Below are 72089 nucleotides of genomic sequence, written 5' to 3'. Positions count from 1 at the left end.
AAACACGATCTTGTGCAAAAGCAAATCATTCCATTCATCATATTTTATACTACTACACGCGCACACGTATCAAGAACAATCCTACAATACTCAAGAAATTTGGTATTTATTCCTTGAGATTCGTACCAACAACTTTGTGATTCCATAACTTGGTTTGAATTTGGTCCATTTCATGTATTAGACAGAATTTTTTTAATATCATTTCCTTGAAAGTTTTCCATTCCAAGTTATATAAATTTTCTCTACCCTTGACCTCAATAAGGGTATTCCACCTTTCTAGCGCCTATCCCTTGAAAATTTGGGAGGTATACTGAACTTTCTCCCTCTCCGTACACTTACTGATTAGTACAATAGACTCCATCTCCTTCCACCATCGAAGGGTAACGATTGCTCCCTTATCATCGTAAAATTTTTTTGGATTGTAAACTTTGAAAATTTTAAAGTCACAACCTTCTTGTATTTTTAGTTTCTTGGTTTTATCACGAAGCTCGTTTTCGGCAGTTGAGCTTTGTGCACTTTCTTTTTTCTTTTTCTCCAATTCCTTTTTATTACTTTCACTTTTCTCCATTACTCTTTTAGTTTCCTTCTTAGAATTTACGGTTTCACTTCTGCTTCCACTATTTCTCTTGTTAGATTGAGAAGCTGTTCTACTATGATCATTTTTCATAAGTTCATAAAGTGGGTTTACAACCTCTTTTATCAAATCACGAATACCGAGCACATAATCATTCATTATTGCTTGAATATTTTCTTCTATTGTCTTTTCTTTGTTGACTTGGATTTCCGGATTACTATGGGTTTTTTCTTGTCCAGACATGTTGTACACGAATAAGACAAGATTTCAATTTAGAAGAAAAGCACACCCTCTTATATTACATTATTTTTGTTACAGGAAAGGAAACACAACATTTAACAACGATTCATAACAGCTATATTATCCTTAATCTCTAATCCACTTCTTAACAAGATTTTTCATCTTATCACATATCTTGACGATTTTCTTTCCTACTTTATTTTTATCCACTTTCTCATTCCGCAGCTCGTCCATCATCGCATTTGGTGGGTTAGGATATCCCGTAGATCCAGATGCAGCTGGGAAGAGATATGCCTTTTCCCGTGGGTATAAATGTGGATTTGCAACATATGCATGCATTTCCTCATCGGGGATATTATTAGTATAGAATTCCTCGATAAGGTTTGCTTCTTCTAGAATCTCATTGGCTTGCTGGGAAATTGAGGGTCTCGGTCCTACATATGGAGGAAAATGCGGTTTCTCATCTTCTTCAGGTTCTTCCTTGGAAGAATCATTAGCTGGTATTTGAAATGATATTTTCTCATAAGGCATAGTAACCCTTATCTTAGGTTTTCGACTTGGTCATGCGGTAATCTGAGGAACCGGATAGTTTGGTGGTGGCGATCCAAAATGCCACTTACTCTGATCAGAATGACAACTCATCCAACTTGATGAGCTGAAACTAATCTCCTGCTTAATCTTACTCTGAACTTCGGAAGGATGATAGGATGGAATTTTAGATGGTTGTCAGCGGTATCATCAGAGATTTCAATTGGAAATTGCTGACTTCCCGGGATATATACAAGTTGACTCCCATAGGGTTGTACCGGAATTATAGGTTGGTTTTGACTAAAGAAGTTGGTGTAATAACTATCACTGCTCGCCATATCTGATGGTTCCCGAATGAATGTAGGTTTAGTTCGAATGGCTACTCGGTGTCTATGACGAAGATAGTTAATATAAGGCATCTGCACTAATTAAATTTAAGGATAGGAAGTTTACCAATACTATCTTATCCCTACGAAATAATAATCATAATAATAACTTTAAGGTTAAAGCTTAGGTACTAATATTTAAATACCTAATTTACTGAAACCGATGGCTCTGATACCAACCTGTCACACTCCGACTTAGGGCCTAGAAGTGTGACTAATAGTTGGTACATGTTTTGTAAATATATCAGAGTTTATGGTTTAATTTTTAGCGGAAGACTTTAAGTTGATTAGACTATTAATTTACATTAAAAATTTTCTTGGGAATTAAATACCCAAGTATTCGTTTACAAAATATGTGTTTATAGTACGAGGATTTTAATATCAAAAAGTTGATTCATCTTGTAACGCGCCTCTAACTCTACGACGACTCCAATCCTTACTACTTCTTATAAGTACTTAATTACCTGTATTGGGTTGGAAAAAATACGCCAGCTATGAGCTGGTGAACACGTATGACTCCAAAAATAACTAAATAACAATTACAATACAAACATAGTTTTCTGTACAAGCTCAGCAGAAGTATTTCTACTTCCGGGATTTGTACCACTACCCTACACACACAAAAGTGTTCCCGAGCCACGTAGCCCCTAATGGAGAATTAGTTACAACTGTTAGCCCGCGACCACGTAGCCTTTGACTGTTTAGGCTGAACAGTTATGTATGGATCCAGACACATGTGTAACTGGTCTGAGTAGCTTTTATTTTCTATTATATATTATAACGTTTTAGATATCACGTAATCTCAGGTAAACGTTGACTGACTCTTTAAGACAAACAACCCGTTCATCTTATAGAGTATAAATATATTTTGACTGCTTATAAAGGTTAATGTATTCACCTGTACCGTCGGCGCGTTTGAAACCTTTCTTGATTGAGAATGATATTAACCTATACATAAATAGGTTTGTATAAATATTTGAATGATGTTTATTGATTAAGCTATTACTCTTAAGCTTAACCTTCATAAAGTTTACAACTTTGTTTGTGAATGAAAACACTTTGTAATATGTGACGTTTGATATAGCATGCTTTGGCTTAATAGGTTCTAACACGTTGGTGAGTTTCTCCAGGTAAGTAAACGGGTCCCGCTGTTGATTGGGATTTATACGAATTACTTTTCCTTAGGCAAGAAACTCACTACTAGTGATATCCCTCTTACAATTTACTAGTCAATAATGTAATTTTTGTTAATATTACTTCATTAAGAAGTAACGTCTATAAAAAAACTCGTTATGAATGTTTATAAAATACTTTCAAGGTTAAAGGCCAAAGCCTCGATTAAAATCTAAGCTATAACTTGAATCACATAAACATAGCTCCTACCTTAGTATCAAGACTCAGAATGAAAAGAAAAGAGACTTGACGGGTAGGATCTTGATCTAAACTTGCTTATATGATTGTTAACTTGTATATAGCTTCAAGACTTTCATAAACTTCGAGAAAAAGGAATGTTGGCTAGTCGTAACGATCGGGCACACTTCCCTAGGTTGACTATGTGAAAGTGAGAGTGATTTGGGATGAGAATGCCTCAATGCCCGTCACCCCCTTCATAGGCGGATTTTGTAACCCGTCGCGATACGCAATGGGCTTCTTTTAAACTCGTCGCGTAGCGCGACGCTGCAATTTACACCGCCAAGACACGTAGTGACATGTGGCCTGTCAAATCGTGCCACGTGTTGACACGTGGTTGGACACGTGTACCTGATTACTTAATGAGGTATCGCGTATCGCAATGATCTTATGGGTTTGGTCATCGCGTAACCACCCAATTCTTGATTTGAGTGCAAGTCCACCGCGTTATGCGATGGGTATACGTATATCCCATCGCGTATCGCGATGAGATAAAATTTTCAAAATTTTCATTCTTGGTCCCTATACTTTATAAGTTGGCATTTTTAGCTAAATTCTATAACGGGTATCTATGTGGTGTTACAGAGGCCATTCAGATTTTCTTGGCATATGTTTCTTATATGTGGTTCGTGATTTACCAAATGGATGTCAAGACAGTGTTTCTGTATGGAGAAGTAAAAGAGGAAATTTATGTGGACCAACCACCAAGTTTTGTTGACTCAAAGCATCCTACATACATTTACAAGATAGACGAAGCTCTCTATAGTCTTCATCAAGCGCCTCGGGCATGGTATGCAACTTTGACGGCTCACCTACTGGGGCATGGGTACAAGCGAGGAACCATCGATCAGACTTTGTTCTTTAAAACTGTTAGAAAAGATCTTATCTTGGTTTAGATTTATGTAGATGATATTATTTTCGGCTCCACTAGTACTGCTCTACGTTCTGAATTTGAAGAAGTGATGAAGAAGAGATTTGAGATGATTTCGTTGGGGAGATGACGACATTTCTAGGATTACAAGTTCGTCAGAGTTCGACAGGAATTTTGTTACAACAAGGAAAATATGTCGAAAACATGTTGGCAAAATTCGAGTTCCAAGATTCTAAGAGTGCGGAAACTCATATGGCAAAAAGACCTCTTCTTTCATCTGATCCTGTAGGGAACTCTGTAGATCAAACTTACTATTGATAAATGATCGGATCCCTAATGTACCTCACCGTCAGTCGTCCTCACTTCATGTTTGCTGTCTGTCAATGCGCGCGCTTCTAGGCTAATCCTAAACTTTCTCATTTAATTGTTGTTAAACGTATCTTTAGATATCTGAAAGGGCAACCGAAGCTAGGTCTTTGGTATCCCAAAAACTCTGATTTTGATTCATATGCTTTTGCTGGTAGCAATTATGGTGGAGACGGCATTGACAAAAAATCTACATAAGCTGGATGTCAATTGTTGGGTGATCGACTCATTTCATGGCAATGCAAGAAACAACAAACGGTGTCCACATCCACTGCTGAGGCTAAGTATGTTGCTGCGTCTGCCTGCTGTTCACAGGTTATTCGGATGCAATATCAATTGCTGGATTACGGTTTGTAATTTCTTAACACTCCAATCTTTTGTGATAATGATGCTGCTATTGCTATTGTTAAAAGTCATGTTCAGCATTCAAAAACCAAGCACATTGACATCAAAATTCATTTTATTTGTGACTGTTATTACCGAAAATTAATTCATCTTGAATAAATTCACACTGATAACAATGTGGCGGACTTATTTATAAAACCGGTTGGAACAACCAGATTTAATGTGCTTGTAGGGTTTCTTAAAATGTTTCGTTTCAATGATTGAGTCTTTTTTAGGTTAAATTTGTACATAAAATTGTTTTCTGGTAAAATATATGCACAAATTTAGGGGGAGAAAATAAAAAAAATCAGAAAAAGTGTACGTGTGTTTTTATAAAATCTTAAAAAAAATTATTTCAAAAATATTTTTACACTCTTTAGCTTAAAATTTGTCGGTTACTTAAGTTGGAGGGACATATAATTATATATGTTTGGCCTTGTTATCTACTTGTAGACATACATGATAGTCATTTATCTGAAGACTGAAAGTGACTGGGGCGACTGTTGTGTGTTTTTTGTTTAATTCTTTCGCCTAAAAATATGCCGGTTACTTAAGTTTGAGGGACATGTAATTTTATGTGTTTGGTCATGTTATCTACCTGTAGACATACGGGATAGCCGTTTACCTAAAGACTGAAAGTGACTGTGGTGACTGAATTTAAAGTTTCTTCTAAAACATTTTATGGGAAGTGATATGATTATTCAGTTAAAAGCTCTTTAGAAACTCAAATATTTTGAAATGAAAATTGATCCAACCTTTGGAAAATGATAGTAAAATTGTTTACGTGTGCTTAAAGTGTGAAGTTAATAGGCTAAAAGGGCTTTTGAACAGTCATTGATTTGTATGGTAGATTTCCATGATGTGTAAAAGTTGAAGTGATATAAACTAAACCTGCTCAACTTATTATGGAAAGTCTTTTTGAAGATGTGTGCATGTCTCTAGATACATCTTTCTGAATGATAGGCAGAAAAGCAATTACCCAGTTATACACGAGCCCGTTAGTGTCTCGATCACCTAAAATATTATGTTTCTAAGTTATATATATATATATATATATATATATATATATATATATAATTTTTATATATAATAGTGTGTTATTAAAATTCGCTATTTAAAAGGCTAAAATGGTCAAACTAGAACTACAAGGGTGGAGCATTCAAATAAGTCCTAAACACCCTGAATGTAAGGCATGTAAGTCCGGATGGCTTGTAAGTCCAACATTTAACCTTAAAACTTATAACTTTTGTATGTATAGAGAAAATCTTTTGATCAAGCACTAGGGGGTTGGAGTCAAATTTGGGTGATCCGGGGAAAGCCAAATACGCTCTGAGAAGAGAATGGAGGCATCACGGGTCCATAAGTGATATCCATCTAATCTTTATGCTCAATTGAACCTATTTTGTATCACTGATGCAATGAAAATCATGCTAAGTATCTTAATACCTGCTATCAACATGTCTCTCTATGTCATAATAATGCTGAAAATGAATCGTTGTGAAAGCATCTTAATCAATATGATTCCATGTTCGGATCTTTTCATAAAAATTGCTCACTTATCAAAACTGAAATTTGATCCCAAAATATGTTAAAAATTTCAAGAAGGACGGTTTGTTAAATTATTTTGTTTTGATTTATTTGTTGTCTTTCTTTTATTATTTTATGTTATTACTTCCTTTTTGTTCTATCTTTACATCATGTAATACTCTTGTCGAAACAAATGCTTTAAGAGATCGTTTCAAATATGGATCAGGCTTTTTGTCTGAGCTCATTATAACTGATGTGTGGTAAGTGTGCTTTTGGCCCTGTTGTTTTGGCCCAAGTGTGTTTAAAATATGTTGTTCTCGGCCCATCCAGGTTTTCAGCCTAGTCAAATGTTTTGGCCCATGTGAGATTGTAATCTGGGTGTTCTCGGCCTATCATGGTTTTCGGCTTAGTCAGATACTTTAAAGTTTAAAAGGCACGCTTTGGATGTATTATTGTTTATCACTTTCATATCTACAAAACTTCCAATTCTCTCATCACCATAACCCGAAAACTCTAAATATTTGTTTATCAAAGATGTCTCGATTTCTTATGTTTTAATAGGTAATTAAGCACAAACTGAAACCTTGATTTTTACTCATTGATGGTAATTAATTGAGGGTTTTAGGTTAAATGGTGGATAGATATGTGATATCTGATTGAGATATATATGTATGGCGATTGACCATTGTGTGTTTGACCGTGTTATGAGTTTATCATGAAGTTGCAGGTTCTTCATCAATGGTGGTTTTTGGTGTGTTTAGGAGGATGATAAAGTTTTCGAGACAAAGTACAAGGATTTTGTGGCCCAAGATCTTCAGAGATCTAGGGTTCTCGGGGATGGTTGACCGAAAACCCTTGGTCAACCATAGAATTCCTATGATCAACTGAGATCTCAAGGGTTCTCGGTCAAACTTTAACCGAGAACCCATTTGGTTAACCGAAAACTCATGTTCTTGGTTGTGCAGAGTCTCTTATGAACGGTATTTGACAGAAAACTCAACTATTGGACCGAAAACTAATTTTATGGAACGAAAACTCATTTATTTGACAGAAAACACAGTTTAAGAACCGAAAACGACTTTAATCAAATTCTGATTAATATAATTGGGACTAATTTACAAATAAGGACTCACATTGTCTATATTTATGTTTCTGGTCCTTGAACTTTGATCAAGATGCCCTTTCCATCAAATTTATATATTAATGATTATCTATTTAAATGAGTATATTATTAACTTGACTCGTTTGTTGCACTCATGGCTGATCAAGCACCTCTTAAGTTTGTGGATACTCATAACATTGTTGGATGCCTCTTTGATCCTCCTCTAATCCACAAGGAGTTCAAGTCAATGATCGTGGGGATAAATACATGCAGGATTTCTCACGCCTTACGAGAAACTCCCCTCATTTGTAAGAAGATGGTGTCTGACTTTTGGAATCATGCTTCCATTAATCAGAGAGGTGCTGGGGGAGCTGTGGTGATTGAATCAAGGATCCAAATGAAGCCTATTATTATTTCCGAGGTTATTATTCATGAGGTGTTGCTGTTCGGTGACCAACTTGATTATCCTACAGAATATTCTGCCGATGTTGCTGCTGAAATTGCTCTGAGAATGGGATATGAGAGAGCCTACCCTTCAGCCATCAAGAAGTTATTCCATCCATACTGGAGGTTATTGATTCACACATTCTTTACATGTGTCTCATGAAAAAAGGGAGGTTCTGATGAGACTGGAACTACATTATTCCAAGTTTGTGTTCGATGAAATGATAAGCAACCTCAAGGGCAAGAAGAAGGAAATGTTTTTGATGTACCAGAGGTTTCTACAGATGATTTTCGACTCTCATTATCCTGACCTAATCAAATCTTTAGAGACGCTTGATATGAAGGCCATGGGTCCCAATACGTGTGGCTTGACGAAAAAATCGAAGAAAGGGGCTAAAGTGGTCTATAAAGGACTTCTTCAGCTGGTCAAGTTTGAAAGATTCGCTGAAACAGAGGCTGTTACTACTGGTCCTATTGCCTCTGTTGCTGATGAACATGTGACTCCTGCTCAGAGGTTCACAACTGCTTATGAGATGATTTTCGATGATGATGAGCTTGACAGTTCTCCACCACAACGCATGGAGACTGAACACCAGGAACAATAATCACTACCTACTGCAGATCAAGTGAAATATTTTGAGGCGTTTAAAGAAAAGCTCCAGTCGACTGCATTGAAGCCTCCTCAATCAATCACTGTGACACATGATGATGATATTGAAGAAGAACCAACCACTGATCTCATTCCAAGAAAAAGACGAAAGAAAGTTCCGAGACCGGGTGTGCTGGTTACTAATGCTACCCCAACCAACCAACTTAAAGATTCTGAGCCCGCTACATTTGAAGCTCAAGTTGATCAAGGTTCGTCTACTACTGATCAACAAACTAAAGAACAGATATTTGATGACATCACACACGAGTTCGAGTTTGAAGCGCACATTTAATCCACCAACGAACCAACGGGATCGTCTGATCAGATTGGTCAACAAAGTTTAAGTGCCGCTAACAAGATCACAGGTATTCTGTGTATGCAAGATAGATTCTTAGAAGACAAGGGCAAGGGGAGTGCTCTTGAGGCTGAACCAGTTGATGTACAGTCCTTACAACATCGAGTCTTTGAGCTTAAACAAGACTCGGTGGTGAAGGATGTTCAGATCCAAGAGCTTGAAGCAAGTAACACCGAGAAAGATTCAAAGATACAGGAGCTTCAGGAAAACATGGGCGGCCTTACTGCATTATATTTAGACCTCCAACAAAAGCTGATTCAGAAGTTTGGAGATGAATTCAAAAATGGTAATGATAGTGGTGAAAAGACAACTTGTGACAATCAATGCAGTGGTTCAAGCATGCGCACTACCTCTAATATTAATGCCTCCTAGCCGCTGGAACAATACCTTGCCGCCCCACCTAAGACAACCGAACAAGTTAAGAGGATACAAAGAAATATGCTTATCAGAAATAACTCCAATCAACATGTTGTTTCTTCTGATCATCCTGAGAAGTTCGTTGTTGAACTCAACAAAAGCTTCACCGACAAATATGGTGATCGTTTGGGCGTTATTTCATGGGGTTATGACGTGGATAAACAGATGGGGTGGGTCAAAATAAAGTCGGGTAACACTTAATATCATAAGAAGATGAAGAGTTTTGGTTCATGAACAAATGTTGACTTAACAGATATGATAAATTCTCCTTTCCATAACCCGAACAATGATCCAAAGGCCATAAATTTATGAAATTATCTGAGTAATCAGGTCAAACGTGGATTCTCAAACATGACTACTGCCAAGTAGTTCATGACCGCACTAACAAGACCTTAGTGAATGTGATGTGGCCTCCAACTGATAAAGAGACATCCATTCCGATCACTAAGAAATTTCCTGAGGGCACTCTTGAAGGGATGAAGTTCCGGACATACGATGGTGAGACAGCTAATGTCATTATAAGACTTGTTCAAGGATAAATATCGTCTGGTTGATCCAAGGGATTTATTATAGTTTTACGAAAGTGATATAAAGATCCTTAGTGGCTTTCAGATTACTGTTGAACCACTATACGAACCAACCGCTAAGGAATATACAAGAATGATGGGATCTATTATTCGCACAGGATTGTGGGCGGGGGCATATAAAGAAGCTGATGCTAACGTACTGGAGCACAAATGAAGTTAAAGATACAAACCAAGGGGGAGATTGTTAGGCTAAACTTTGTGTGGTTTGTATTGTATTATTTTGGGCTTGCATTGTAAGCTGAGATCTCATGGATCTCGGTGGGCTTTTGGTAGCTTTGGGCTTAGGGTTAGCATGTGTATAAATATGGTGTAATGTTAACTGGTTGGGGTTGGACGTAGACGAGAGATAGAAATACAAGAAGTATCATTCAGTTTGTAATCCATAGTGCTTAAGCAGCCGACATTGAATAAATGTGTGTTTTGAAGCATTAGCATTTTGTTCTTATTGTTTATTTGCTTTATATCGGATCCATTCGTTGTTAGATTCCGCATAACAACGATTTCACGTGATATCATATTGAAAGATCCATCTAAGGACTTACATTTTTGATAAAAATAAAAAGTTGCTTCTAAAAACCACAACGTCTGATTTTTTTAAAATCTTATAAATCAATAATTAGTTTCCAATCCAATACCAAACATGCCATAAGTTCATCAAAAAGAGCTTCAAGCAACTTGAGATATGTACCTTTCATATTAATTAAAGGTGTCTTGTTACACAACGAGGTATGTACATCTCACATGAGATGTTGTGTCCAAAATATACAAATGGGTGCGAAGTACAAATTCAATGGTTAACCTTTGATGCACGGGTCAGATGACTTTTTTTTCTTTAGATTCGTCTCTTTTATTTTTATACTACGTGTTTTTCCTTTTAATATTAAATATGGTTTGTGTCGATTGGTCTTAATTTTAGGGGTTTCTTTTATTTTCTTAGAAATTAACAATGCAAGTTCAAAAATGCGCTTGTAATCATCAATGTACGAGTGAACCAATCAAATTAAAAGCAAAACAAATTATACGGATACAGTGATTAAAACCGCTAAACGTCAATCACTAAAAAGAAGAGAGGAAGAAAGTGGGATCCAAACATGTTTCCTTCAAAAACTTACAAATGATATTAACAATAGAAATAAAATTATTTAGGCACACATCATAACACGTAACCATGTTATAATAGAGTATAGCTAGTTTTATTTATTCAGAACACAAAAAAATAAAAATTATTTGAGGTTTTTGGGAAGTCTATCACCAAGATGAGAAAACAAATTCCAAATAGCTCTTGAAATATATGAATGATATTTTTTTTAAGACCAAAAAAATAAAATGTTTAGGTATTTGGTACGGGGTGACCGAATGGCTAAAGACCACCGCTAGTTGCCCAACCTAGCCGTACAGAGCCCTTAAGTGAATCCAAGTTATCTCCAGTTCCGGAGAAAACTCACCCGCCCGAAAGCCCACTTGTAGTAAAACCCAAATGCCCTCAGGATCGAACTGAATATCACAAATATCTCAGTATTTCTTCATTGAGCCACCCAAGTCCTCGCAAAATGTTGTAAGTGGGAATTGAACTTAGATCTCTACTAAAAAACCCAAACTCACTACCACTACATCACGTTGAAAAGAACATTATAGGAATGATATAAAAGACACTAGTCCAATTCCGGATAAAGGTGATCATAAATCATACTTAAAAATAGTAATTATAAATGTGCACAAAGTTGGTTGAGTTCTTATAAAAAAAGTAAAACTGAAATTTTGCAATCATATTAGATTAAGTTTATACCTTTTATTACCATGTACACCATATTTTATAGGGTTGTACGAGTACTATACAACAAAATATTGTGCATTATCAGGGCGGCTTTGAAAATTCGCGTGCCTCAGCTGAGCTGAAAAAAATATGCCCCTTAAACCTTAACGTACTAAATAATGTAAACACATTTTTATACGCCGATTAAAATTATAGCGATAAACATAAAAATTAGAAAATCATGATATTATAATGAGTTTATGACACACTTAATAGATTAATAGCTAATTGAGGATTTGTGAAGCTCTCATAACATTTTTTTACAGCAAATTGGTGAATTAACTCTTCGCCGTTTATGCTTTCTAATGTTCCGTTCTTGATAACTTTCATCGCCAACCCGCTAAGTCTTTCTTGAGGCATTTTGGGTCGAAAAGAGGATTTCAATAACTATAATTTTGAAAAACTCATATTTTCATATGCTACTGTGACTGCTGGTGTTCAAAGTCGACGTGGCTGCTGGTTTTCGAAGTCGATTTTGCTATTATCGCGCCTATTCGTTTGTTTTATTTATTTAACTTATATTGCTTAATTAAAGTACTTGGCCTTTTTTAAATTTTAGTGGGCCTATTAGTCTTTGATTAATCCTAAAAAATAGGGTTTAAAGGTGTTTGAGTAATATAAAAATAGTGTGATTATAAACATTCGGATATTCTACACATATAACATCAGGAATTTTCAAAAATTTTGTGCCCCAAAAAAGTCGTGACCCGGCCGGTCGCCCGGTTTGCACACCCCAAGAGCCGCCCATGTGCATTATCTTTTTTTATTGGAATATTGGTTTTTAATAATCTAACTATTAACTATTGGCAAATATCAGTTTCAACTAACGAGTTGGCTACTGACAGCCCCATCTTTTAACATATTTGTTTCCAATGTTCCGCACCTAACAAAATCCTAATGTCGTTACTTTCAAGTTTCCGGAAACACGTTTTGGACCGGAAAACTCAAGTTTTTCATCCCAAACATCTTTGTAACCTTAGATCGGTTCAAGAACTTTTTTTGGTAAAAACCCAAATTATTGAGGTCGCTTAAACCCTAGAACCACCATCTAAATTGGTTAGCGGTGCTCAAGTAGTTGTGGTTGGTTGGTGGTGAGTTAGTTGGCAGTGCTGGTGGTGATGGTGTCTAGGTTACTTTTTGGCAAAAAGTGTGACTTTCTAACCAAAAGCGTTTTTTCGGTGACTTGCAAGTAACTTTGCTAGGATTATGTTAATCACGGACCGTTGAAAAATAATACTTTAAAAGATGGGACCGTCAGTAGACGACTCGTTAGTTGAGACGTTTATTTGCCAATAGTCAATATATTGGCTTATTAAAAACCAATATTCCTATTTTATATAATACGGTATGAGGTTATGATACCGGATTTGGTTCGGATTCGACCATAAAATCAAATAGGCAGACCGTCAAAAAGGGAATCGCACCCACAGACACACCCTTAGAGCAAATAAATCCAAGAATGCAACATAGATGAAGGTACATCAGGGACCACCATCAATACCCGATCTATACGCATTCATAGTCATGCGAGTACTTACCAGTTTTCCATGTGAACCCTAAATATTAGCTCCAATGGTGGCTACGTGGAACATCCTACTTTTAATAATAATAAATAAAAGAAGTTTATGTACTTAATGGTGCATTATTATTTGGTTAAGTTAAATAATAATAATAATAATAATAATAATAATAATAATAATAATAGAGTTTGAGCTTGGACAATAAAAGATGAATAAAGGATGGTGATAGGTCTTAGGTCCATGGGCTTAGGGGAATTTAAACACTCTTAAACCACCCTAAAACCATCATTCCACATTTGCCTCCACACACTAAAAACACACACACAACACTCTCCTTCAAACCCGGATACAATCCGAGTTAAAGGAGGGCAGATTTCGTGATTCAAGCATCACCAAGCAGCAAGAAACATGTCCAGATCTATTGTAACAACACGGATTTTTCAATTTATAGTACCCGACCCATTTCGATTTTTGGAAATTTTTGTCGTGTTTATCGAATTAATTAATGGTTATAATATTAATCTTAATTATTTACATATTATATATTAAAAAGTTTTAATATATGACAATTTTAACCTTAAATTAAACTTTTAACCCCTAATGATTCCATCTAAAAACTTCAAGGGCCTTTCAGCAATAATCTGAATCTATTATTATATCCTTTAACTTTAGAATCCAACCCGGATAGCCATTAACCCGTATTTGACCCGTAATCTCAACCCGATTATACCTTGAGCCTAAATCTTTGCTATTAACATGGAATGTATTGCTAAAGATCGTTTGCAAATCAATATTAAGCTTAACCGACATCGTTAATTAGGAAATTGAGATCAATAATATACGAATTTACATAGTAAACAGCCATCGTATATCGTATAGCGATATGACATCTACATATCAATATAATGCAATTAATCTGGTTTACAACTTCTCTGTGTCAGCGAGATCATAACCCCCACAAACAATTTAACTTTAAACCACATCCAGTACCCGTTTTGATTCATCGTTATGCCTTCGTTATTCATTCTTGGTTCACCATCAATCCGTCATGAACACAGGTAACAATTATATGCATCGAATTCGCCTTTTATCCAATAACAAAAACCCTAACTCTAATTAAACTAACACTAAGCGGATTAATGAATTGTAAATCCTAGGGTTCATAATCAAATCTTGGATTTTATTGTGTATAGTATATAAAGGTTCGTTTTCAGTTTATAACAAACTCGTCGCTTGGCTCATCTGGTTCTTTGTGTGCGTTTGAAATCTAGTGAGCCGGCCAGGGGCGCGGGTTTGAGCCCTGGTCAGTCCACTTTTGCTTTTTATTTTTATTTTTTTGTTTTGAATTAATGTTTTATTAATTAAACATTAAGTAATAACAAATATCAAATAAATAATATTTTATTTAACCGACACTTTTAATTCACATCTCCTCGTCGTTGGACGTCTTTTCAAACTCGTCATCTATGTATATATATGTATTATTATTAAACGAAGATATAACAAACGAACTTAAAACGCGTTAAATATATTTTTTTATTAAACCTCGCTAACAATCTAAAATACACTTTTTGTTTAAATATTATTATAATTATCTACTTAAAAAAGCTTGTGTTATAAGTATCGATTTAAAATATTATATATTTATACTATAATTACTCAAATATTATATTTCAAGTTACAGTTAAATCAAATCATTTTATGTAGTTTGTTTATTAAATTCTTTAACCAAATATTATTATTAGTATATTTTAAATTTAAATTATTTATTTAAATTATGTATTTATAAGTCTAACTATATGATTTTCTTTTATCAAGTATAAGTAATGGTGATTCTATAAAACAATAAAAGTAATAATTCTTTAAATCGATAACATTAATAATGGTTTGCAATAATAATTAATCATCTTTTAAATGTATGACAAACAATAATATTAATCTTTACAATAATAATTATTGAAGAAATCCATCGATCAATTAATAAACATTCTAATCCCAAACCAAACTCAATTCACATCAAACCTTAATTCATTATACGTGTTGTCTCATTATTAATTAATCCATATTAATATTATTTAACTAGGAATTCTTGTCGGTATTTCCCGAAGAGCTTGATCTACCTTTATCTTTCTTGTTGAATCATTGTCTCTTGCTTAATCGCTAAGGTGAGTATTTCACTCCCCTTTTTTACTTATTTTTAAACCTTTTTGGGGAAATGTGCGTATCTTATATATTTAACTATATTATCTAGTACTCAAAACCGCAAATGTTAATTCTTGTGTGTATATGCCTAACTTGTTATTTGCTTACTTGAACACTATTTGCTTACTTCGGCAAACGATGTCCATTTTTATGGCAACGGTTTAGTCCTTTCTTGGTAACCAATGTCCATTTATATGGATTAGTTGAGCCCTTTCTTTATGGTTTGATTGATTGTTTATGTGATATGGCTTAACTGTTTATTCTCACGGGAACAATTTGCATCTTTCTTTATTTACTATATATTAATTATTGTTGTGTCTTAAACTGGTGTTTACTCACTCAACATGTGTTGTTGACAAATATTCTATTTTATACGCATATGCAGGTTATCGTAGAAATTTAATGCAAGTTGGTGAAGACGTAGTGAAAAATTTAGTTAGAAGAATATTTTAACAAGAAATATAAAATTTGTATTATTGTATGAATTATGTACTTGTTTTGTATTTGATTTAATTGATAATTGAATTTAATTAATAGATATTGTCATTTAAATATTGCTTGATAGTACCCTGAGAGCTGTAGCAATCAGCTCACGCCCCGACATTTTCGCCTTAGGTTGGGGTGTGACATCTATGTCTAGACTCGAACCCAAACCAAAAAGGTACGTTCTTGATGTAAAGGTTAGGTTTTAGGTGTCGGTTTGTCTTGTGATTTGGTAATAACGTAAATCGGACCATACCCCGTGTAAGAAAAACATAAACTTTGTTACAAACAAGTTGTTTAGGGTGAGTCGGGGCGAACTAGTGATGTTCGAATCGAGTTAAAGTAAGAAAATGAAGTTGTTATGGCCTAGAACTCGTTTCATCAGTCAAGCGGACATCACTGGATGTACAAAAGTGATTAGAATGGATAGGCATGAAAAACCATATTTGAATCGAGTTCCTGAGAAACTCGATTCGTTTCGAGGAAAAACGAATCGAATTGAAGTGAAACGAATCGAACCGAACTGAAATTCTATTCGATTAAACTAAAACTCGATTCGATTAGAAGGAAAACTTGATTTAATTAGAAAGAAAACTCGATTCGATTAGAATGAAACTCAACTAAAATGAAACTCGATTTATTTAAACTTTAGTTTTCTGATGAATTTTTAGTAAAGGTTTATTAATGAAAAATATTTTTTTCCACGCTGACTTGGCAGCTCGAACCCAGTCAGGGGCTCTGCCCATTGGACCCTGCTAGGGTTGCCACCCCTAGGATCCTGCTGCCAGGGGAGTTGCCCCCGGACCCTCGCTCGTTAGGGGTTTCACTTACTTAGAATATGATCTAGTTAGGAGCAGTTATTAATTGTTACACAATTTGCCGTGCACAACTAAGAAGGGGTATTACAAATAACTCAGAAAGAAACATGACTCATATGAGATTCTAGCCCTATTTTCTTGTATGTTTTCGGGGTTGTGTACATACTTAATGTGATTAGTTTATACACTTACCTTGAGTGGTAAGTGTATGATATGGTAAGGTTATAATAAAAATAAATTGTTTTCTAGGAATGATAGGAATAGATATAAGCGATTAGATCAACTAATCTAATGATTGAGATTAAAAGTTGTAAAAAATCCATAGTGTTTCTTAACTTTACTCTTCCAGTGTAGTTTCTAAGGGGCAATTTTGTCTTAAGTAATCTTACAAAACCAACGAACCGCAAAAATTTTATAAGAGGAGGTGCAAAGATTGTGCCTACTATGTGGGCTTTTCAATCAGTTTTGAAAACTACATCCCATTTTTCATTTTTCAAGTAACAAAAACAACCGATTAATTAAAAACCTCCAAATTTCATAGATCGGCACATAGTTCATATCACCAGAGTTTTCAAAGAAATCTGAATCAGCAATCAAAGGTAATTTATTATATCAAAATGTTTTTTAGTTTTTAGTTGTTCTTTGTTGAGTAATTGGTTCGTGATATTTTTCTTTTTGTTCAATTCGAGTTGAATAGGCATGGCCGACAATTAGGAGGATTCTAACCCCAGGTAAAGCAAACTAATGCGTGATTTGGCAAAACTCATGGGTGTGTTTTTTTTTAATATTTTAAGTATTAAAAAATCCACGTGTAATCAGTAAGTTTTTTTTAAATAAGTAGTGTTGAAAAAATTATTATGATCAAACTATGAAAGAAGTTGTTTTGAAATCTATAGTTTGTTGTCATTAAACTTTATTCACATAAAATGTAGTTTATTTGTTTTGATTATGTGTTGATTTAATTGTTGTTTGCACTAAAGGGGTATGAGAATAGTGTAGTTTGTTTACTAATTTTTTAGGAATGATGGGTGTTTTACAACTGAATGTTATAGTTTTATTATGTGTATAACATGTGCTAACTACATTAATTGATTGACTTACTTATGTTTATGTTGTGTTTGTTACAACGGGATACTTTTACAGACTACTCGGATTCAGTTAAACATTAGGGGGCGTCCGCAATCAATGAGTCAAAATTGGTAGTGGTAGACGTACAAGGGAGGCAACATGAAAGACTGGGAAGCTAGTTGAATTACGAAGGGTGTTATAATTTTGTGATGTCGCCTGAATGGAGAGTAAATATGACCGTAATAGAGTCTAGTATGAAACAGTTTTAAACAGTTAAACTAAGGTGTTTTACATCCATGATGTTAACATTACATAGTCATGGAAATTATGAATTAAAAAATATATAAATGAATTCAGTTTTTATTTTATGCTAAAAAACAATATAGTGACCTAGTCCAATAGATGTTGGTAAACAACAGCTCACAAATGAAGGTGAGCCAATGTTGTAGTGAATTGGTTTTGAGTAACTAATGTGTTTAAAGTTGGTTATGTTAACTAAAATGATGCATAAAATTCATTTTGATGTATAGTACTACCGTTAAATTGTGATCATGTAAAAAATAAATGGTTAATAAAATAAATGACCTGAGCAGCAAAGAAATAAAAAGGTTTAATTATGTAGATTGTTTGAAAACAAGAAATAAATTTGAAATTCCTTAAATGTAGGAGTTATAAGGTTTTATTTGACATTCTAATTAAATTTAATGTAAATATAAATTTACCCAAATACCTTTTAGAATTAGTTAATATGTCACATGTAAATACTCTATTGGTTCTCTGTAAGGCCTGATACCGGTGTCTCACATTTGGACGTTGGATTTACTCATAAACGCAGTTCTACAATCAGAGTTAATTAAAAACTTTCGCGGAATAATATAATAGCCAACCATTCGTTACAATCATTCATAATTTGTCTTTTTAAAACTTAACGTAAAACATAGTAATAAAACATCATAAACAAAATCCTCAGATGCCAGCTTCATCCAACCCTGCCATGTGTCCTCCTCAAGCTAACTGCCTCATTCTACTCACCTGTGTGCATACTAAAAGTCAGCTACACTGAGTGAGTTCTAGTTAATCACATAACATACAATACCTTCTTAACTTCCTTTCATACATACATAAGTGCATATACTTTCATTTTTACTTTCATACTTTCTTTCTTTCATACTTTATACTTTATAATTCTTTACATACATAATCATACGTTTTAAAGAGCCTTTTGCCCTATAACCTCACAGATATTATTAGGGTCTGCCACCCTTCTTCACAGATATTATTAGGGTCTGCCATCCTTTACCGTCAATTCCTTCATATCTGTCAATTCCTTTCATATCCGTCAATTCCCTTTCATTTATATATTTTACATACTTTCTTTCATACTTATATATTCTATAACGTACATACTTCACACATACAACATATACATAAGCAATCATATCCTTTAACTAACCCCTGACAGTACATGCAATATTCGAAGATCGTTCATGTACCGTCAAACATTCTTTTATATCAACACATATATCATAATAGACATATACTTACCACTTAAGGTAAGTGTATTAACTAATCACATCGAGTATGCACACAGCCCCGAAAACATAACAAGGAATGGGGCTAGAAACTCACCTGAATGCGGTTACGTTCACCGTTAATTGTAATCCCTTTCTTGAGCTGTGCACGGCTGACTGTATAATATTTACATGTATCAATTAACTATTACTACTCATAACGTATTTCTATCTTTATATAACCCACAACGAACGGGGGGCGGGGGGCAGCGCCCCTGGCAGCGGGGTCCTAGGGGCGGCAGCCCCTAGCAGGGTCCAAGGGGCAGAGCCCCTGGCTGGGGTCGAGCTGCCAAGTCAGCTTGGAAAAATTTTATTTCCATTAACTGCCTTAACACATTTTTCATTAGAATTTTAATTTATTTCTCAACGAACTTAGCTTTTGGCGAACTTAATATTAAGCAAATTTATCGATAGCGAACTTAAGCGTAGGCGAAATTAATGTTAGGCGAACTTAGTCCTGGCGAATTTAGTGTCGGGCGAAGTTAGTGTTCAGCGAAGATAGCGTCCAGCGAACTTAAGGTTCGGCGAACATACACATGGTGCGAACTTATCTACGGGCGAACATACTTGGCGAACTTGCTTGCAAGACGAACTTAAACTTGCAGGCGAAGTTGTTCATTTGCAGCTACGGCTCATCCCGAAAACCCCTATAATCATCTCAGTTTTATTGTTTAATTCTTGGTTATGATTTTAACCAACTCGCGATCATTCCTTTGGTCATTTTTAATAAAGATTCGGCCCGAACGCATAAAGGTTGGACCTTTAAGCTAAAACGTTCCAAACTAGATCCTAGGGTTTTCTTTTTAATCGAGTCGCGCGGGTTTTTGGGTTCATTAGGTTCGTTTTATCATCAAGTCTACAACTTTACGTTTCGTTTACACCCGATCTAATCCCGTTCTAAGTTTCAAGGTTAAACGTTAATAAAAACACAAACTTTACGGTAAAAGACATACCTTTAGTGCTCGTTTGGATCTCGTTCAACTCGTTTATGAACTCTCAGTCTTGTATATAGCTCGAGTAATAACGATCTAATCCCAACTAGCGTTCGTTTGGACTCGGATCTCGCTCTCTCTTTCTCGGCGGCCGTATGTGGTGTAGTGTATGTGTGTGTTTTTGAGTGTGAAGAGATTAGGAGGGAGAGAAATGAGGATTTAGGGTTTTAGGATGATTTAAGGGGTATTTATATCCCTTAAAGCCCATGGACCTAAGACCCATTACCCTTAATCCATCTTAATTAATCCAAGTCCATGATCTTTTCTTATTAGATGCTAGTTAATATTATTTAACACACGATAATTGAACACGACTTCTTTATTTAATATTAGAATATTTTAGGATGTTACATTCTCACTATTCTTAGAAAATTATTTATTTTTATTTAAACCCTCCTCTATATATATATTGAGAGAGAGAGAGAAATGTATGTATGGTTGTGTGGTTGTATGGTTATGAGGGTGACAGACCCTAATAATATCTGTGAAATGAGAGTGACAAACCCTAATAATATATGTGACGTTATGGGGCGAAAGACTCTTTAAAACGTATAAGTATGTATGTAAAAGTAAGTTAAAATATGAAAGTAAGAAAAAATGAAGGAAGAAAGTTAAGCATGTTAAGTATGTAGTATGTTTCTTCGGATACGTATATAAATAAAAAAAATCCCTTAAAAATAAATTCAAAAAAAAAATAATAAAAAAATATAATTCAAAATATAAATAAAAAACGAAAAAAATTAAAAAACTAAAATGTTTTCGTCATCATTACCGTTCAAAAAAATAAAAAATAAAATAAAATTGACGAAAATGAACAAAAGACACAATTATAATTAAAATAAGACACAATAGATCGCAAAATATAACGCAATTCCGAACAAAATATAGCACAACATTGAGTAATATAACACAATATAAAGAAAAAAGACATAATGTTAAGGAAAAAGACAAAAATAAACACAAAAACACAGTGATAAACAAAAAGACAACGATTTTTTCACTTACCATTGTGTTTTTTTATGGGAACGAGAAAGATTGTTGAAACATTTTTGTGTTTTTACTTTTACTTTTTTTAATTAAATTTTGAGTTATACTATTTTTATTTTTTTTAAATTTTTTTGAGGTGTTATTTTGTGTGGCTACAAATCTTTCTTAATCTTCTCATTTTTGTTCCCCTAACTTGTCCCTAGCTGGATTTCAAAAAATAAAACACGTCAAAAACAACTGTAGATATATTATATTTAAATTATGCCTTTTAATAACATTTCATGTACTTTTTATGTTATATGATATTTTGTTTGATTATCATCTTTTTTTATGTGACCTGACCAAAACGGCCAAACCAGGCAGAATATATATATATATATATATACACACACACTGATTTAAACTGACTCAAACGTCTAAGCCGGATCGAAAAAAAATAATGAGTTGATAGTTTTATTGATTACCAACTTGTGTGAGAATATCCTGGGTTCGCCAAAACACTGAGTAGAAGATGTCAAGGTTTTGTTGGGTAGGCATAAATATGAGCCTAACCGAGCCGATCTTACTTCTTTACTTTCAAGATCTAAATTCTAAGCTTGTTCATTTTTATTAAGAAAATATTTTAATACAATAATTCGTCTAGTCTAGCTACACAATTATATAAATATTGAATGAGAAGTTAGGGACCTCTCTAACTTCACATATAATATTTATATAACTGATACTGTTCTACTAATAGCCTCTTTTATGTATATATTACAATGCATCATAATTGTGGCACATTTTCTAATACGTGTTCAACTTTAGTAATACGTGTTATTTACTTTCTTCACTTATCAATCTCTTCATTTTATGTCACATCTCTCTCTAAAATCTTAATTTTGAGATCTCACCTGTCTTTCACCTCTCTAAAATCTCAATCTTAATCTTGAGAGAGAGAGCGACAGTGATTCAACAGATGGTAGTTGGACTGCCATTTCACGATGGCTATGGCGACGTAGGCCTAGACACTATTGGTTTCTTTTGTTGTTTTGCACCGGTTTGATTGTTGTTGGGTTTGCTTTACAAACCTAGGAAGCGGTTGTCTGCTGGTCGCAGTGCTCTGGCAATCGTTGATGAGGGCGTTGATGGTGAGTGTAGGGGTATGGTACTAAAACCCGGTTCTACGACCCTAAATCTATTATGTTTGGCCTATTTTATCGCATGGACTAATACAATGTTATTGGGCCGAGGGTGTTTTGTGGAGGTAACCCTAACTGGGCTAGGCCCATTAGGGTACCATGATGGTGGCCATGAGACTCTATATAAGGAGGTCTCCACCTCCTTATCATGGGTCATGCTCAATAAGAGCCACCACCACTTTTTGTGTCTGTGAACAAGAAATCCTCAGGATATCTTGGCAGTCACCTCCACACCCCCGAAACCATTGCAGGTGCCCAGCATTGCAGGTCGCAGGCGCAGTCGCAGAAGAAGAATAAGATCAAGACGTGGTTCGTTCATCTCGAAAATCCGTGGAAACATCGTCATGGATCAGGTAAGATTCATTTCGTGCTTCGACATTGGCGCCATCCGTGGGACGGCAACGAACTGCCCTTCGATCTTCATCTCGGCTGTCAGATCTCTCCCAAGAAAAACACAGATTTGGAAGTTTACAGAAAAAGGCTTCAAAGCTTGTTCTATTAAAGCTCAAAAAGATCCATAGATCTAAAAAGAGGCTTCCAGATCTGGGCAAGAAGGAAAATCCGTGATTCGAATGATCAGATCTCCGAATCTGTGAATCTGTGATTCAGGATCTCCGAATCTGTGATGGTTTTAAATCTGCTCCGGGCTTCAGATCTGTCCAGATCTGATTTACAGATCTAGGTCTAGATTACAGACCTGGATTTTAGGTCTAAAGTTGCAGATCTGACTCTTAAATTGCAGATCCAGAAGTTACTAGACTTCCACCGCCATGTACGCACGCCCGGGGGTTCTCACTCCGCAGCCGTGCATGTGCCGCCGCGGAAACCACCATCTGGGTTTTGCGCAAGAGACCTCCGCCATGCACACGCACTTGCGAGTCACCACTCTATCGCCGTGCATGCGCGCATCAGGCTACGCGCCAAAACTGCAAGGTTGGGAATCCTCCTAATATCCCATATGGCTACGCGCCAAGGTTGGGAATCCTCCTAATATCCCATATGGCTACGCGCCAAACTGCAAGGTTGGGAATCCTCCTAATATCCCATATGGCTACGCGCCAAGGTTGGGAATCCTCCTAATATCCCATATGGCTACACGCCAAACTTCAAGGATGGGAATCCTCCTAATATCCCATATGGCTACGCGCCAAACTGCAAGGTTGGGAATCCTCCTAATATCCCATATGGCTAAGCGCCAAGGTTGGGAATCCTCCTAATATCCCATATGGCTACGCGCCAAACTTAGGGGTTGGGAATCCTCATACCATATGTTCACGCATCACATATGCTCACGCATATTACACATGCTTACGCATCACATGCTTACGCATCACATGCTCGCACATGTCACAGTCTACACACACGCGCACGCAACATCTGCGCGTGGCGCCTAACACAAAACCAAAGTCTACGCGCACGTGCATGCAACATCTGCACGTGGCGCGTGACATAAAGTAGCTCGTAAGTCGCCTCACGCGCAGGCTTTATTATTCACACAGCTCATAAGACGCCTCGCGCGCAAGCTGTTATTATTCTTACAGCCCGTAAGTCGCCTCACGCGCAGGCTTTATTATTCACACAGCTCATAAGACGCCTCGCGCGCAAGCTGTTATTATTCTTACAGCCCGTAAGTCGCCTCACGCGCAGGCTTTATTATTCACAGCTCATAAGACGCCTCGCGCGCAAGCTGTTATTATTCTTACAGCCCGTAAGTCGCCTCACGCGCAGGCTTTATTATTCACAGCTCATAAGACGCCTCGCGCGCAAGCTGTTATTATTCTTACAGCCCGTAAGTCGCCTCACGCGCAGGCTTTATTATTCACACAGCTCATAAGACGCCTCGCGCGCAAGCTGTTATTATTCTTACAGCCCGTAAGTCGCCTCACGCGCAGGCTTTATTATTCACAGCTCATAAGACGCCTCGCGCGCAAGCTTTTATTATTCTTACAGCCCGTAAGTCGCCTCACGCGCAGGCTTTATTATTCACAGCTCATAAGACGCCTCGCGCGCAAGCTGTTATAATTCTTACAGCCCGTAAGTCGCCTCACGCCCAGGCTTTATTATTCACACAGCTCATAAGACGCCTCGCGCGCAAGCTGTTATTATTCTTACAGCCCGTAAGTCGCCTCACGCGCAGGCTTTATTATTCACAGCTCATAAGACGCCTCGCGCGCAAGCTGTTATTATTCTTACAGCCCGTAAGTCGCCTCACGCGCCAGCTCAATTATTATTCTTAGCTCGTAAGACGCCCCTCGCGCGCAAGCTTTTTTACTTTCACAGCTCGTAAGTCGCCTCACGCGCCAGCTCAATTATTGTTCTTAGCTCGTAAGTCGCCTTTCGCGCGCAGGCATTATTATTCTCAAAGCTCGTAAGACGCCTCTCGCGTGCAGGCTTTTATTATTCTTAGCTCGTAAGACGCCTCACGCGCAAGCTTTATTATGCTACAGCTCGTAAGACGCCCCTCGCGCGCAAGCTTTGTTATTCTCAGCTCGTAAGTCGCCCCGCGCGCCAGCTTAATTATTATTCTCAAAGCTCATAAGACGCCTCTCGCGCGCAGGCCTTACTATTCTCATAGCTCGTAAGGCGCCTCACGCGCAGGCTATATCATTCTCAGCTCGTAAGTCGCCTCTCGCGCGCATGCATTATTATTATTATAGCTCGTAAGTGGCTTCTCGCGCCAGCTTCATTATTATTTTAGCTCGTAAGTCGCCTCTCGCGCCAGCTTCATTATTATTTTAGCTCGTAAGTCGCTTCTCGCGCTAGCTTCATTATTATTTTAGCTCGTAAGTCGCTTCTCGCGCTAGCTTCATTATTATTACAGCTCATAAGTCGCCTCGCGCGCAGGCTTTTATTACAACATGTCACCATCATGAAGAAAACCTCTCAAAACTCAAAAGACAATAAAGACAAGGCCAAAGAAAAGGGGAAAAAATCGCCTCACACCTTATAAAGTCTAGCGCTCCACCTAGACGCTTGCGCGCCCAGGAGCAACACTGGACTTGGGGGGCTTGTAGGGGTATGGTACTAAAACCCGGTTCTACGACCCTAAATCTATTATGTTTGGCCTATTTTATCGCATGGACTGATACAATGTTATTGGGCCGAGGGGGTTTTGTGGAGGTAACCCTAACTGGGCTAGGCCCATTAGGGTACCATGATGGTGGCCATGAGACTCTATATAAGGAGGTCTCCACCTCCTTATCATGGGTCATGCTCAATAAGAGCCACCACCACTTTTTGTGTCTGTGAACAAGAAATCCTCAGGATATCTTAGCAGTCACCTCCACACCCCCGAAACCATTGCAGGTGCCCAGCATTGCAGGTCGCAGGCGCAGTCGCAGAAGAAGAATAAGATCAAGACGTGGTTCGTTCATCTCGAAAATCCGTGGAAACATTGTCATGGATCAGGTAAGATTCATTTCGTGCTTCGACAGTGAGTAACAACATTATCGTTGCCGACGACTCAGATCGTCTATGGTGGCAACGGCGCAGTGGCGGATCCAGGATTTTTGTCAAGTGGGTTCATTGTTCGGGTCGTTCCGATTGTTCGGATCGTTTCGATGGTTCAGGTCGGTTGAACGATTCGGGTGGGTATATTGTACCAAGATTAAAATTTTACTAAAGATGATCTTTGCTTCCTCAAAATAAGGCCAAAATATTCTTTATAAAGGCTAGCCTAGCTCTTTCTTATAACATGTGATACGTAGCAATCACACGATTCATATAATTGCATGCTAGCTAATTTTGGGTTGATTTTAGTTGACAAGAGTCACATATTTTTGTGCAGAGTAAACATATTTTTAGCTAACAAAAATATTTTAACTAATAAAATGAATGTCACGTGACAAATCAGGGTGTCTACACTAGGCCTTGCTGAAAACTTTTTTTATCGGTTCACAGTTTATATGTGGGTTCAATATTTTATATGTGGGTTCAATATCATATTTTATATAGGCATTCTACATAAAATCCGAAACTCAATGGGTTCCCGTGAACCCGCACCCGATTACCTAGATCCGCCCTGACGGCATTGAGTTTGTTGGTTTTTGTGGCGCCTTCTTTGAATATGTTGGTTTGATTTGTTGATAGTAACGGCGTGACCGTTAGCCTGACGTTGCCAATGGCTCAGGCCGTCTTAGGCAGCGGCGGCGTTGAAGTTCTCTCGCATTTCGTTACTGTTCTACTGCTAGCATGTTTTTTGCATATGATACGAGTCTGATATGCATCAGAATATTGTCACGCTTTGCTGTTGACGGTAGCGTGACTGTTGGCGTGCCGTTGCTAGCGGCTCTGTCCGTCTACGGCGGCAGCTCCGGCCGCAACGGCTTTTAGTATGATGGTTTCTGTAACATCTGCCCGAATCCGACCCGACCCGACCCAGGTACCCGTTTCTCTGACCCGATCTCTTTCTTTTATGATTTAATATTTATTTATACTTATATTTTACTTTTAATAATAATAATATATATTTTCCTTCCCGCCTCTTTCTCTCTTTTTCTTTCCGCCGTCCCGTCCCTCTCCTTCTCTCTTTCCGCCCTCTTTTCCCTCTTGTCGCCGTCCCGCCCTTACGCCTTGTTTCCCTCTTTTTCTTCTAACTCTTTGCTTGTCCTTTGTTCCTTCCCGCCTAAGGTTGTCTGCGCAGCTCCACGCGCCAGACCCCTTACAAGGAATCCTGCGTGAAAACCACCTGTTTCAGCGATACGCGAGACGAACTCTTCTCGCAGCGCGCTAAGAATTGTAATTCTTCTCGCAGCGCGCTAAGAACGGTAGTTCTTCCCGCGACGCGCTAAGGATTTGTAGTTCTTCTCGCAGCGCGCTAAGAATCGTAGTTCATCCCTCGACGCGCGAAGAATTATAGTTCTTCCCGCGGAGCGCTAGGAATTTTAGTTCCTCCCGCGGCGCGCTAAGAAATGTGATTCTTCCCGCAGCGCGCTTAGAAATGTAGTTCTTTCCGCGACGCGTTAAGGTTAGTTCTGTCTGCCTTCGCGCTCGCGCTCTCTTGACCTTCTGTGTCAGCCTTCTCGCGCTGAACCCTTTGAGTTTTCTTCTGTTTAATCTAGCCGTTTGCTTTTGTGTTGTCTTATCTTTTGAGCTGTTGACCTAATCTGCTTTATGTCTGAAAAGTTACTTTCGGCGCAGCATGCGCACCAACCCCATTGGTTGGCAGAAAAAGTGACTGACAATATCCTTGGAGATCTGCTTTTTCCATGCTTGACCAGTACCTTTATCTGATCCGCCCATGCCTTTTTACTGTTAACCTGTCAGCTTTATCTTGCCCCCTGCAGCTGCCATATCTTTCCATATCTTTTGCTTTTGTTTTCTTATGCTTTTTGATATCTTTTGCTTTTGGAATCTTTTGCTTTTTGAGATCCTTTCCCCTTTTCTAGGGATTATGTCTCCTAGGGTTTTCCTATAAATAATAATAATATTTTCATAACACTACACACAGAAAACACTTAATCTCTCCTGTTCTCTTGCCCCTTGCTCTCTCTGCCGCCTCCCTCTCTGCCTCCGTCTTCCTCCCTGTTCTGTCCTGCTTTTCCGGTAATATATATATATATGATAATTTACTTATGCTAACTTATATCAAGACTTAAAACCGATCATTAAAAACAATAATCTTATTTATAGGTTAACTTGTGCTTGTTTAAAGTTGGTTCTTGCTTTATCTTACACCGCATCGATTATCAAGTGAGTAATCTCGTACCTAATCCCTTTTTGCTTTTAACGTTTTGGGATGTTCATGTGTTCATACAAACTTAGAGTCTTAAACTGTTTATGAACTTTAGTCGCGCAGTATCCCATGTGTTGAGGACGTAGACTTGGCTGTTTATTTGTATGTGTGGATCATTAACCGTCTTGTCGGTCTATTCCGCAGTTCTCATGGTACCATTAGATGAACACGGGAGAACTATCGTTTATGGTTTTCTCTTTTGTTTGCACATGCACAGTTTGTCTTGTTTGTGAGCTCAATTGTGAGCACTGGCAGTCTATGAATCTTAGAGTTGGTCCCGATCAGATTACACCCTTGTTGAAAACCAGACATACACATGTTGCGCGCAGATTTATTGTTATCTATGTATTGTATTAAACTTGATTTTTCACCAACACGCAAGTGTTTGACGTTTATTTTAACACATGTTCAGGTTTGCAGTAGCTGTTTTGGAGCTTGTGGACACATAGGAAGTTTTCTTTATTTTGGACCTAGATTAAAATGTATCAAGACAAGTTTTTGCTGTTCGAATATTATGATTTATAATATATTGATTTATGATGATTTATGTCATCTTATGTCTACTTTGCGATTGCGCGAATGAATGTATTTATTAAATATTGACACCCAATAGTGTCACGAGTAATGAAACAATATGTGGCGCCCCGATGTATAATCCGCCTTTGGTCGGGGTGTTACAGTTTCTGTACAACATCTTTAATTATGTTGGTGATCATGCTAAGAACCTCTTGGTTCGAGTGGATAATGGTAAAAACATGACCGAACATTGCGCGCCTTGCTGTTGCCGGCAGCTCTGGTTACCGATGGCGACAGTTAGAGATGAGCGACGCATTCGGTGGCGGCTTTGTATGTTGAAGGCTATGACGATACCTCTTAAAATATTTGAGCCTCCTTAACCCTCCTTAACCATGATAAATTAGTGATGGTGAGCTTAGCTTCATCTTAAGAGCTATTTGTTTCTTTGATATTTTTTGATTTGTGCTTTTGATATAATTTTAATTGCCTTTTTTTTTTCGTTGTAACCTCTTTCGTCTAGACTCCGTTATATGTTATATAATGACTTGCTTTTTCGTCTGGTGTTTTTCGTAAATTCGTTTGATTGATATGCGTTTAATAGGTTGGTATAAACGATGCGTACTCTACTGTTTTGATCTTATTCCAGTAGTGATTTCATTATGGTTATCTTAGTTTTAGTTCAGTTGGTAGTTTTGCTTTAATATAATTGTTGTTGTGATAATTGTTTTTTGAATATAGTTATATTGGTTGAAACAAGAAGTTTGGTAAAAAAAAGAGAAAAAAAAAGGGTGTTAATCCATGGTGAACTGGTGGTGTGATTGAAAAATTTACTATAGATTGGGGTGTGTTAAGTTACGAAATTCGAATGCAAGAGACTGATATTAGGATACGTAAGTTAATTACCTGACAATACGTACCATCAATTTCACGACCCTGCCGCAAAGTGCGGGTAAACCTCCTAGTTGTATGTCAAACATAGATTATTAACTTTAACAATTGGTATTAAAAAGTGATTCGACCTGTTATGACTCGGCACCTAACTTGCCCATTTTAAAAAGTGGGTCAGGACCGAAGTGTCTCGATCAATAGAAGGGAAACACACGTATATAGACCTAAGATGAGTTTCCCCTCTTGTGGGTTTGGTGAGTAGAGTGTTCACGTTGGGTTAAGCTGTCTCAAAAGCAGTAAACACAAGGAAGCGTGCATTGACAACTAACACGTGTTTATTCTTTTTACATTTGATACTTTTGGATTCCTACCGTGATATTGTGGAGCTACTTAACTGTAGTAATGTTACAACTCCAAGACCAAGTAATATAGTAGTTTATAAAAGACCAGGTGTTTCAATCTAAAAAGGGGGCTAACAACGCAGCTTGTTGCCCGGTTGCCTATTTTGATGTAAAATTATTTGAGCATTTTAATAGCATGTAACTTATGAGAACAATGATAATAAACAGTAACTACGGGTTGCTATTAAAATCGGAGATACGATAACATACAACAAAACACTTAACTCGCAAGTTACAAGGATGTGCCATTTACATTAGTACGAGTTGTTTGTCTAGCTTGAATGACCCGATCGAGTATTTCATCAGGAACTGTTATACCACTAGTTTCCAGGTCAGCAACAATTGCAATAGCGGCATCAAGTTCTCCAAGGTCAAGGCATAAACTGATAACCTCATCATATAATGGGCTGCAAAATACAAAATAAATTAAGATATTATGTTTACCATTAGGTTATGGAACGTTTGTGGGTCAACCCAACTAAAAGATTTCCTAGTAACCCAACCCGCCCGTTTTTGCCAACTATAACCTCGGGCATAGAGTGTAAACGAGCCGAGTCGCTTCCAGCTCAAAACCAACACGAGCTCGAGTCTAGACTAGAGCTATTTTAATAAATGAGGCCCGAGCTTCACATGCCAAGTTAAACATAAGGTTTGTGAGTTTAAACTTGCCTATTATTTATATAAGGGTCACATTATTCTACAAACGAGAACAAAAATGAGAAGGATGAGAAGGATTTGTAGCCTCACAAAAAATCCCTTTAAAAAAAAAATCATAACTCAAAATTTAATAAATAAACGAAAAAAGTAAAAAACAAAAAAATGTTTCCACCGTCTTTCTTGTTCTCAGAAAAGAAAAAAAAACACAATAGTGAGTGAAAAGGATCATTGTGTCTTTTTGTTTATCATTGTGTTTTGTGTTTATTTTCGTCATTGATTGCGTCTTTTTTCCTTGACATTTTGTCTTTTTTTCTTTATATTGTGTTATATTACTCAACCTTGTGTTATATTTTGTTCGGCATTGTGTTATATTTTACGATCTATTGTGTCTTTTTTTAATTATAATTGTGTCTTTTGTTCATTTTCGTCATTGATCTCGGCATTGTGTCTTTTCGTCATTTTTTTATTATTATTATTTTTGAACGGAAATGATAGCGGAAACATTTTAGTTTTTTAAATTTTTTCGTTTTTTATTTATATTTTGAGTTATCATTTTTTTTTTGTTGAATTTAATTTTAAGGGGTTTTTTGTGTGGTCACAAATCTTTCTCACACTTCTCATTTTTGTCTCCCATTGTATAATATATTTACCCTTTTAACTTTACCCTTTATATAAATATAACTTCTATTTTATTGGATAAATATATAATTACACAGAGAGAATTTAAGAAGAAAAAAAACAAGAAAAGAAAAACTAAATAATATATGCTCTGTTGAACACAATTATAATTATAAACATATATAAATAATATATATACATATATAAAATGACAAATATTTAATACAAATATTCGCAGAAAAAAATTAATATCAAATGTGCCCATTCAAAATACTTCAAATTTCATTTTTATCCATTTCAGTATCTTAAATGTGACAATTATGCCCTTTTCTTTCTCCTTAACTGCAAGCTCTCATATCCTAATGCAATTCTTAAGAGAAGGGTACAAATGTTCATAAATTTGAAAATGGGTATATCATATTACGGTGTTTTGTCGGAAAATATAACATACGGTGTTTTGTCGGAAAATATAACATTATACCAAGTTTTGAGGGGATATATAATATAGGTTTGCCAAGTGGAAAAGTTGAACTTGTTATCGTCAAAACTTAACTGCGAAGATCAGAATAGTTTGTAAGAGTTTGAAACATTAAAGAACAACTGAAAAACTGAGAGCTTGATCCATTTCCTTTTTTGTTTATTTCTTTTAACCTTTTTTCCATCCTTTTTAAGGTAGATACTGTAGCTATAATTGTAATAACATGAGAGTAAAGCATACCTCCCAAACACATAGCCGAGGCTATGTGTTGTTCCTAATATTTCTAAGAAAGCCGAAGGATACGGAGCTCTTATCGCTGCACGAAGAATTATGGCACAGTCACCAATCGTTGGTTTCCCTCCCAACTCCATTACCTGAAATCAATAGGTTAGATGACATCATTAAAGAAAAAAAATCTCCTAACAAAAACGAAGAAAAGACGACATCATAATACGGGCATTGGTCCAAACTACTTTTTTTTCTTTCATTTTGTTTTTCCTTTTTTGACAAAAAACTATTAAAGTTTCAAAAAAGGTCATATTACAGGCTGATTGGTCCTAACTTTCGGTTTATTCAAAATGATGACATGACAACTGTGTCGGTAGGATAACGTTTGACCATGTTGATTTATTTTGTGATGGAAAGAACTTACTTTTTTCATAAGCTTAACAGCTAATTCTACTTCCCATTCTTGTGACCAACGTCTAGGTGGGGTGTTCCTTAGTTCCATTTCCCACGTCCAACCCCAAGCATCGGCAATAGTGTACATATCGGATGCATCAAATATTTTCCTATTTCTCAACTCCTTAAATGCCTCCAATATATCCAATGGTAACCACTCTTCATCGTCATCGTTCTACATTCATTACATTACAAATAATTTTTATAATAAAAATCAAATAAATACTAGTGTCAAAATGGATTGCTGGGTGGGTTGGAGAACAGGTGAAAACTGGTATTTTTGTTAGGGGTGTAAATTGTCGAACTCAAACATAACAAGAAAATTCACGGGAATGGATTTAGTATAGATCGGTTGGGTCAGCTTTGGGTTGACACGGCTCCAATTTTGGGTTGACGCAGCTAACACGTATAGCTAAACGGTTTGTGTTCATGTCAACCTGGAAAATTTGTGGGTTGACCCAGTTAACCTAGTTAGTTTTTATTTTATTTTTCAAAATGTGTTTTGTGTGATTAAGGGCATGTTTGGGTTGAGTTTGAAAACAACTTTTTTAACTTTTTAAAAGCAGCTTTTGAAAAATAACTTTTTAAACTTGTCAAAAAGCTATGATAAAGAGACTTTTGTGATTGCCAAAAGTTTTTCTAACTTATTGGCTATTTGAAAAACCCAATAAGTCAATAAGTTGTTTACAAACTCAATCCCAAACATGCCCTAAGTTGGTTCAGTATATTATGCTAAAAAAATTAAAAAGAGAGATTGACATAAGATATTACACTCAAAATGTATATACATTTGCTCCTTATGCGAAAAAATTAGAAAACAACATGTCTCAGCTTATACAAGTCGTGTTAGTATCAACCAGCAAATACTCGTGTCGTGTTCGGGTTCATATGTCGACACAATTACCGGGTTTGTGTCAAGTTAGATCCACCACCTCACAAACAAGATCCGTTTAGCACCCCCTATTTTTTTGTTATGGGTTGGGTTAACCTGAACCCCGGTGTACAAAAAATATTTTTTTCATAGAATAAGAGTGCCCTATAGCATTAGAAAATTTTGACTTATTTCAGTAGTAACTATACTGTTTCCTTTTAAGCTAACTTTTTAGTTAAACATAACCCAAATACACTTGACCTATTGATAATGGGTCAAAACAGGTTTTCTGTCACAGGTTGTGTTGACCGAAATGTTTCGTCCAAACAAAATACTTCGTTTATAACTATGGTGTCCTATAAGATTAAAAAGGCTTAATCAAACAATTCAAATAAAATGTTTCAGCAAGTTTTATGCATTAAATACCGACCCGACCTGACCCATTCAAAGTTAACAGGTCAAATTTTTTAACAGACTTTTCCACCTCATATCACATACCTCCATTGCAGCAATCCGGGCCAATTTTTTAAAAGACTTTTTCGATTTAGCGGGTGCAGTCTCGGGCCCTTTAAACAACTGGACACCAATCATTTGAAGGGGATTTGCAGCCACTTCCTTATCCTTAACCGCTTCTGTATCGCCAGCTTGGATTTCAGTTGGTTCAACTGCCTCCTCTTTGTCCACATCATCATCATCACCCGGTTGTTTATTCGCATCATCCTCGGGATTATCGGATACTTCAGAAGCTTCCGCTTCAATTGCAGTTGGTATTCCAAGTTCAGCTTCTAAACCTTCTCCTAGAAAACGTTTTTTCCAAAACTCGGTGTTGCCTTCTTCTAATCGGACCCGTGATACTAGTTCTTGAATTTCTTCATCGATCTGAATAAAAGGGCATATAATGTGTGGTTTATTATTTAGAATAAAAGAAATAAGTATAATACAAAAAGTGAGCTAGCTGGGTGATGGGCCGAACAAGTAATTTTAGGGGCAGCAATCACTGACACAACATGGAATAAAAAAAAGCTTTTGAGTTGGCTGACATGATCCGTAAATTAAACAGGTCAAGCAAACACAGCCCATTTAAAAAATGGATCAATCCGTACACGGCTCGAAAAATAAGTAGGTTGAAGTGTTAACCTGTTTAAGGCTTTTCAAAAAATCTAATTACCGAATAAATCGACCAGAAATACTTTTTGTCTTATTTTTTTTAACTTTTTGTAATTAATTAGGGTGTCAAATATGATCATATGATTTATATTATGTCAATAATAGTATAATTACTGAATTAAGTTGCTTTAGAAGATTTTATGCATCAGAAGAGCACTTTGCATCAATTTTATGTAATTAATTTGGGTCTTAAAGACAAAACATAACCCAAATTGACCAGTTTATGAGTAAATTTTATTTGTGTCCAAATTTTGTAAATTATGTAATGTTTCAAATATGACTAAGAAAATTCATATAACTCGGATATACCGGCTTGGCCCGCCATATATCTAATACATAACTTGGATCCACATGTTCATAAGTAAATGGGTCGACACTGCCACATATAGTAAAAGGGTAATGAACTATAATGATACCAAAATACCTCTTCATGCTTTGTTAATAACATAGCCCTTTTTTTAGATGTTTGACCCATTATAAATAAAAGAGAACCCAAATCGACCCGAGCCGTTTCAGCCCATACCAAAAATTACCCATAGGCTGTGATGAAACCGAAAAAATCGATCCATAACATAGACAACTAAAATAAGTAGACCCAAATGAAAACCGACGATTTTCTTTTATGTTTTCGTAAAAACCGGCCGTTTGGTTCTGTTTCATTTTTGCATTCACTGAACTGAATTTATGGATTTATAATATTTTGAAATGTTAAGTAATTTATAAGAGCTTAATAAATAATGCAATCCAAATATTTTAGCCCAAATGTATAATAATAATCAATTTGTAATTAGTTAATAAAAAGATTTAGACCAAAATTCATTATTTTGGCCATTTTTTTCAACCCTAAAATTTCAAACCCAAATGGTAAAACCGAAACCAAACTGAACCCAGACACAAAACCGAAAAAACCAAAATCGAACTGAAGCCATACCAAAAACCAAAAAAATAGAAACCGAACTTAAGTACGGAACCCAAACCGAGAAAACCAAACCCAAAACAGAAACCAAGCGCTATTCAAAAACTGAATTTTTGGTTTTCGGTTCGGTTTAAGTCCAAAACCGACCCATGCACATCCCTATGTTTGACCCATAATAATAATAACCAACCTAAATTAACCTGACCCGTTTCGGCCCATACAACCCATTATAAAACTGCCCATTTTCAACCACTATACAGTACCTCCTCTTCTTGCTCTTGCACAGGTGGGACCCACAGTGGCTTATTTCTAGACCGATTAATTCTTCTCGCCTTTTGAACCCGCTGATAAAGCACACTCCGGGTACCATCCGTAGGCAAACCTTGTGCTTCAAGTTCCTCCATTAACTCGGGTACAAGCATCTTACTTGCAGCCTTCGGTTTCAATGCGTTTTTGTTGGGTCGTTTAAGGACATGAAACAGCCACTCAACGACCCGAACATAATCAGATTCAGATGCGTCTCCCAAAAGTGACGGGCCTCGTCTGCGTAGGGCCCGTAACACCTTTCTGTGATATCGTCTCCAATTTTCTAGACAGTGCTGTCTGAATGAGGTTTCTAACGGGTTTTTGTACACGAATCCGGCTATGTCAGGATCTAGCGATGTTTTTCCTTCACGTGGAACCCATCGCTTGCGTTCGCCTGTTAGCCCACCCTCCTCGATGTATCTGGTGGATGTATGTGGTTGGTGTGATAACATTAAGTTTACTAGCATGTTAAAATATAAATTTGTCTCGTATTTTCCACTTAATTAGTAAGTGGTTTGACTAAAGATAGATGTATTGATTATCAAATAGATGAAGAAAATGTTGAAAATATTATTAGCTCAAGTTAGGGTTGTTTAAAAAGTCACAACTCACAGCTCGCAACATATCAGCTCGTCTGTAAACGAGCCGATCTGAACCAAGCTCGGCTTGTGGCTCGTGACTTGCTCGTTGACTAATTGTTGGCTTGTTTGTTGGCTCGTTTAAATTAAATCCCAAACACACACACGCATGCATACACAAGTTGAAGCGGTACAGCTTTTTTTAATAAATAGGATAAAAATAATATTGAAAGACCTCTTAATATTGAGAATTTTTCTAATATTGAAATTTCTTGTTTTTTTTTTAAAAGTAAAGCTCAAATTTTAGTACAAATTATAAACCAGTTTTATTTTACACACACACACACATAGAAATTATAAATTATGTAGTTTACAAATTCCACCTTTCGTGTATCTTACAAAATGTAATTTTTGGTTTTTATACATATCAATATGTGTAATATATACATAGTTATCAAATGCCATAAGCGCTCGAAAGCATTGAGGTTTCACCTAGCACCCAGGATAAAAGCGCAAGAAAAGCACCCGATTTAAATAAAAAAAAAACGCTATTAATTTTTTTTTTCTAACTAAAGTAGAACATCTTAATAAGAAAACAAACATTCATTCTTGAAACAGTTTATAGAACAACCAAAAACAAAAACATGAAGTAACAAGTACATATTAATAACAGCCTATATTTTTGTGAAAATGTTTAGACCTGTAATATTTTTGTGTAAATGTTTTTGATAGATAGTTGGTCTAAATACGATTACATAAATATATATTATTTCAGTAATAATTATTTTCATAATAAGATTTAGGAAGTTATATGCATTAACTATGAAATATACATTTATGTGACTTTAGACCCGCTGGACCATTTTCTTTTTAAGCTATATTTTTGTAATTTCACTATTTTGATCCTCTAGAGGCAACATAAACTGATCAATTTATAAATAAAGGGATCCAAGCCGTCAGCTCTAATAACAGCCTATAAACAAGAAGCTAGCCCTGAAAGAAATTAATTATACAGATTATGGCAGCCCTTAAATAGTGGGAGTTTTAGGTTTTACTTGAGAATAAGAACATGTGGGATAAATGCCATTTAATACGCATGGGAAACCAAGTCAGCGCTTTTAGTATCGAGTGCATTGAAAACTCAGTAAATGCGCTTCGTCCAATAAATGCGCTTAAGCGCCTTAATCGGTCGGCCGGTCGCTTTTGATAACTATGATATATAAAAGGAAAACGAACAAGCCGGCTCAACAAACCACAAGCTGGCTCGAGCTTTTGACGAGCTGAACTTCTGCTCAACATTTCCGCTTATTAAGATATACGATCCGAGCCTGAGCCCACTCTCAAGTTATGGTATGCGTACCTTGCAATGTAATCAATCTCATATCCAACATCGGCTTCTGTTGCCAAAGGTTCGATCCAAGAGCTAACCAAGGTTCGATACTTTTGACTAAGTATCATTGCTCGGGCGGGGATTGGTTGATTTTCTCTACCCATAGTTTCTAAAGCTTCTAGAAGCTCAACAATCCTTCCTAAAGCCAATAAGGCATAGATATTAACTATTAAGTCAAAATTGAATGGTTCAAAAGTCAACTAGTCAAAATTGTACCTTCTCTACATAAAGCGCGAAGATATAGAGAAAGTGGGTCTCCGTAATTTCCTTCGTTGTATAAAACTTTAATTCCCCCTTCGATTCTTGAGAGGGCCCGAAAGTGTCGGATAGCTTCTCTTACTGCACAATATTTTGTAAAGCATTCCACTAATAGCCTGAAATGATACTAAAATGATTTATGATACAGTTTTTAGTTGTAAATTAATCGTGACACGAGCCAGAAAATTTTAAAAGAACCCGAAAATCTTATCACACACATGAACCAGAACACAATACATGCATTCGTCGGTTAACAAGAACCCGACTCATTTAACATGAAAAAGAACTGTATTGGTTTTTTTTGGTATATTAATAATTTAAAATTATAAATGTATATATTATTTTTTATTTTATAAGAGCAATTATGTTTAAAATATGCCAATTTATTTTTAAACTTTAAAATTTTGGCATAAAAACACGCTAATAGTTTTAAGTTATTATTACAATACAATTTTAGAAAGAAAAAACAATAAAAGGGTTAAACAGGTCAGCCCGCGAACCGAATGGGTTCGGGACAAACACGGCCCATTTAGCTAAACGTGTTCGCGATTCGACCGAAACTGACACAAAGTTTTTTTCTAACTCCGAACCTGTGAACTTTGTGTTATAGCTTCGTTTCGTGTTTTGGTGTCGTGTCGGAAATTCACACTATTACTCACAGTTACCAAAAAAAGATGGAATAGTTGACTTACGCATAGGTTTTCACATCAGGTTGTACACGATGGTAATCTTCAACCATCATGCCAAGTAGGTGAGCAACATCTTGTACCCTATACGTTCACAATAATCTGAGTGCTACAAATCATAGTTATTAAGAATTATTAAAACTAGTAATACAACTAAATAAATATAATATATTCAAGAGATAGCCACTAGGGCAGATTCTCATAACAGCATATATACCCATTAAGTTTCTTATTGCGTATATTCACTATTAATTTTTATGGTTGGATAAATATGATACTGTGCATATATATATATATATATATATATACACACCATCTCACATTTCCTATTTAGACAGTTATTTAACTATGAACATATATGGTTACCTCTGAAATTAAAGCAAGTATAAGAATCTTCTATAATAAATTAGAAGAAAATACAGAACATGAAGAAGAAATAAATTACTGTAAAAAAAGACAACAGAAAAACAGAAAACTTGACCACTGTAGACAGTTAAAAAGTATTATACTGCAAATTACCTGTCAGATGATTCTGCCCTTGTATAAGCCTGGATTAACCAGTTATACGTCTCTGTGTCAGGTTTCATGTACTCTGTAATACAAAGATATAACCGATTTAATAAACATATCTGTTAATGTAACAATATTATTAGTAGATCAGAACAAACAATAATAATTTCAAAGTATGACAAAAAGATAATTATGTTTTAAATACCTTGTCCATAAATCATGTTCTCAAACGTTGCAAACGCAATTTCAGGTATTCCACAGGTCGCCTGCAAGCCCAAAAATCAAATACAAAAGGCGTTCATACACAAAACAACCATATAAAACTAACTAACCTGACAACTAAGAAGACAGTTGAAGTGATAGGTGGTAGCCATCCGGCCCGCTTCCTCCATTTTATACGCGATGGTTAACGCGTTCGAATGATCACCGACTCTGCAATCTTCTTTAATCAAAAGATCATATATCTCATCAGACGCTCTGAGTCCACCTTCAGCACCTTTCATGAATACTTTGTTGGCATCATCCAAATAATTGTTTCTAATAAGTTCACCTGATCATAAATCACAATTATTAAACTTTAAACTGCCACAACACTTTATTTTTTTTAATGACAAATTTTATAAAATTTTGCATGACCATAGAGGGAAAAGAGTTGGTTACCAATAAGAATGAGCCATCCATCACGGATATCATAGTTTAGTTTCTCCATTGCTGCAAGAATCTCTAAACCTCGTGTAGCGTATCCTTTTGAACCGAATAAACGAATTAACGCGATGAAGGTTTCGGGAAGGGGGCAGAGGCCTTCACTTAACTCCCTTCTTAATGCATTCATCTGCATTTAGCATGTAAACGGATTATGATTTTGGTTATCTGATTTTTATTCAGTGGTCAACAAAAACGTTAAATAGAGTAACTGAGCAGGTCTGGATATTGATTTATCCGACTTGCTCTTATACCAATTGTTATGTGCTTCACAATTAGTAATTGCAACAAATGATAAACAGTTTGTGTGGAATAAGATATCAAGATTAACACACACTCAGAGGAACAGTTAATGTAGATATAACGTAGATTTTATATTGAATTTCGAATAATATGCCTCTTAAACATATATCGATTATGGCATAATACAAAAAAATTTCAATATAACTCTTAGCATATATCAAGTACTCTACTGCATACTTTTTGTAAGGAGCACTGTTATAAAAATCGGAATTACTCGGCAATTAATCGGTGACTAGTCGCTAATAGGTAGCTTATTGATTCGATTTTATTTAATCGGGCCTTGCAAATGGTAGTTGGTCAAAGCCAACCCAAATTGGTCAAAAATAGTCAAAATTTGTGAAAATAACTAATTTTAGTCAAAATTTGTCAAATATCAATCAAAATTGGTCAAATTTTAGTCAAAATTGGACAAAATCGGTCAAACTTTTGTCATAATTGGTCAAATGTAGTCCAAATCGACCATAATCTTTGAAGTATCTGAAAAATTAGACATTAAATTGTGTGTGTGTGTGTGTAATTTTGAAAAATTACATATAAATTTCCAATCCGATTAACCGCTAGTCAGTACCCCACTGCCCGACTAGCGCTTAGCGAGTTCTACAACGCTGGTACGGAAATGAATTTGTGCATCAGGATATTGTACACCAGGCTAGCTTTTTAGGTTGTACATTGTTAATCATTCATATATAAACCACACGCATAACTTATTTATGTCAAAAATTCAACTAAATAATATTTACATATATACCAGAAACATAGAACCAAGTCGGTTAATTACAGTTCAGTTAATTCATATATGCATACGAAAACATAACACCAAGTCGGTTAATTCTGTTACAGTTTCTGCTACTAAAAATACCGAACAAATAACCGACTTACCGCGCCTTCATGATCTCCATTCAGCGTATACGAAACAACCAATCCATGAAAGGACCTGGGTCCCGGGTTAATACCAGCCGCAATCATATCGTAGATAACCTCGGAAACGCCAGAAACGTCTCGGCTCTTGGCGCGCTCCATCAAATCCTCCATGAACAGCAGCCGAAGCCCCTTCTCGGTGGTGGTGGCGGATAGAATTGAGGACTCGTCGTCCTTAGGTTGAGATTGAGATTGAGATTGAGATTGTTTATTTCGACGGGTGTTCGGAGACACGGCGGAGGTGCGGAGGGTGGTCCGGGCGGAGAGGGGTGAGTTAACGGTGATGGTGAGGCGGTGTGTTTGGGGGTAAGATAGTAAATTCGCCATTGGTTGGTTGGAAGTGAAGTGAAATGGTGGTTACTATGATTATGATAATGGTGAAGAGAGCATGGTGGTGTTTGTGTGTGAAGAAGTGGATGGATAAGAGTGGTTTTTGGGAAGAAAGATGGAGGAGGGTTTAAGACTTCAGATTTTGGGGTTTTATGAATTTGAGTATCGTTTGGTTGTAACCAGGAATGCAAGCATGCTAATACTTGGTTTGGTTTTGAAATCGAGCGGCTTGGTTCGATTTGGTTTTGCTTGATTTCGTACAAAGTTTCAATTTTAAAAATTTAAACTTCAAAATATAATTGCCTCAAGACTTTTAGCTCTAAATTATCTAATCTTTCACCTTTAAAATATATAAAACTCAAAGTTAACAACAAAACATATATAAAACGAGCGACTATGGTTTAAAATTTAACTTTGAATTCAACACAAAAGAGGGAAATTTTAAAAACTTAAAAAAATAGTATAATTTTATATATATACATAAAGTTTATATATAAAACTAATAAATAAAAAATAATTCGAGCAAAACGAACCGAACCAAACCGAGCGAGGTGGATTGTTTTAAACCGAACCGAGCCGAACGGCTCACTTCCCAACCGAGCCTAAATCGAACGAGAATTTTTCAAGCAATTTTCGAGCGAACGACGAACAAGCGGCGAGCAGTTTGGACAACCCTAGTTGTAACTAAAGTTTCAACCCGTGGCGTTTCAAAGAAACTACAGCCAAGCTTGGGTTATGTGTAAGACCAAATTAGTGTTAGAACGAGTCGATGCAAATATGGCTAATTTAGTTCAGTTCGTTTTGGTACGGTTTTGAGTCAAAATGGGTCAGGTCAGAATAGGTTTCAGATTAGAACAGCGCACCGGCAGGCACCCAAACTAGTTTTATTAAAATCTCCAGCTATCCTGCCAAACACCTAAATATTTCTAAAAAAACTACAGCTACCAGTTTACAGCCCCCAGTTACAGCTAACAGCTACCAGTTTCCAGCCACCAGTTACAGCTAACAGCTAGTTTTACCAAACATACCCTCAATAAAAACAAAAGCCAAGCACATGGAGAGAGTATTGATTAGGGACTTAACTGCATCCGGTGGTTTGCAAATGTTGCATGCTTGATCCTTAATTTAATTTACTATAGACTTGATCTTAATGGTTGCCAAATTATTAGTAAGATGATCTAGATGTATGAATTTTGTAACTATGATGGTCATTAGCAGCCAACGTCGTTAATTTCTCAATTAAGTAAGCATGAAATTGTTGTTTTACCCATACAAAACAATTAAAAAATCAATATAAATTACTAATTGTTGTGTAACGAGCTATTAGGAACATATCGTAGAGAAAATAGAGGGTTCTTATTTATTCAAATGCGTGTTCAATTCAATTTACAAGAGCCACTATTTGTAGGGCTATAATATTAATATAAACATAATGAATAGGTAGAGGTTTTTCATGTGGAGAGTCACTCCATTATGATGCATTCATAACACTCCCTCTTCGACTATACACATGATGGAATATGATAGTATATTATATGCTTGATGATGTTTCTACATTGAAAACTTTGCTATCTGATGTGATAAAAGTAGTCTAATAATTATTAACTAATTTAACCTAAAGTAGACACTAAGTTATACTTTAGACTCTCTTAAACTCGACTAAACTGCTAACCGGCAAGTGAATCGATCGACTCTAGTAAAACTAAATAAGTCCGAATATCGAACCCACGATACTCTTTAAATTACGTAAACTAGCTAATGAAACTCAACTGACTAACACGACTATTTTATTATTATTATTTTAGGGGGGGGGGGGGGGGTTATTGAAAACTCAATTTAAACAAATTAAGAAAAACAAGTAAAATAAACAAAAGACAATTTGACTAATTTAAATCAGATGATGTTGAAAAATAACCTTGGCTAGAATCCCCAAAATTTCAGTTATCAATTAATCGGAAGATGCTTTGTTATGGAACTAGGATCATAAAATAGTCACTTAAAGAAAACCCGTACAGGACCCTGGCCATTCTCAAGAATACATCTATGGATTTCTATTGGGTTATTAAAAACACCAGTTTTAATATTAGACTTCGTTACGGTTATCCAATTAATTATGAACGAGTACCTTTAGATGAAATCCTACCTTACAGCGCGAAAATCAAAGGTAGTTAAATAAATTCATTTGACTTAATAGAAAAAGCTGAGAAATTAAACCTAGACGGACTTCTTACGAAGAACTAAATCTAGCAATTTAATCAAGAAAGACCTATCAAATAATCTATCACCTTACAACTTTTTAGATTAACAGCACACTTTTATTTATTTGATTAATAATATTGTTTCTATGATCTTATTATAAATCAATCACAAACTAATCAAGAACACACAGTAAATGACCTAACATAATCCAATTATATGAAATAATCACCAAAGACTCTATGAAACAATAAAATTCATCAAACAAAACCAAGCACTCATATGCATCGAATAAATAATATCAAACTCTTTACTAATTCATAAACCTATAAACAAAAGCAATAATCCAATTAAAATCAAACATCAAGGATGGTTCATCAATAAGCCTTGGCAATATACAATGTTTAGCCTAGCATCGGTAAATCAAATAAAACAATAATAAGAATCATGGTGAACATCAGATTTAAAATAGAAACCGAAAGATTAAAGATGATAAAGCTCGTAGTCTTCAATCCCTCTTGATTTAGCACTTCACTAGATGATTCTCAACCTCCAAAATCTCTAAAATACGCAATACTAACTCTCAAATTCGTCTATGGCAGCTTCTAATTCATGTGTTATGTCAAGGTTAAGGTTAATGATGGTTAAATAGGTATTTTGGCCTCCAAACCCTTGCAAACGGCGGAACTTTCTGGAAAATTAGGCTCTCCGCGTCGCGGGGAGAGCATGGGAGACCTGAACATGGGACGCGGCTTGCTCCCAAAATACAAAACACACAAAAATTCATGACGCCGCGTAGTCCGTGTGGCGCAACGTCCCTATTTTCGTTCTTTGCAAGTTGGTGTACTTTTATATCATTCCAGCTCTCCGTGTTAGCCTGTTTTAACTTCGTTTATCGCTCGTTCTCGCCACTTTTCAATCTCAAGACCTATACAACGCAAATAGGCTAGTAGTATACAAATTCTAATCAAATACAAACTAAAACCAATCAAAAATCATACAAACTATACAAGGAAAACATGTGTATTTATCAATATATCAAATATCTCCACGCTTAGGTGATATTTGTTTTTTAAGAGGTAAAATGTCTGCAGTATGCGGACCACATCTACAGGCATCTGTAGCAGAAGAGGTGGACTAAACCTCTGCAGTCTGCAAGAAAAAGATCGTTTGTTTTTTTTAACGTCTGCAAACTGCTAAAATAAACTAAAATTTTTAAATAAGCTGACATTTAAAAAAAATATCCTTCAACATAGAAATTTAAATATTGTCAAACAACACTGAAATAATATTCATAAAACCACAATAACATTTGTTTAAAATTATTTGTTCCATACTTTGCAACTGCTCAACAATTTCATCTCGTAACCGCGTCATGTATTCCCAATCTGATGCAGTGCCATGTGCTTCAGCCTCGTCTTCATTAGCATCAACGTGCACATGAGTATTAATCAACAACCAAACCTAAACATAAACAACATTGAAGTGCTCAATTAAAATTAATCAACAAAAAACATAAATCTAAACATAAGCATTATATTTATCAACAAGATTTATAAGTTAATCCTAAGATAGAAAATAAAATTTTTACAATGTGATGTATTCTTAACAACAAGTCAAACCTAAACAAAAACAAAATGGATCAAAAATGGAAATTGAAACGAGACAAGACAAAATAAGGTTCAACATTAGATCTATTAAGAGCATGTTTGGGATTGCTTCTTGAAATTGCTTATGGCTTTTTGGAGAGGCAAAATGTCCTTTATAAGTTAATCCTACGATAAAAAATAATAATGGTTACAATGTGATGTATTCTTAACTACAAATCAAGCCTTAACATAAACAAAACGGATCAAAATGGAAATTAAAACGAGACAGGTCAAAATAAGGTTCAACATTAGATCTATTAACAAGATTTATAAGTTAACACTCAGATAGAAAATAATAATTGTTACAATGTGATGTATTCTTAACTACAAATCAAGCATTGACATAAACAAAACAGATTAAAAAAAGGAAATTAAAATGAAACGGGTCAAAATAAGGTTCAACAATAGATCATCTGATGTATTTTACACTACATAAGATGCAAACAATAAAATTCTTAACTAGCATAAATAAACGGATGATCAAGGCACCTAGACTTCAAACTTTTTTAAGATAGCAACCGATAAGCGAAATTGTAAAACACATAACAAAAACACAACTTCACGCAATTGTAGTTTACACTAAGAGGGTAATACCATGGATAACAAATCAAAGCATATCTCGGATGAGCTTATAGTCATAGCTATTAAAACAACAATAGAAGCCAAAACATAATATCACAAAAGGAGGCTCAGACAATAAACGATCATCATAGCCTTAAACGTAACATTTCGGGTTTTCGAACCTCACGGTTTTGTAATCATTACCCGACCCGGGTTCGGTTTTGGGTATTTTATCAATAAAGTTCCATATTTGTTTAGTTTGTATTTATTTATTTCTTTTATTAATAACTATGAAAGTTGTACAAAATCAACCCCAAACTAACAACTTATCCAATCTTGCATCCAACATAATAGATCAAGGACCAATAAGCAATAAACAAAATCATATTCTTTCCCTCCTTTCTCTCTACCACCACCAACGACCATGACCCCCCCTTTCTTGTTCCCCAATTTTATGACAAATTGATCTTACCAAATCATTAGCTTACCATAATCCGATCCTACCGACACCTTAAACATGGTAAACTATTAACGATTGACAACTAACCTAACAAACACGAACCGCGGCTCTTTTGACCTTGTAACACTATAAATACTCGATTATATTTCAATTAAACTTGCACACACCACCTCTACAACCAGCCGACACAAACCCCTAACATAATTTCAACGAATAAGCAGCGTAAGATCAAATTTGAAGTCATAGTAAAGCCGCAAACCCTAAACGGACGTTCTCCCTCATTACTTCATCATTAACAGTAGTTAAACATTGATTTTTGGTCGTTTTTAATCAACAAACAAAAAACCTAACTCAATTTGTATAAATTATAAACGATTCAAACGAACTCAGGTCTAGGTTTGTTTTGGGGAAGAACAAGAACGACTTGTTATGAATTTATTTTTTCAGTTCCATCATCTTATCAAAGTAAAGCGCTGGCCATCATGCTCTCAAACATCTGTACCGGCCTGAGGCGCAGGTTCGAATCCCCCAGGCCCGATTTTTGTAGTTTAACTTTGTAAATGACCTTCTTATCAAAATTCTTGATATTATTATAAATATATAACATTAAACAACCATTATTTAAATAAACCGAACCTTGGGTTATCGTTTTCTTGTCTTGAACCTTTACTTCTTAACAAATCATATATATATATATATATATACATATATAAGGGTATACATATATATAATTATAACGATGATGATATTAATATTTTTTTCTGTTCGTTTAATAAACCGAACAAAATGATTAATTAATGATCAAAGAACAAACTTTTCCCGTTAATATATCTATATTACAAAATAGTGGTTATTTATTAAAGTTTAATGTTTTATCAAACCTAAAAGTTTATAATAATAATAATAATGATAATAATAATGACCATAATAATATAGATAATTAAACAAATAACAAGCTTTCACCTAACACCCAAACGAATCTCAAATCCATCATAATCCTTGTTAATTTTTATTTATAATTAATAAATATTATATGTAACAACTAGGAATTTTTGTCGGTGAACCTCGAGGAGCTTGACCGTATCCTAGTTATTTTATCTCATCATCACTTAATTCACTTGCCAAGGTAAGTAAATTCACATCCCCCTTTTTACCGCTTTACAATTTTGGAGGCGTTATGCGTTCATAATCAATTTATTGTTTTCACTAAAATTCCGTTATATGCATAATTGTAATTGCTCGATTAGTTGCTATGTGCGAATATGACTATGTGTTTATTTTTATGTTGGTTGGTACCTCATCCTCAATAGTATGATCATACGCCGTCGAAGTAAACCGTTATCATTGCGATTCGGTTGAAAAGATATTTTTTATTTATTGTTTACTAGTTGTAGTAATGTACGATTTTTGCATGGAATTGTCCTTTTATTATTATATATACTCAAAACTGTGGTTTACTTGCTCAACTTTATGTTGACAAAATATATATTTTCACGCATGGCGCAGGTAACTTTATCGGATGAATCAAGTATTGGAAGTTAGATGAGACCTTAGGTTGCTTGATGATTGAAGAACACTTTTTCTTGTTTTAAATTATTTATTATCAATTTGTAACGTTATTGTTAAGACAATGTTTGTGTTTTTGAAAATTGATATATGAATGAATAATTTAGATATTGACACGTGTATTTTACTTAATGTCTTCTGAGCTATGATACAATCAATGTCGTGCCCCGGCATGTTTCGCCGTATGTTGGGGTGTGAAAGATTGGTATTAGAGCCGAAGGCTATAAGATAGGTGGTTAGACGTAATGACCTAGTAGCATGCTTAGGGTCCCTATACGTGTTCCTATACGTGTACCCTACTTGTTTAAATTTTTGTACATAGCTTAGCATATTTATATTGTTCATCATATACAATTGTACACAAAATCACACACCTAATATGAGGTTATGCCTCACTCTCAAAATTGTTTTCAAAACTCTAGGACGATTTTTAATCAGGAAATTACTTAAGAAATCCCACCTTTTTGCTCCCCTCTCCTTGTGGATGATTCGTGGGATGGATATGTAGTAACTGTAAGAGGGACACACTTGTTTACCGAACCCTTGACACCAAGGTTTGCGAGCCTAAGGAAGTGCAATGCACATAAATCTCAATCAACCGCGAGACCTGGTTGCCTTCTTGGAGTGTTCGGTAAGGGTGTGGAACTTATTAGGCCAAAGCATATCACACCAAACGTACCCGAATCTACTACCCTCATTGTATCAACGTGGTCATGTGATGATCACATCCTTAAATTTATAACCGAAGTCACGGTGATTCGTGGCTAAACTCGGTTTTTCCGTATTGTGTTTTGTTGATCGGATGGATGAAGTATGTACAATGGGGTGGTTCCCGAACTACTTCAACCATCTACCTCAACACCCTCTCAAATTCGATTTTCGATTGATTTTGTTTATTTGGTGTTCGATATTTTTCATTTTTTTGAAGGACCCATGGTGGTTCATGAAGCCCTAACCGACAAATGAACCCATGTATTTTAATTCAAGTTATGTTGTTATATATATATATATATTTATTTCAAAATGTTAATGATGATAAAATGTTATATAATCAAGTCTCGTAAGTAATGAAATTGTCAACCTCAAACACAATCCCAACCTCAATGCACGATTACTATATTTCGTCAATTATTTATACTTGCTACATTCACCCGAGTCTTACGAACTTTACACCTTTTACCCTTGTAGTATGTCTTCTCGCCTCCTCAATCGTAACTGTCGCACCGACAACTCTGGCCGCAGTATGTCATCCTGCATTGCTAAGGGCATCGTAGAAGCCCTCCCAATGATCATCTCTCAACTGAAAACTGTGAATGCTTCTTCATCATCCACAGCTCCGAACCCAATTGCTTACCCCCTCAAACAGTTCAAGAGTGCCAACCCGCCGGAATACTTCGGTATCGACGGTGCTACCGTTCTCCTCCAATGGTTCAAAGAAATGGAGAGCATATTCTTCCATTGTGAATGTCCCGAGGACAAGAAAACCACTTATGCCTCGAGCATGCTCAAGAAGAATGCCCTCAATTGGTGGAACGGTGAACAGCGCACGCTTGGCGCCGAGGTTGCCATGGCCTTGCCATGGGATGACCTCAAGAAACTCATGCTCAAGAAGTATTTCCCGAAACATGAGCTTCGGAAGTTGGAAGAGGAATTTTGGAATTTGAAATAAGAAAGTGGAAATGACACCATCTACAACGATCGTTTCCATGAACCGAGCCTTCTCATCCCTCACATGGTCACTCCCCTTGAACGTTCAATCGATAAGTACATCTCGGGTTTGCCTATGCAAATCCAAGACTCCGTTCTAAGTTGTGACCCTCAAACCCTCCATGATTCCATCACCCTAGCCGGTACCCTCACCGAGAACCACGTTAAGGTCGGGACTTTGACGCGAAAGAATTCCAAGAAGCCCAATGATAAGCCCACACCTGAGCCCACTAAGGAATCTAAGCCCGAATCCTCTAAACCCGAATCCTCCAAGAATAACAACCACCACAACTCATCTCACTACCGCAACAACAAGGAAAAACCCAACTCCCAAAATTATGTCTTAGCCCAACCACAAGCCCAACAAGCCCCTCCAAACAAGAAGCCCTCACCCGTATTGCAACACTTTCCAACGCCACCACCCCGCATAAGCCACTTGTCGGGTGTGCACCAATTGCCACCGATTCGGCCATCTCACCCAATATTTTCAAGAAGCACCTCGTGTGCAAGCCGTTCCACCGCGGTTCGCACCAACAAACCAACTCAACCGAGCCATCTCTCGTGCTCCAATAATTAACCCCATTAGGGCTTGCTACAATTGCGGTGACCCAAATCACCTTCGCAACGCGTGTCCTCGACTCGCCCAAGTTCACCAAGCCTATGTTGCCCCATAACCTTACTACATCTCCCAAACCTATCAAGTGCAAGCTTATCAACCCCAGCTCATGGCTCCTCCCACTTTTCAAGCTCAACCCATGGTCTTGCAAGCCTATCAAGCTCCAACACCTCAAGCTTCGATTTCTCAAACCCAAGCACCTCGAGGAACTCAAAGCCAATCTTTCACCATCAACGCTCATAAAGCCCGAAACTCAAATGATGTGGTGAATGGTACGTTTCTAGTCAATAAGCATCATGCTTCGGTACTATTTGATTCGGGAGCCGATAGAAGCTTTATTTCCTTTTATTTTGAATACATACTTGATGTGCCCCGTAGTAAATTATCTAAGCCTTTCACAGTAGAGATAGCAAACGGTAGTTCGATCACTATTGACTCCGTCATTCGAAATTGCACGATTACTCTCAATGGGCAAAAGTTCTCTATTGACGTATCCCTATGCAAATGGGTAGCTTCGACGTTATCATTGGTATGGATTGGCTCTATCTCCACCGTGCCAAAATTTTATGTTTTGAGAAACTCATTCGAATCCCTATCGATGGGGGCGTGATTCTAAACGTTCTTGGAGAAAGACCCTTCTCAAAGCTAAATCTCATGTTGTGCCTTGAAGCCCAACTTTACTTAAGCAAGAAGTATGTCACCTTTTTAGGCCACGTCACCACAAAATCCGATGAAGAAAAGAAACTTTCTGACATCCCGATTGTTTGCGACTTCCCCAAAGTCTTTCCCGATGACATTTTCGGACTCCATCCCATTCGTCAAGTGGAGTTCCGTATTGATCTTGTACCCGGAGCAAATCCCGTAGCCAAAGCACCTTACCGTCTTCCACCTTCCGAGATGCAAGAACTCTCCAACCAAATCCAAGAACTCACGAACAAGGGTCTCATTCGCCTGAGTTCGTCTGCTGTCACACCCCAACCTACGGCGAACATGTCGGGGCGAACTGATTGCTCACAACTTTTCAAAGGTTACTATCAAGCAACATTGTAAGTTTTAATATCTATTTAATAATTTCAAAGAAATATTCATGTACATCAATGTTATAAATAAATAATTACATTAAACATCAAGTTCTTGTATCTTTTCTCTAACATGCATCCTAAGTTGCTTCAAACAATCTTGATAATCACGTCACACGATATCCTGCATATGCGTTGAAAATAGAATGGTTTTGTCAACACAAGGTTGAGTGAGCAACACACCGGTTTAAATGTACATATAGTAAATAACAATAATATGTAGTTGCAACCAGTCATATGAGAATAACAAATTAACCAAATGAGCAAGTATAACTGAGATGTCGAGAAGCACAAAGGCTAACGACTGGCGTATACTCATACTAGACTGAGATGATGTTGGACCTCTCCGAATGCGGAAGCATATAAAGCAAATAAGCACATAACAAGTAAGGTATAAGTTGTTAACATATAAGACAATAGTCGCAGTTTTGAGTATAAGTATATATATGAGAAATAAAGTTTACGCATATGTCCCGAAACGTGGAAAACAAGTAAAATAGGGGAATGTGGTACTCACCTTAGCACACGAGCGAACGGGAAAAACAATATGATAAAAATGTGGATGATGGATCAAGCCCCTTCGAGAAAATACCGACAAGATGTCCTAGTTACAATAATTGAGGAAATGAATATGAATGGTATAACAAAGCTATTTACTAGGGAGGGACTCGGGAAATTTATGATCGAGCATGATCTTACGAAAACATTTATTGCTTTAATTTATAATTAACTTTATTATATTAGTATCACTTTTACTTATTAATGTTTTATCATAACTAAGTATTGTGAATGATCAATAATATAAAATAAATAACTATATTTGAATAAATTGTAATCTTTTATAAAATACTTGAAACGATAACTTAATATATTGATTAACAAGATTATATTAAATTTTAGATTAAAACTCTTTTTAAATATTAAAACCTTTATATATTTTTAATAAAGTATTACATATACATAATATATAAATATACATAAATATATGGTGTTTAGTCAAAGTTCAGAACACAATTAGTAAATGTGTCAGTTTTATAAAAATGTCCATTAGTCATTGTATTTCAAAAGAAAACAAACTAGGTGATAAATATATTAATATATTAACTTAATAACTAAACAAAAAAAAAAATAAAAAGAAAAAAAACGGGCTGGGGGTGGCTCGAACCCGCGCCCCCAACCATCTAAGCCTTAAACGCAGCCAAACACACACCAGCTGTGCTGGTGTTCCAGTTCATAATAAACATGAAAACGAAAATATATAAGCAGGATAGCTCGATCAATCAAAACCCCAAGAACCCTAGAAATTCAATCGGGTAATTTGTTAAGTGTTGAATCAATTGAAGATAGGGTTATTAGAGGGCAGATTACGGCGAGCAAGTACATGTAATCAATTACCTATAATGATGATTATACGATGAATAATTGACACGAACAGTAGCCGGCCGTATAAGGTGATGAACGGACAAGAAGCGCTGATGATAATCCAATTAAGTGAGTGGGTTATGACGGCAAGGTGATAGTGATACCACAGATGAAAGTAATTGAATTAAAAGGCACTGATTGTACATAATCCCGATCTAGGTTAGGACAGTTTTAGTATGTTAATCAATACGAATCAAAACGATTATAGTTTCCTAATTCACAATGTCTGTGAAATCGCAGTTGGTTGATAAAGATATTCCATAGATAAATTCCTTGATTAGGACGAGACTTGTGGTTCAAGATAATTAAACGGGTATTTGGGTTGTGATGCGGGTCGGGTTAACGGGTTAAAGGATCCTGATATGAATTAATAATATTATATAATATATAAAAGTTGCATATTAGTCCCTAGACTAAGAGGTGGAAACATAGTAAGGTAAGAGTTTGTTTAGGATGATTATGGACATTACTTGAAAATTATATATATATATATATATATATATACTATAAATAATTAAGATTAATATAATATTAATTAATTTACTCTATAAATGTGGTATCTTATTTAATAAAATGACCCGAACGCAAGAGCAGGTCAGGTTAGATAATAATTTAAAAGTCCGAGTTGTTACAGTCTCCCTTACTTTAGGGAATTTCGTCCCGAAATTAAGGAATACTATAACAACACCATTAAATTTTGAGGAAAAGAAAATTTTATAATAAAATTTTAAAAAAAATATCATAACACCGAACTTTGAATAGTTAAAATAACGCTCCAAATGCAAATCCGATAACGGCACTTATATATAGGATGTACCAGCGGCGTATCCACCATGTCCTTATCATCTTCACATTTGTACTGTTATTCCAACTACATTCAATTCTATATTTTGTCACAATCTTACGCATCATGATTTCCATGCGAGGACTTCGATAATTATGTTCCGGACCATAATTATTTTCATCGTCTGATGGTCCACATGATTTGTCCCATCGTGTGGATTTATAAAACATTTGATTAGAACATGACTTTAAGGAAACAAAAGTTTTAAGGAGTTTTAATTTCAAACACTAGAAAGTCACCAGTGTATAAAATGATTTTAAAAGTTGCAGTAAATTTTAATAAAGCAAAGAAATTTTAAGACGACTTTTAACGTAAAGATACAAGTATTCAAAGTTTAAGAAGGGTTAGCTTATATATATAGTTAAGACTAATAAGGGTAAAGAAATAAGATAAAAGTATGCTTCAATACACAATCTATTTAATCCAAATAAACTTTATTTATCAGGTAGAAGATAAATAGTCCAAATACGGAAAACAATTCAAGTCCCTAAAGAGGCGTTACAATACGTAGTTAAGAAAAAGACAAAATAGGGTAAGATAATATAAGGAAATCAGCAAAAGTCTTCGGGGTCCTTGGGTAGTTTAATTAACGTTACTCGGGGCACCATAAGGAGTTGCAGTCATAGGAGTTGGAGTAGTCGAGGTGGGTTGATTTGGGGTAGCGCGAGCTTGAACAGTTTGCAAGAAGGTTGTTTGGTGGAAATATGTTCGGTAAACTTGAGCTTACGGTTGCGGGGCTTAGTAGTGTTGGGTTAAGTAAGGTTGACCTTGATTGATGGGAGGAGCTTGAGGGACATGAGGTTGATGGGTTTGAGCCAACTAGTATGGTGTAGTCGTGGATTGGGCTTGATGAGCTTGGGTAAGCTGAGGGCACGCACTACGGAGGTGATTTGGGTTTCCACAATGGTAGCAAGCACGGGTACTAGGAACACCGGGTGGAGCAAGAGGGGCATGTTGTTGCGGGATAGCTTGTGCAGTAGGCGGGACACGGCAGGTGTTAGCAAGATGGCCGTAACGTTTACATTGGATGCAGCGACGACATATGGATTTAACCGAGTGATGATGGTTACAAATGGAGCATGACGGAAAAGGACAGAGGTAAGGTTTTTTGTTTGAGGAGACTTGCGGGTGGGTAGGATTTGTTGCACCAAGGTTCTTATGTTTCTTGTTGTGGGGATAAGTAGGGGTAGATGGTTCGTAGTCACCAACAGAGGAATTAGTGGGAAATGTTGGATCGGTTGCATGGAGGTTCCGAATTTGGGTTACTACTTTGGGGATCGCAGCAGTTAACTCTTTGGCGATACAGGCAGCCATACGGTGGTCATGAGAATCAGACGATTGATGTCGAGGATAATGTTGGTATCTTGAATGAGACATTCTATATGGACAAAAAATGAGGATTTATAAGATGAAGGTTAAATTGAGGAAGTCAATAGATTAATAAAATGGTTAAGTATATAGACAACTTATGATAATGTTGCCTTGAGAAGTAAAGAGATTTGCGTCATAAGGATTAAATGTGAAAGATTATAAGATGAGGGGGGTACATAGCGTAAATAGTTATTAAGTGATGTAGTCAATAAGATTAATGTGTGATGACTACATGATGAGTTAAGTCAGTTTAAAATTGGCATTATTAAGTTAACAATAAACTAACGAAATATAAATCATGGGTGTTGGCCTCCCATGAGATTTCCATGGCGATTTGAATGGCCCAACGAACTAACGAAAAAACAACTGAGTTGGACAACCCATAAGCGTTACATGACAATTTGATTGACCCAACTAATTAACAAATTATCAATGCAATGAAGTTTGTCGGCCCAATGAGCGTTACACGGCGTTTTAACCGACCAAACTAAATAACGAACTATCGAAATAAATATGGGTAGTCGGAGTATCTTGTGAACCATCATGTTTGATTACTCCAACAAAAATACGAAAACAAGTTGAGAAATGGATAGTAGGAGTGCCCATGGGTTCCATGGATTTTTCACCCAACTAACCATTTAAATAACGAAACACAATAATCGGGAAAACCGAGTGTGACCACGAACATCGTGAATTCGGTTTAAGTTAATCTAAGGTGTTGGTCATATGGCATTTATGGGTCTCGCTCGGGTCTATAGGGTTGAGTACCGTGGTTAGGTTATCACCCATGTAAGGAATAGCGTCTTACCTTTGGTTCTTGGAACCGTTTTGCCAGTGCCCAACTCACAGTTTCTCTTCCCCTGTCATTTATCATAGGGACATGCCACATAACCTAGCCTTAAGGTGTACGAGTGAAAACAACATGTGGGAATTCTTAAGGAATTTTCCGAAAATAAAAGCAATCTACTTTTCGAAAAGTTTTCTTTGAATGTTGAGGCATAGCCTCAGAGTTTGTATGTGTGTGCATAATAGTACAATAGATAATAAATAATAATTATCTAAGAAAGCTGTAAACAATTTAATCTGAACACATAAAAGTTAACAGATAGGCACGTATAGGGCTCCTAAATATGTGTCTAAGGCAATTTATAATGACCTATCTTAAACCTTCGGCTCTGATACCAATCTGTCACACCCAACCTACGGCGGAAATGACGGGGCGAACTGATGGCTCACAGCTTTTCAAAGGTTATTATCAAGCAATATTATAAGTTTTAATATCTATTTAATAATTTCAAACAAATATTCATGTACATCAATGTTATAAATAAACAATTACATTAAACATCCAATATTAAGTTCTTGTATCTTTTCTCTAACATGCATCCTAAGTTGCTTCAAACAATCTTGGTAATCATGTCACACGATAACCTGCATATGTGTTGAAAATATAATGGTTTTGTCAACACGAAGTTCAGTGAGCAACACATCAGTTTATATGTACATATAGTAAATAACAAAAATATGTAGTTGTAACAAGTCATATGAGAATAACAAATTAACCAAATGAGCAAGTATAACTGAGATGTCGAGAAGCACAAAGGCTAACGACTGGCGTATGATCATACTAGACTGAGATTATGTTGGACCTCTCTGAATGTGGAAGCATACAAAGCAAATAAACACATAACAAGTAAGGTATAAGTTGTTAACACATAAGACAAAAGTTGCAGTTTTGAATATAAGTATATATGAGAAATAAAGTTTACGCATATGCCCCCGAAACATGGAAAACAAGTAAAATAGGGGAAAGTGGTACTCACCTTAGCACACGAGCGAACGCGAAAAACAATATGATAAAAATATGGATGATTGATCAAGCCCCTTCTAGAAAATACCGACAAGATGTCCTAGTTACAATAATTGAGGAAATGAATATGGATGGTATAACAAAGCTATAACTAGAGAGAGACTCGGGAAATTTATGATCGAGCATGATCTTACGAAAACTTTTATTGCTTTTATTTATAATTAACTTTATTATATTAATATCACTTTTACTTATTAATGTTTTATCATATCTAAGTATTGCGAATGATCAATAATATAAAATAAATAACTATATTTGAATAAATTGCAATCTTTTATAAAATACTTGAAACGGTATCTTAATATATTGATTAACAAGATTATATTAAATTTTAGATTAAAACTCTTTTTAAATATTAAAATCTTTATATATTTTTAATAAAGTATTACATATACATAATATATAAATATACATAAATATATGGTGTTTAGTCAAAGTTCAGAACACGATTAGTAAATGTGTCGGTTTTATAAAAATGTCCATTAGTAATTTTATTTCAAAAGAAAACAAACTAGGTGATAAATATATTAATATATTAACTTAATAACTAAACAAAAAAAATAAAAAGAACAAAAACGGGCTAGGGGTGGCTCGAACCCGCGCCCCCAGCCATCTAAGCCTTAAACGCAGCCAAACACACACCAACTGTGCTGGTCTTCCGTGCTCGTTATGGCCACTTTGAGTTCCGAGTTATTCCTTTTGGGTTGACTAATGCTCCTGCCGTTTTCATGGACCTTATGAATCGTGTTTGTAAACCATACATCGACAAGTTCGTGATTGTTTTCATCGACGATATCTTGATATACTCTAAATCCAAGACCGAGCACAAAGACCATTTGCGCGTCATTCTCGACTTGTTACGAAAGGAACAACTTTACGCTAATTTCTCCAAATGCGAATTTTGGCTAAAGCAAGTTCAATTCTTGGGCCACATTGTTAACGACAAGGGTATTCATGTCGATCCCGCTAAAATTGAGGCCGTTAAAAATTGGATGACCCCGTCCACTCCAACGGAGGTTCGTTCATTTCTTGGTTTTATCCGCAACTTTTTGAAGATTGTTTCACCCCTTACCACACTAACCCACAAAAGGAAAGTTTACGAATGGGTTCCGATCAAGAGGAAGCGTTTCAAACTCTTAAGGACATGCTTTGCAATTTTCCAATACTTGCTCTTCCCGAGGGCAACGATGATTTTGTTGTCTTTTGTGAAGCCTCTATTCAAGGTCTTGGTTGTGTTCTTATGCAATGAGACTAGGTCATTGCTTACGCTTCGCGTCAACTCAAGGTGCACAAGAAAAATTACACGACGCTTGTCACACCCTCAAAATCCACTAATGGAGTTTTACCGTCAGAGGGTGTGAACTAACAGGATCAGAATCATTAGTGATAATCAAACACCATATTTAAAGTTTTCAAAACCAACAAGACATTAAGTCTTATGAAATGCGGAAGCGTAAATTGTAAAGCAAAAAGTTGCGCCACACAGAACGACTTAAAAACCCAAGTTATCAAGATAAAAATTAAAAGAAGTTTTTAAAGCAATGGTGTTCAACGAATGCATGTCCTATACTGTGAGAATAACATACTGAAAGTGTCAACAAAGGGTTGGTGAGTTCACAAGTTTATACAAATAAAGCGTTTGCGTTTTAGCGATACCAGATAATGTTAAGTCAATTATATATCAATAGGTAGCTAACCTATCAAGCATGCATTACTAAGTGTTCGAAACTGAAGCTGACTGTTTAACGTTTGCCTTGCCACCATGTCAACCACGACCATGGTAATGTGTTAGCTAAGATTACACCCACTCGACCTACAGTCGAGTTTAGAGTTGGGTGGGATTTGTCAAACCCAGTAGTACTAGTCAAAGGTGACTCGCTATTATCCAAATATTAACCAGTTCGATGTTCAGAAGGACTTTAGTTGGTTTGTTTTCCACTTAGTCTTACCAGTGATATATAATAAAGTAACAAAATCTACATTGTTGGAGTATGTTATCTCCCCCTAATAAAAGCGTTAAAAAAAGAATAAAAGGGGCCGTGAAACTCACTGTTTGCGAAGATAACAAAAAGATCCGAGAAAAGGTGTGCGTCACAGAAAATTCTCACTAGTGCTCTAAGAACAAAACGATATTTTCTAAGTATTTGAACTACGAGTGAGTCCCTAGACTCGACACATAAAACTTATGCATGAGATGCATTCGTGTTAATTTGTGAAACAGGTGTGACTCGACAAACACGTTGGTGATTAGTTACATGTGTGAAAAAGTATTAAGTGTTAAATGTTATCATTATACATTACTAGCAATTATCCCTCGCAAGGGCAAATAAGTCATAACATAGCAAACATCGATCAACAAATCACTTTTCATGCTAATTTAAATAATTCAGCAGCTAATTTATCCAGGCATATTTTTACTCGACAAGATTACTCTATTTAATAAATCATAACATGTCAAATAATTCACCAAAAATCATTACAGAAGAACACGTGAGTTATGTTTCTAAAAATATTTTTATTATTTTTTATCACATATGGTTTTCTCACAATGGTCAAAACATAACAGCAAGCACATAGCAGTCATTATCATGCGCAACAGAATGTTATTTGTTATTCCCGTTACATGGAAAATCCAATTAATGCAAGACCAATTAGGTTAGATCCCTAACTCAAACTATTAACTTCCAGAAGTGGAATTGACTCGATTGGTCTTGTCGTTTATGAGATATATTAATTACAAAACAGCCTACCAGCAGACTTCCCAAATCAAACTTGCACAACAGATTTGTAAAATAATAAAAACTAACTTTTACACGTCCAAAAATTACAAACTCAAACTCTTTAGAAACTAGACTCGACCTACTACATCATAGAATCAATAATCACTTCCAAATACAATATTAACATCGAGTTACAGTCATCTAAACACGATTTCAAGAATCTGTTCAGCATCAGTTTTCATCAAAACTCAACATATTATTAACCTATGAACTAGAAATCATGCATGTAACCCTAGCATATCAATAAACAACATATTTAGCATCTAGGTTTTTTGATTATCATGTTTAAGGATGTGCATAATCAAATAGAATAGGTTAAAGGGTGTGTTTGATTACCTAGTTAGCAATTAAATCCTTCAATCAAGCTTGTAACACTTTGTATGTGTGTGTGTGTGTGTGCTTGTGGTCTCGGTCGAACAAGAGGGGGGGGGGGGGAGCTGCTGCCGTTGCACAAAGGGAGGGAGAGGGAGTTAGGGTTTTAGTTAAGGTTGTTTATATATATATATAATAATTATAACATAAGTTACACATCACACCCTAGACTTCTAGTTAATCAATTTCTAGCATAAGTTAGTTTATTTTCCACATAAATTAACGTTATGCATGTAAACACCAAGTAGCACATAGACGTAACACATAATTACCAACTTTTTTATGATATTTATCGTTTGTTCTCCAATGGTTTGAGTCGACTCGTGTGTGTTTCGGTGAAATTCCAAAGGACTACTTGTGTAATGATTGTCATGTGTCATTTAAACCATAATTTAAATGTAATGAGATATGTATTACAGTTTGTGTGATCTTAAGTTTGAATTAATAGAGTTCGGATTAACGGAGTTAACCTGAAATTGACGAGTGTCACATCATTCCCATGTGGAAAGAATTTTCGTCCCGAAAATTTGTGTCAAGTCGCGATGGGTTGTGTAATGATTGTCATGTGTCATTTAAACCCTAATTTAAATGTAATGAGATATACGTTATAGTTCGTATGATCTTATGTTTGAATTAATGGAGTTCGGATTAACGGAGTTAACCTGAAATTGAAGACTGTCACATCATTCCCATGTTGAAAGAATTTTCGTCCCGAAAATTTGTGTCAAGTTGCGATGGGTGTCTGTAAAAGGCAAAAATTTTTTAGTTTGTCACAACGCACGACCTCGAACTTGGTGCGGTCTTGTTCGCCTTGAAAATTTGGAGACACTACCTTTACGGCACGAAATGTTTGGTCTTCACCGACCGTAAAAGTTTACAATACATTTTCGACCAAAAGGACCTCAACATTAGACAAAGACGATGGGCCGAATTGTTAAGCGATTACGATTGCGAAATTCGCTACCACCCCGGGAAAGTGAATGTCGTGGCCGATGCTCTTAGTCGTAAGAGTCATGTTAAATCCGTCTTGCTCCATTGTGTCACCACCCTCTCTTACCTCCAATACCGCGTCTTCGAAGCACAACACGTTTGCGTCACCGAGGGTAACTTATACGACGAGATGTCGTGTGGCGCCGAACTCCAACTTGAAACCAAACGTAATGGGTTATTCTATTATTTGGACCGATTATGGGTTCCCGATCGTGACGATCTTCGCATGTTCATCCTCGATGAAGCTCATAAGTCACGATACTCTATTCATCCCGGTGCGGACAAAGTGTATGCCGATCTTCGTACCATGTTTTGGTAGCCGGGAATGAAGAAAGATATCGCGGTGTATGTCTCTAAATGCCTCACTTGCTCTAAGGTTAAAGCCGAGCATCAAAAGCCATTTGGTTTGCTCGAGCAACCTCCGATCCCCGTTTGGAAATGGGAAGACATAGCCATGTATTTTGTTACTAAATTCCCCACTACTCAAAGCCGCAATGATAGTATTTGGGTAATTGTCGATCGTTTGACCAAGTCAGCTCATTTCATACCGTTCCGAGAAAAATTCTCCGTAAGCGAATTAGCCCGCCTCTATGTCAAGAACATCATTTCCGCCATGGAACGCCTTTGACCATTATTTCTGATGGTGATGGTCGTTTTACTTCTCATTTTTGGAAATCGTTGCAAACCGTCTTCGGTACCCGTATTGATCTAAGTACCGTCGATCACCCGCAAACCGATGGTCAATCCGAGTGAACAATTCAAACTCTCGAAGATATGCTTCGCTCTTGCATACTAGATTTTGGTGGAAATTGGGATACTCATCTACCACTTGCAGAGTTTTCCTTCAATAATAGTTTTCACACTAGTATTGGCATGACACCTTTTGAAGCCCTCTATGGTCGAAAATGTCATTCCCCGATTAGTTGGAATGAGGTTGGTGAATCGCAAATCACCGGTCCCGAGCTTGTTCAAGAAACTTCCGATCGAATCGCTCTTATCCGTCAAAATTTCTTGCCGCTCGTAGCCGTCAAAAGAGCTACGCTGATAAGCGCCGTAAACCTCTCGAGTTCAATGTTGGTGATCATGTTCTCCTTAAAGTATCTCCATGGAAAGGGGTAGTTCGTTTTGGCAAAAGGAATAAACTATCTCCTCGTTTTGTTGGCCCCTTTGAGATCGTTGAAAGGGTTGGTAAAGTTTCTTATCGTCTTGATCTACCAGATGAGCTCTCCAATGTTCATCCAACCTTTAATGTTTCCAATCTCAAGAAGTGCTTAGCCGAGGGGAATCTCCACATATCCCTCAATGAAGTATCTATGCGTGCTATCGAGAAACCCGTTAAAAACGTGGATCATATGGACAAAGAGACCAAGCGTGGTCGTATTCCGCTTGGCAAAGTTTGTTGGGAATCTAAAAGTGGTCCCGAGTTCACTTAGGAACGTAAAGACCAAATGGAGTCCAAGTACCCGCACCTCTTCGTTACGGCTTAATCTCTAATTTCGGAACGAAATTTCCAAAAGTAGGGAATGCTGTAATATTTCATGTTTTCGAACCTCTTGGTTTTGTAATCATTACCCGACCCGGGTTCGGGTTCAGGTATTTTATCAATAAAGTTCCATATTTGTTTAGTTTGTATTTATTTATTTATTTCTTTTATAATTAACTATGAGAGTTGAACAAAATCAACCTCAAACTAACAATTTATCCAATCTTGCATCCAACACCATAGATCAAGGACCAATAAGCAATAAACAAAATCATATTCTTTCCCTCCTTTCTCTCTACCACCACCGACGACCATGACCCCCCTTTCTTGTTCCTTAATTTTCGGACAAATTGATCTTGCCAAATCATTAGCTTACCTTAATCCGATCCTACCGACACCTTAAACATGGTAAACTATTAACGATTGACAGCTACACTAACAAACACGAACCACGACTCTTTTGACCTTGAAACACTATAAATACTCGATTATATTTCAATTAAACTTGCACACACCACCTCTACCACCAGCCGACACAAACCCCTAACATAATTTCAACGAATAAGCAGCGTAAGATCAAATTTGAAGTCATACTAAAGCCGCAAACCCTAAACGAACGTTCTCCCTCATTACTTCATCATTAACGGTAATTAAACATTGCTTTTTGGTCGTTTTAAATCAACAAACAAAAACCCAAACTCAATTTGTATCAATTATAAACGAATCAAACAAACTCAGGTCTAGGGTTTGTTTTGGGGTAGAACAAGAACGGCTTGTTATGTATTTAGTTTTTCAGTTCCATCATCTTATCAAAGTAAGGCGCTGGGCTGATGGCCAGCGCATGATCTCTCAAACATTTGTATCGACCTGAGGTGCAGGTTCGAATCCCCCAGGCCCGGTTTTTGTAGTTTAATTTTTTAAATGACATTTTTATCAAAATTCTTGATATTATTATATATATATATATACTTATAACATTAAACAACCATTATTTAAATAAACCGAACCTTGGGTTATCGTTTTCTTGTCTTGAACCTTTACTTTTTAACTAATCACACACACACACACACACACACATATATATATATACATACATATACAAGGGTATACATATATATAATTATAACGATGATGATATTAATATTTTTTTTTCTCTTCGTTTAATAAACCGAACAAAATGATTTATTAATGATCAAAGAATAAACTTTTTTTTTAACTTTCCCCGTTAATATATCTATATTACAAAGTAGTGGTTATTTATTAAAGTTTAACGTTTTATCAAACCTAAAAATTAATAATAATAATAATAATAATAATAATAATAATAATAATAATAATAATAATAATAATAATAATAATAATAATAATAATAATAATAATTAAACAAATAACAAGCTTTCACTTAACACCCAAACGAATCTTAAATCCATTGTAATCCTTGTTAATTTTTATTTATAATTAATTAATATTATATGTAACAACTAAGAATTTTTGTCGGTGAACCTCGAGGAGCTTGACCATTTTCATCCTAGTTCTTTTATCTCATCATCACTTAATTCACTTGCTAAAGTAAGTAAACTCACATCCCCCTTTTTACCACTTTACAATTTTGGGGGCGTTATGCGTTCAAAATCAATTTATTGTTTTCACTACAATTCCGTCATATGCATAATTGTAATTGCTTGATTAGTTGTTATGTGAGAATATGACTATGTGTTTATTTTTATGTTGGTTGGTACCTCATCCTCATCCTCAGTAGTATGATCATACGCCGTCGAAGTAAATCGTTATCATTGCGATTCGATTGAAAAGATAATTTTTATTTATTGTTTACTAGTTGTAGTAATGTACGATTTTTGCATGGAATTATCCTTTTATTATTATATATACTCAAAATTGTGGTTAACTTGCTCAACTTTATGTTGACAAAATATATATTTTCACGCATGGCGCAAGTAGCTTTATCGGATGGATCAAGTATTGGAAGTTAGATGAGACCTTAGGTTGCTTGATGATTGAAGAACACATTTTCTTGTTTTAAATTATTTATTATCGATTTGTAACGTTATTGTTAAGACAATGTTTATGCTTTTGAAAATTGATATGTGAATGAATAATTTAGATATTGACACGTGTATTTTACTTAGTGTCTTATGAGCTATGATACAATCAATGTCGCGCCCCGGAATGTTCCGCCGTAGGTTGGGGTGTGACATTAAACATACAAACCCTTTTGAGACATACAGAGGTCAACAGGTCTCGGTCTAGTTTCTGCCGAAACGCATTGTTCCTAAATGGAACCGTCAATAGTGACAACATCATAATATACAATCTAACAAAATTGAGAACAAATGAACAGTCATTGTCACTGCCATACATAGCATCTTTATAGTTAACTCACGGACCGTATAAATGTGTAATAAATATATGAGTAACAGAGGCCACTAGACTACAGCCACCGCCTACGGTTTCCTAACATAAACTGGCAACAACAGTTCAACCATTTCCCCCCATCCACGGGTTGATGCTTACCTTGATTCCGTTGAAGGAGCAGCGGGGGAGGCGGACGAGCAGCAAGGTTGTGGAGGAGCAACGGTGGCTGGCCGGAGGTGGAAGGGGCAGGGGTTTCCGGAGGAGCGGTGGCGACGTGGAGGGTAGCGACGGAATCAGAGGTGGAGGGGGCATGGGTGACGGTAGTTTAGGATTGAAGAAGGGTTTGGGTGTTTCCATGGTTTCATAGAGCTGAAAGATAAAGATGAGAAGAGGGTAGAATATTTGAAAAATGGTTGGTCCATGTCTACATGAGGAAGAGGGCGGCAGACAATTTTTAGTGAAATGTCTTCCGGAAAACAAACAATCTGCAACCCAAAACGTCTGCGCGGCGCAGATAAAACTGGCTAGGAAGATCTTTTGTGAAAAAACAAACACCCCCTTATGTAAAACAGGAAAAAAATTTTACTAATGTAATCATGATTATTCATCCTAATATCTTTTTAATAATAAAATTTCTCTTTACTAAGGTTCATTGTCTTGTAAAGTCAACATAAAGTCCAAATTTCGGCACGAAACAAGAAAAACGTGCAAAAACCTCGGGTAACGAGCCAGAAAGTAAATAAATCATTAGATTGATTAAACAATCTCAAAAATTCAAAATATGTATGAAAACATGTGAGGCAACATAAAAATATAATTTAGGAAGGCTCAAATCACAAAGTTTTGAAAATAAGTAAACCCGAGCCAGTACAAGACCCGAAAAGGGCCCCACATGAATTATTTTCAAAAAAATAATTTTTATGATCCATACTGTCAGGAATTTGATTTCGTTCAAAGTCTGACAAAAAATATTAAAAACGAAGCTCGTTTGAATATTTAAAACACAAAATATGTTAAACTAATAACCGAAAATCACCTAATTATTGATTAAAACCCCTTATATACCCACCCCACCCCCCTAGGCCGCCCCCACCCCACCTTGGACACATCAACACCCAAGTGTTCCAATCACACATTCCCAAATACCCCCTAATGATTATTTTCTAGAAACTTGTGAGTTGTTAACCATCTAAGCACTCCACCTATCCACCCTAACCCACCAAATCACCACTCTAACCTTCCAACTCATCACCCTACACCTCTCCCTCTTCCTCCCTTAAAACTCACGGCCAAACACCCCTTGAGACACCCACACACAATTCAAACTTAACAATCAACACACACATGCACATAATCAATAACATGGAGGTCTAGATCTAGATCAAGGGAAGGATTAGGCTAATAAAGAGCTATTAGGAAGGATTGAAGCTAGGAATCACACACTCTTAAAATCTCTAATCTCATCTTTCAAAACCTTAATAACCAAGTAAGTAACATAATAATATTGATTGAGTGATAATATAAAAGATTTGATATACTTGAGTTTGATTGGAAGATTGATGAAGTATGTTGTGTACATATATGTGTGTGTGCCGTGTATATATGTGTATATATGCATGAGAGAACCAAAACTCCATACACATGCATACATATATCCTAAAAGATCTTATATTGTTTATTAGTTTGAATACGGAATATTAATACTTCTTGAATATTTGATAACTTGATTCTAGGGTTTGTATTAGATTAAAGATTGGAATAGATTATTGGTCTTTAACTTGTTAGTATGGGTCTAGATTGTTAAAGATTGTTGCTAGAAATGCGTAAAACATAAATATGTTCATGATGGTGAAAATTGGGGATTTTTAATATAAAGTTAATTAGGAGGTTTTGTATGGATTTTTGAATTAAAAGACGTTGTGGGATGAATTAAATGTAAGTAAGATAGGTTGCATGTTAGATCTAGTAGTAGAAACTTGAAAAGTGTTGGAATTACAACAAATGATTAATAACAACTTAAACAAGATAGGATGTATAGTTTGAAACTTGGATTAGTTAAAAACATTATTAAATAAACAATGACTTACTTATAATAGAAACTTTGCTAAATTGTGAAATTAAAAGAATAAAATGAAATAGATTCTTTAGGATGTATGATGTTGGTGCATGATGCCAGTAGTTCATATATCTCGTTTTAATTGTGTCTGTAATCGTTACATTGTTCGTATTATGTTGAACGTGTTAGTTAGCTTTTATGTCTAGCGAACTTGGGTAGCGAAGTTAGGACAACTTCGCCTAGTATGTTAGGCGAAGTTGTCGTGTTATTTATACCCTAACTTCGGCTCTTTTGTGAACAACTTTGATGGCTAGTTTTGTGACACTCTTGTGTTACGTGTTTTGTTTCTTGGTTATTACCTTGGCAATATAACAAGTATTCTCTTATATACTCGGGTGTTCGCTTGTCATTTACATGTTCATCGTCTTAGAACTCGTATCGTATACGTAGGGGATTCCGCAACCTCGTGTTACGAGATACTCCTGTGTAGATCTGGCTGGGAACCTACAATTGGTATCAGAGCATTTTGCTCGTGATTGTGTGGTTCGGGATTATCACACGAGTGTTAAAATTGCTTCGTTCGACTATTAACGGAACTGTTTTACATTGAAATACCGCACCTTTCTCAGTTTCTCTACAATACTCATCAATTACACCTTCCCTTCACTCTCGCAACCTTCGAAATCAGCAGTGTCAAACCAGGAAAACACCTTCGTTCTTCTAGCGAAGTTGCCGTCTCACGAACTAGGGCTTTAGCAAAGATATAGGGTTTTAGCGAAGTTGTTTACCAGCGAAGTTGTTGACCAGCGAAGTTGTTGACCAGAACTTGTTGACCAGCGAAGTTGCTGGCTAGCGAAGTTGAAGGCTAGCGAAGTTGTATTAACTTCGTTGTTCACTATTCACAGAATACGATATTTAGATTCTAGGTCTCGTTTAGTTCGAGTATGACTTCGATAAACATCACAGAACTAGTAAAGATGGAAGTTGAAGCCGGTTCAGCAACTAAAACTCCAAAACTGCTTAAATGTACTAATTTCGTTACATGGAAATATAGGTTTGAACAGTATGTGAAGTATCAAGATGAAAAAATGTGGGTCTGCATTCAAGATGGGTACATCCCCCCAACTACCTAGTTTGAAGGTCGTGAGCAAATTAAGAAGTACAGTAAGATGGAGGATGATGAAAAGAACATGTATGAAGCAGAAAGTAAAGCACATGCGGCCATAACAATGGCACTTCCTCAAGAAATTCTTCATACTTTCAAAAAATACAAAACTGCTCGAGAGTTGTAGGAAGCACTTGAGAATCACTATGAAGGAAACGTTGGGATTCGTACCTCCAAAACCAAAGCTGCTGAAACTCAATTCTCTGTATTCAAATATCTTAAAGATGAATCACTTGATGACATCATTACAAGACATTATCACCTGATGACTGAGTTGAATAACTACTCCATTGAATACATGGAGGAAGAGATAGTGGAAAAACTTCTTGATGCTCTCCTACCAAAATGGGAGATGTACACAGTTCTGACGAGAGAAGATAAAGATTTTGAGAACTTTGACTTGGAGAAGGTAGTTAATAAGTTATGTAATTTTGAACTTAACATGGCTCGAAAGGAGACGCCTACTGATCAGGTTCAGGATCCGGGAATGTATGGTGCTAAAGGCTCTCCAAACTCAAGTTCGAAAACAGAATCGACTGCCTACTACTCGGGGGGAGAACCAAACTCCGCTCAAGATGGTCATGTGGTACTCAATATGGATGGTGACGTATGTTTTGTAGCGGGTGGAAGTAGTTCCTCAAAATCTCAATCCTCAGCTGGTAATTTCTCAGCCAGTGCTTCTAGCAAAAATTACTCATAGTTGCCTATGAGTGTAAAATCAGCTGAACAACAATTTGCTCTCTATGCATCATTCATTGCCTCTTATGAGAACTACATCAAAGGAAAAATAGTTGACCCTGTAACCTTGGATGAGGACTATGATTAGATAGACGCTGATGACATGGAAGAAATGGATATGCAGTGGCAGATGGCAATGATAGTGAGAAGGGTGAAGAGGTTTATGAAGAAAACTGGTAGAAAGTTTGTTGGAGAAAGACCGGGGTTCGACAAGTCAAAGGTTCGCTGCTACAACTGTCAAAAAAATGGCCACTTTGCTCGGGAGTGTACAAATGAGAGAGTCGAAAGAAGTCAGAATAGACCTATTCAACAAAATGGAAGTGGAAACGAAATCAAGGCCATGATATCTCAACAAAACGGTGGATACAATTGGAATATACAAGTTGAGGAGGTGATTGAACAAGCAAATTTGGTGAATATAGAGACTGGAAGATGCGACCGAGAACCAGTGGAGGACCAGGCATACATGGTAGAAGTAAATGAACAGCTCTTAGAGGTATGTTCTGAATCTCATTGTGAACAATGTGAAAAACTGTCTGATCAATTGAAAGCGTTAACTGATCAGTTTGTTAGTTTGGATATTGAATTAAAAAAAATAAAAGAAGAACATTACTATTCTAAAACTAAAGAAAATAGCTACTCGGTAAAATTAAAAGCTAGTGAAAAAGATATCAGAAGCCTTAAAGCCACCCTAGCTGAAAAAATATAAGTAATTGATCTTAGCTATGAAGTGTTAGAAGAAAAGACCAAACTAATAGCTGAAAAGGACAAACAGATAGCTGATTACCAGGTAAAATTGGTGGAATTGAACAATTTAGAAATTCTTCTGCGATGCTGGACCATATTCTAAGTGTTCAACGTTCCCCAGTTATCAAAGAGGGAATTGGATACACAGAAGTTCCACCACCATACAATAATAATTATACTTATAATCCTAGTAATCAGCAATCCGTTAGTGTTGGAATTAGTCAGACAGTTCCAATTAGAGTCGCTACTAAAGATACCAAAGTTAATGAGAGTGAAGCGAGTCAGACAAGTTCTAATGTCCCAAGTTCTGTCTCATCAAATTCGGACAAATTGTCTGAATCTGGTGAGATAAAAGAAGAGGCCGTGTTACTAAAACGAGGGGAAGACTACAAGTTTGATGAAAAGAAATCTTCCCTAAATCCGTTTGTTCCACCGTATGTGAGACAAACTGATAGTAACACAACCTCATCATCTACAGCAACTTTTGAGACAAATGTTCAAAAGAAGACAAATAGTTCGAACAAAAGTTGTTTTAGATGCAATAGGATAGGCCACTTTGTCAATGACTGTCCTCTGAAACGGAGAAAATCTAAAGAAATGAGGCCAACTGAAACTGAGAATAAAACGAATACTAAATATGATGCTAGTAAGAATGCTAACATATCAAACAATCGTTGGACTAATCCAAAATTTCAAAGAAACCAGTCTCGTTTTTTCCCAGTGAACCACCGAACCAACAATTATTATCCTACTAATGCTAGAAATTCACGAAGGTTTGGATGGCCTCATAGCCAGTCATCTAGAAATTTTCCTTTCAGATCAAATGGAAACTTTCCTTAAAGGAATGGTGGGCAACCAAGGTACTGGATGTCGGATAACAGGTTTAATCAACCCATGACCAGAAGGTCTTGGGTCCCCCGTTTTTAATCTATTTCTTTAATTGTGCAAGAACAGTCGAGCAGGGCTGTAAACAATATGTGGGTTGTTGACAGTGGCTGTTCCCGGCACATGACTGGTAACAAGAAATTGTTACGTGATTGGAAGACCGTTCAAGGAGGAAGAGTTAGTTTTGCAGGAGAAAGTGGAGGAAAAATTACTGGTATTGGTACTGTGACCAATGGGAGAATTAAGTTGGAAAAAGTAAATTTTGTGGAAGAGTTAAAGCACAACCTCTTGAGTGTCTCTCAGATTTGTGACAAAGAATACACCATTCATTTTACTAAAGATGAGGCACTCGTGCTTTATCCTGGTTTCAAGATTCCTGAAACCTGGATCGTGATGAAGGCTCCAAGAGAAAAGAACACATATGTAATGGACATGCGGTCAACTGAGATGGCGATGGAAGAATCGTGTCTTCTGTCAAAAGCAACAGAGTCTGAGTCAGAATTGTGGCACCGAAGAATGGGTCATATTCATCTTCGTAAGATGAACTACATTGTCAAGAATGGTCTGGTACTTGGGGTTCCTCTAAAGAACTTCAACTATGAAGACCAATGTTTATCATGCAAGAAAGGAAAGCAGCACAAGAAGCCACATCACTCCAAGAGGGTTAACTCAATTGTCAGCACTTTGGATTTGCTCCATATGGATCTTTTTGGTCTTGTAAATGTCAAGAGTCTAGGAGGAACGTCGTATTGTTTGGTAGTAACTGACGATTACTAACAGTACTCATGGGTTTATTTTCTAAAGGCAAAAGATGAAACAGTTCAGTTGGTAATTAACTTGATTACCAAAGTGGAAATTATTGTTGGGAGAAAAGTAAAGTTCATCAGAAGTGACAATGGAACGGAGTTCAAGAAATACCAAATGGAGATGTTTTGTTTGCAGAAAGGGATAAAACATCAGTACAGCGCCCCATATACTCCGCAACAAAATGGAGTAGCCGAAAGGAAGAATAGAACTCTAATCGAAGGCGCCAAGACCATGTTGGCAGATGTTAAACTTCCCGTGGTGTTCTGGGCTGAGGCTGTTGCTACGGCCTGTTATATCCTTAATCGTGTTTTAACTGTTAAAAGATTAAATAAAACCTGTTATGAACTTATGCATGGTAGAAAGCCAAATCTGAAAGGTCTTGAACCTTTCGGGTCCCCGTGTTCGATATTAAAGACTAACTCTAAATTTGGTGAGAAAGCCGACGAAGGTATCTTAGTTGGCTATGTGGTTGGGACACCCAACAGAAGAGTCTTTAATTTATCAAACAACAAGGTTGAGGTGGTCTGTAACATTGACATTACGAGTTACAAATTACCAAGGCCTAGCATGGGACCAACAGAGGCTTTCGACTATGATAAGCTTTTCAAATCTTTTAATGTGCCTTACTTGGATTTTGCAGACATATATGAAAAGATGGCCCCTCAGATGCCGTTTGATGAAGAGGAGACCACTGTGCAACGTCTCCAATACAATGAAAATCAACCTATCACGTCAAGTGCGGTTGAAACTCCAGCCGTCTCGAATGAAGATGAATTCTACAATCTATTCCACACTCAGCACCACTCAGATGAACTCTCCTCAAATCTTGAGAATGATTTGGAAGTTGGTCCTGTACAAACTACCAAAATTCACAAGAATCATCATTTGGAAAATGTAATTGGTAGTCCTTCTTACGGTGCACGTACTAGAAGAAGTTTGGATGAAAACACATGCGTGTATGGAAGCATC

General features: G+C 36.3%; 1 protein-coding gene across 1 annotated transcript; it reads right to left on the bottom strand.

Moving 5' to 3' along the window:
* Nucleotides 1–30172: 30172 nt before the first annotated feature.
* Nucleotides 30173–41397, bottom strand: LOC143576345 (uncharacterized). The gene is made up of 13 exons (XM_077060455.1): nt 41015–41397; nt 39791–39962; nt 39463–39680; nt 39336–39396; nt 39140–39212; nt 38627–38704; nt 37893–38050; nt 37647–37815; nt 35666–36128; nt 33818–34198; nt 32420–32623; nt 32008–32141; nt 30173–30421 (listed from the first exon to the last, which is right to left on the bottom strand). The coding sequence occupies exons 1-13, from the start codon at nt 41378–41380 to the stop codon at nt 30247–30249; spliced, it is 2652 nt and encodes an 883-aa protein (XP_076916570.1). The 5' UTR covers nt 41381–41397; the 3' UTR covers nt 30173–30246.
* Nucleotides 41398–72089: the final 30692 nt, after the last annotated feature.

This window comes from Bidens hawaiensis, unplaced genomic scaffold, assembly GCF_021521415.1.
Source record: "Bidens hawaiensis isolate Kalapana, Puna unplaced genomic scaffold, B.hawaiensis_p1.1 tig00001440_1, whole genome shotgun sequence".
Classification (NCBI taxonomy): Eukaryota; Viridiplantae; Streptophyta; class Magnoliopsida; order Asterales; family Asteraceae; genus Bidens; species Bidens hawaiensis.
Note: the sequence above shows the minus strand (reverse complement) of the source record. Positions and strands in the feature narration are given on the sequence as shown.

What these genes read in the sequence shown, in the direction of transcription:
- LOC143576345 (XM_077060455.1), bottom strand. Translation starts at nt 41,380, where the DNA reads ATGGCGAATTTACTATCTTACCCCCAAACACACCGCCTCACCATCACC. An exon ending in TCGCGCTTTATGTAGAGAAG is followed by an intron (nt 37,816 to 37,892) that starts GTACAATTTTGA and finishes TATTGGCTTTAG; the next exon opens with GAAGGATTGTTGAGCTTCTA. An exon ending in CTCGGCTATGTGTTTGGGAG is followed by an intron (nt 30,422 to 32,007) that starts GTATGCTTTACT and finishes TGTATTTTGCAG; the next exon opens with CCCATTATATGATGAGGTTA.